Consider the following 58,108-nt stretch of genomic DNA (forward strand, 5'->3'; position numbering starts at 1 on the left):
TTAAATAGTGTATCATTAAAAAATTTTCAGTCCGTAAGGCCCACATACTGACAATTAGTGTCTTCTTTGATACTACGTTAAATTTTACGAGCACGAGCTGAACTATTAGTTACAAAGTATACCTGGTGGCTATACTAATCCTATCTATACAAGCCTATACAGCTGCATTAAACAGAGGCTTAAAGAAAATGAATTTAGAGCTGTATAATATTGGCTCGCTGCATTGTTTTCAGAACTGTTCTTATTGTAATCGAATTGCTGCTTAAAGACGTAATCGTCTGTTTTATTGCCTGCAAAACTCGCTTCCTGAAACACCCGAAATTGAATAATGCGAAACCACACATAGGCAAAACAGCATGCTGCTGCGCTAAATCCATACACCCAAGATGTTTTTCTTGCTAAATATTACCAAATATATCTACTCTACATGCGCACTCTAACCTTTATGATTCGATATCTGGCGTGAAATAACTCGTTTATATCTGGGACGGATGGGTTTATTCTTATTTCCGTGATCTTTGTTTGGCGTTCGTCATCTTTTGTTATGACTCGCTCTTCGATACATTGACTCCTGTTTTGGCCGACATATTCTTCGTCCTGGTTGGTTATTAAACATATCTCGTCCTTAGTGTCGCCGACCGATAAGTTATGAAGAAAGAACAAGGCTTCTTCTTTGTACTTTAGGACAGAGTCCGGTTTTCCTTCCAGAAAATGGGCAATGAGAGATACGCGTCGGTTGTTCTGCGTCTTGTTCTTTCGCTTTGTGTGCTTTTGTACATTTACCTCCTGCGAGTCAAATACAGTATATAGTTAAAGCAGCGATATAAACGTTATACATAACGAATAACAGCACAGATACAGATTGGAGCGAGTACACACACAGACGTATTGACAGTAAATTACTTAAAGTGCAACAATTTATTTCTTGCGTCGTTCTAGCAGCCGACCACTTATACATGTATTAATATTGCTCCAAAGCTTATACAGAAAAATTATCTGGTCCAGTCGTTGTAAATGTTTTGGCATTTGCTTCTGTATGAAACTTGCCATGAGCTTCTTTTTCCCTGAACCATCGACGTCTTTACCCAGATAACTTTCCATCAAGCAGCACAATTGCAAACTCCAAGTCAACGGTTGTTAAAATATGATTAGTACAAATTATTATTATTGCCACAACCTTGGAGTTATGCTACACACAGGGGAAATCATCATAATTACTTATTGCGTCCTAGTACAAATAGTACGCGATCATAAGTCTAACTCCATACGGGCAACGCCTACCAGGTTGACGCTCTTTAACTGAACATAATTATAACATTCTGTGCTGTTGCCTATAGGGCTCTTTGCGTGAGATGTTTACTATAATTGCTCGTTAAATGGACTTATTTTTAACGCACTGATCAAAACAGTTTTGATACTGGTCTGAAATTAATGCATACTGTTTACCGTGATATTTACGTTTTTGCGTCAATTCTATCTTCATTTGTTTAGAATATGCGTACAATTGGTTTTAAAATTCTCCCTGAATATGGATCAGCCTTTGAAAAGGATGCTTCACAATATAATATATTCTGACAAAATGACAGGCAGTTGTCAAACGTGGGGCGGGACTTATATAATTATATGCAGAAGTCCTAAGCCACTGCCCCAGTCATTAAACATATAGCGTATATTGCAAAGTACAATATGTTTATATAGACACATACAAACCAGTATATATTTGTCGATAGAAAACGGACGGGGAATAGTAAATGCAGAATAAAATGCGCCAAAACGTATCCAAAGTTTAAAACATTGTTAATTTTACAGTACAAAAATGGAGAAATTGTACAGTTAAGCCCCTCATTTTTCAAACACTACCTTACCTTGGCATAGGCGGAGCCAAGGGGGGCGACGAAAGGGTCCATGCGCCCCCCAATATTTATGTCTATGATTTTTATGTTTATGTCTTATGCTTCTACATCAGGTGGCGGTGTCTTAAAACAAACACTTTGTAGTTCCCTTGAACTCATGAAATATCCCTTCCCCCAATTTTTTTTCTGCGATTCAACCGATTTATACGTGTGCCGCATGGACAACAACTATTATACCTTATGTTAAGAAAAGGCGGTCGACAGTCGATACAAAAACAACTTTCGTTAACTGCGCGCGTTGATTTTCTGTTTGTGTGTTTACATTATGACGCAACATTTCTTTGCCTTCTTCTTTGACTTATTTTCTGAATCATCCGGTGGCTCAGAAAGGTCTTCTTGAGTTTGTTCAACTTCAATCGTTTCGGGAGCATTATCGCCGGATTGCCCTTGTCTGTCCTCATGAACATCATCCACTGGGTTAACGTTCAGAACGTTTTCCTTTTCTTGCGATTTTTCACACTCCGTGGGCATACTTTCAGCGGATGAACTTTGCTCATTTGGTGGATGAACTAATTCACCGCAGGTATCTTTTTCTTTCACCGATGGCGTTGGTTTTGGTTCTGTCGTCGTTTCGCATTCCCTGAAATCATCGTGGGCAACACCAGAAGTTGAAACTTCTTTTTTATTGTCAAGGGAAGATTCCTCTTCTGATCTTCTTTCCCCCTTCTCTTGACCAGTACTTATTTCATCACATAGTTTGTTTTCTTTAACATCAATCACATTTGTTACGTCTCTGTGACTTCCATCGATGCTGACTTCTTCCTTTAAGTCAGATTCATTGTCCTTCGCAGGAGTTTCATTGGAATCAGCTGAAGAAGTCTGATGACTATCCGTAGGGTGTTCAACAAGCAGCGGGATGTCTTCATCCACATCAGTCTTTGATGGACTGGTTTGTTCACAAACGACCTTGGTGCCGTAGGGAAGTGGAGGAAGAGCTTCGTTGTCTTGATTTTCACCCATCTGGGCATTTGTGACCTTTTCTTCTTGACTTGGGGTCGAAATATCGTTTTGTTTTGGCTGAAAAGAAATGAGGGTATTATTATGGGGGAAAAAAACGGGAAACCATAGCCTAAAATCATATGACATGTAAAAGTACTGTGAGACAATGAATGGAAAGTAGGACTCACTTCGATTTCATGTAATTCTGGTGGAGGGGGTAAATCGTCATACAAACTTGCTTGGATAACATTTTCTTGAACGTCTTCACCTGTTCGGAGGCTCGTCAGTTCTGAAACCGCTTCAAAAATAGCAGTGGCTGCAATCTCGTCAGCTGCTTTTGAATAAGACGGATACTCGTCATCAGACTGTTTTATGACATTAAGTTCATTGTTGTCTGATGTCTCCTCCTGCGCATTCCGTACATCTTCTGCGGTAACGTTTCCCAACAATGCAGAAAGTTCGGCATTTTCCTCCTCCTTGCCCTGAATGAAATCTTCGGGAGGAGGTGGGAAATTTGACGGAGATGGTGGTAAAGGAAAAGTTTCGTTCTTTTTAACTTGCTCTTCGTTTGCTTCATTTGTAACTCGCGATTCAGCATCCGGCAATGGTAAGAGTAACTCCTCGTCTGTCGATTGGGATTGTTCGTAGTTTGTGCTCGGCTGATGTAAAGCTTCCTTCCTCACGTTTTCGTCTATAGTTTTCTCTTCCATTTTGTCTTCTGTGATGACGTCTGTTTCCTGGCAGTCGAGTGTTTTTATTATGACGGTTGGAATCGCAAACAAAGGAGCTTTAGGTAATTCTTTTTCTGCAAATGCAAAAATGAAACGAAGTGGCTATTTCACCGTATGTAGGTCACACAACTTGTTGAGATAAGCTGTTAGTAGAATGGGTATGCAGTTTATTTAAGCTATTTAAAATTTTGTTGGAGTTGATTTAGGTTAGAAGGTACTAGATTTAGACTAGGTTTAGATTACTATGTTATAACATTTAAGTTAGGTTAAAAAGAAACCGTAAAAACTAGCTTTGAACACACGATTTTGTCCTGTGAAATAGTGGCAGCCAAAAAAAAATAGAGTACAGAAAGAGCCTACAAATGTTTTTGATGGAAGGCGTTAAGTACAGTAGGCAAGATATTTACCTGACGCCTTTCCCTGCGGAATAAGTCCATGAAAAATAGATGTACATTGAAACAAAATATTTACCCTATTCTAAGCGGATTTAAATACAGATAAAGTTTCAATAAAGTCAAAAGAGCAAATTCACTTAACAAATAAATATATGAACTATGCACTATCTAAGACTTCGCCAAACGATAGTTGCATAAATAATTCAAATCCTAGCTCAACCAAGCTGTCAGCATCATCAGCTTTACATAAACACACAAACAACGCTGGGTTAGTATATATCAAACCTCCCCCTGGACAAATTGAAATTAAACAGGGGAATGACAAGCTGTTACGGTATATTACGCATGTACTTTACCTTTCTGAACAGAAGAGTGCTCGTTAAAATCAGGAACAGTGTTTATCAAGCTTGCCTCTCGCTGGCCGACGCCTTCCTTGACTGGCAGCGTTATCTCGTATACAGAAAAAGGGCGAGCTTTCCCACCGTAAGTAATCTGTAATTAAATTATTAGTGAATTATAAATCAACATGTACGACAGTGATTTTACTTCTTCCATAATCAAATCTACGACATTCAAATATAACTGAAAACATGCACATTAAGCAGCACAGTGTTATCCTTGACCATTTGGCTTCACATCAGGCTAAGCCAATACTTTCTAAACTATCCTGGATGCTTTATTGAGGTCAAAATACTTTTATTAATATATTTCATCGCCCTAAATACAGGCTTCAGCATAGGGTTTTGCGTTACAGCACACACAGCGGTCATAGGTTTTATGCAATCAATTGATAACAATGCCTTGATCATTAGTCACGGGGAACTGCGTATTAGAGGAACGCAAACAGGCGATCGATCATTCATCGAACTGTTGTGAACCATATAATTATATATTTTGTCTTTGGGATCTGTTTGTCGTATATCTTTTAATATACACTCAACATTGGTTTACAAAATGAACTACGCTTATCAACATCTAACCAGGCCACAAATTTGATGTAGAATGAAAATTTATACCAGCGTACTTACAGATTTGTTTTCCATGTTTGCAAAGACGTCAACTGCGAAATCATGTGGTACCAACAGACACAATCAATCAAAAACAACCGTCTAAGTCTGGGACATCCTTTTCCGTCCTATATATTGAATTGTCTATATATATATATATATACATATATTTGGTTGAAAGTCACTATTTTCATTGTTTTCAGTGCTAAAGGTAATTTTCAATCCCACTGAGATTATTATCAGTGTTCGAAAAAGCCTTGATCATTTTATCTATTAACATTCTCTTCATGTAGGCTTGTTGAAACCTGCGCAATAATAAATAAACCTTGCCCGCAAAGTAAACTTGCAAGGGCATAGAAAATAAAGCAATTCACTGGAGAAATACGCATTCGTTTTTAATTATGGATCCAAAGGTGAAACAACGACGACATCTTTTAACCCTTGCCTTGCCAAGACCAAAACATTTTGACGCACCTAATGAATGGATGTGCATATGATATGCCGTAGTGGGCACGATTGTTTACAATAGGGAAAGGATGAGATTGCGCACGTATTTTGTATGCGCAAAGCGTTTAAAGGAAAATTCAAAGACTGGCTGCTTCCATTACTGCGTATGTATGTAGAGAAATTGCCATTATAGCACATGCGTCATCCTGTTAACCCATACCGTGGTTTAATTACTGTATTCACGAAGGAAACAACACTGCTGATAATAGCTAATAGCTGGTTCGGCCAAGCTTGACAACTGCACATCGTAGTCCGTAATAAACTTCAATATATGTTATTGTAACGCTTTCTAGCATTTTCGTAAAATTTCTACACACTTTGTCAGTCATGTCTAACATGAGTTTACTTATAAAAACATAACTGGCTTAATTTTGTATTTCAGTCCGGATATATTTATAATCAAAACTTAGGATAAATTAATGTTTTAAAACGTTAAACTTTATATAACTTATAAACGTCAACTGTAAGCGTTTTACGACAACAGGTCTCCACTCCAGGTTTGTCGAACAACGCGTGGTGCTAATAGGTTGTCGCTTGTTGCACTATATGTCGTCCTGAGCTAAAAGGGTTTGGGTTCGCCGAAGTCGATTTCGATCTCTGCCTTATACAGGTGCTACTATAGTACTATACAGTATGTACAACATGTATGTATGTACAACAGTTTTGCAGTTTTGTGCAATGTAAGTCTCATATTTGCACATGAGAAGCAGTGACAGGTTAATAGCTTCAAGTTAAGCAAACGCAAAATTCGAGAGTGATTTCTGTGAGGATTCGACATTAGCGATCCAGGCAACTTTACGGACCTGTAATCTATATGAGGTTTACTTCTGTAAAGACGCTAGATAAAGATCGCAAAGAGCAAAATCGTCCATAGTGCAATAATTGAAGTTAGTTTTGCGATATGAGCGTTTCTAGCGTCATTTATTGCTGCTTTCCCAAACTCTTGTAGCAATGGTTGTGTAACGCACGACGAATTATACTCTAAAACTAAACTGATTACAATCAGACGTGCATGTTTTTCTCAGCAGCACTTAAGATTGCATCGAATGCAAAATTAAGTCAGGCTGGTTAAAACAACTTCTAGCAATAAATACAGAAGCCAAGAAACTAGCAATCATTTAATTTTGGTGACGTTTAAAGTTATTCTCAACTCATTTCCAATGCGATCGCATTGATAGTGTGTTATATATATATATATATATATATACACACGAGAATACAGTATAATGTTATGGGGTGTGTGGGTGATGAATATGATGTTACCTAATTACACTGGGCAACGGTTATGTGACACATAAAAGAATTAGTGTTATATTATAATGTAATGCGTATAATAACGTCGTATTCAATGTTCATACCGACGTGTATTGCATTACTTCGCATTGACAATGATTTGCGTAAATCTCAAAACGTCTGCAAAATAAAATGATTGCTTATTTGTTGGCTCTTCCACATTATGTTTTTTGAACAACTCGCAGTTTGCACCATCTTGCTCCTACAAACAACTTCTATTTCGCTACTGCACTGCACCACACGTTTACAAGTGCGGTGGTTTATATAAGGCAAAACACATACTACAATCAACACATTAAGTAATTGGCAAAAGCGAAATGTTAAAGTGGAAAGTCCAATTATAATTAGTAATGTGAATTAACCGCACGGTAGCGCTATAACCGACGCAACAGCATCATGCTTGCGAAAAGATGCTTGGGCTGGTATTTCGTTCTCTGCGATGATGAAGTGCGTTTTGCTATAAGATTTTATATTTACTCGTGCAAGGTTAAAAAAGGTTGCCTAAATTACATCGAATTTTTACAGAAGTGTGCATAGACAGCAAATGTTCTGTATCCTACTACGGGATACTGCCAATCGGAAAGATGAGCTGTTAAAACACTCCCAGAAGCGGAAGGGTGAACCACTATTGTAAAATGATATTTATTGAGTTATTTTGGCTTGAATGCTTTTACTTGATTGACATACGTTCATAACATACATGTTTTATTAGTTTAGATAGGTTATCGCTTTGTTGTCGCTCTACCGTTGTTATCCGTTTTTCTTTATTTTTGACTGTTCCTGCAGATTTGGGGGTGAATAGAGCGTCGCAAGTGTTGATAAATTTTCAAAGGGCGCCGAAAAAATGAAAAGTTGGTATGGTATGGTATATTAATCTACGTCCTCGTACTAAGGAAAGTCTTTGCACGATTTAAATCCGGCAGTGATTCCTTATCGTTCGAGCCTCGGTTACCGAGCTAGCCCTTGAGTAAGTTCCAATTGTCACACATTTTTATATATATATAGTATTGTTGAAATTTAGAACTATCCACCAGGTACACTGAACATGAGCAAGTGCCGTTAATGCCTTGTCCAAAGGGAAAGTGCATTACAACGTTATGGCGCCTCTGGGTATCGAACACGGAACAAAAGCCACATTTGTTGTACAGCCAGTGCTCGAACCGAGCCAACTATGTTTGGCACCGAGTTTGGAATCACTGACTGTTTGGAATCACGTGTTTCTGAAAGTGGAAATCTGAGACGGGGTTGTAGTCTATGATACACCAAAGTATTTTAGTCACTAATGTCCTTATCTAGCCTACGAACGTGGCTCATCATTTGGTTTTGAGCTATGGTGACTGTATACAGTGTTCCTTGTGCAACACTGGATGATGATGAAGACTTATGATCTCGTTTAGGCTGTACAACAATGCTTCTACCGCATGAACAAGCACGTAAGCTTGCAGTGGACTGCACTGTCAGTCTTAACTTATAATATTCGGTCTTAATTTACCTGCCGAATAATGATCTGACTCCGTGGTTGCGTGCGGTTAGAATGCTCTAACCTTACGTCTACTAACCGCAAGTTCTTACGATTAACAGACACCGTTTATCAGAAACAATCCTTTATTGTAGGAACTGTACAGGTTCCGATTAATACGCAATCACAAACTTAGCATTTACCATTTAAAACAAGTCTAACAGATTACAATTAACACGACTAACGTAATACGTTCGTACGATTAAATATTTCTGTCGTAAACAACTGGCGAATACTTTCCCACGAATGATATATTGGTATTGGTAGTGGCTCCCAGGCCACTACAAGCTCGCCTGTTGCGCAAAAGAGAAGACAAGGATTGTGGCTCGAGCCGCTCGATGGCCTTTTACCTGTTGTTTAAAGTTTAAACAAGCAATATGTAAACATAAGATGTCTGTTATTTGGAATAAAACAGAACCATAGATACTTTATAAACACATGTTTATACAATATCTATGAACAGTACGAATCAAATCTATGGCGGGGTAAGGTTATTCAACTAAACAGGCCTACCGGGTGCCACCGGGCATGTGCTGATGTTCGCCGCACATTGAACGGTGGGCCTAAACCTATTACTATTAATATGTATGCCGTATAACAGCAGTTGCTGTACCAGGCTATAATGTTAGACTGGCTTTATGCCTCATAAAGTACTCCGTACGACAGGTTTTGTTTGAACAAGTGCACAACCACAGGATGACTTTGTATACTACACTCTATAACTACTCAAATTGCTACGTTATCTGGTTATGCACTTGCGTACTAGACCCGATGTAACTACTCCTATCTGTTAACTTTCGGTACCGTATTTAACAAAAAAAATTTAACTGTTCAGTGTTCGAGGCCTACCAATTACCGTATGCCACGTTTATTTCACTGGCTGCCGGTCACCGAATTTGGAAAGGCTACTTTAACAAGCCCGTGTATGCCAGCAAGGCATGTAAATTTTTTGTGTACCAGACAGCGTAAGTTTCAAAGACTGGTGTGCACCAGTAGACAACAAAAGTTGTGCACCGTATGTCCCTGTTTGGGAATTGGTTAGTTGTTAAAGTAGGTACCTTTTTTGACCAATTTTGTGCACCAGATAACTATGGTTTGCACAAGTGAGTGCACCAAATAGCTATGCTTTCTCCTTGTATTAATCAGGTACACGATATAAAACAATAAAAATCCCGTACAGTAACAATCGTTGAAAATCACATACTGTTTTCATGCGTTAGGCAATTATACTCGAACAGATGTTTAAAACGGACTAGAACATAAAAATCATCTTACATCGGAGACAGAAGTGAGAGTATAGCAGAGTTTGGTAGTCACTAGGTGGGGCTCACGGTTTCTTGATGTATACAAAGTGAATTAAGGTCATTTTTACGCGTTTTGCATATGCTGCTTTTTTAATAGCTGTGACAAGGCAGGGTAAACTGAAAGTGTGTCTTGAAAGTAAATAGTATTGCTATGTTTCCAAATCTGTTGTTTGGTGATGGTTATTGTATAAGTAATAATATTTTTCTGTTGAGGGTCAAGATTCATTATATCGGTGGGTTGTGTAATATATATTTGGGACTTGCAAACTTTATTTACGATATTTGAATGTATTACAGTAATTTGGATTGTATTTACGGCTAGTTGATTATTTTAAACTTTGCTTGATACGTAAAGCAAAATTAGCCTATGTAACGCTTCGCAAATAACACACAAACTCTTAAGCATTTCATGTCGCATCCTACGCTGACCGCTTAACATGACTTCGTATCGATCATGTTCAGTGCGTAGGATTCAAATGCTATGTCATTGCGCTCAATGTTAGATGTGAGTCTGCCTGATGATAAATGTTTTAACTCAGGGGTGGGCAAACTTTTTGTACTGAGGGCCACATTTGAAAAAATGTTGCAGCCGGGGGGCCACACACTCTCATTACAAAGTAGGAAAACTTACCCGGTGTGTAAATAAACGCATATTTATATTAAACACAATTTTTGTATTTCACACTCAGTTACGTTTAAAGCTATGCAATCATCATCACAAAAGTTAATGAGACTTGTGCAACTGTTCACTGTTTAATTAACCTGTTTAATTAAAACAATAAGTGATGAGTAGGAGTTTCTGCAAGTGCCGGCGGGCTGCATAAAATGGACCTTCGGGCCGTAGTTTGCCCACCCCTGTTTTAACTGATAAAGGTTTTTCTGGTGACCAAAATGATCAATCTTTTTCTAGCATTGAATAAATTGCCAAAAGGTTTTACTTCGTTCGTTCAAACAAACAATGACCAGTGATGACATCTTTTAGTGAAGCCCTGGTTTAGGGTGTGTTGTAATGTAACCACTCTGGGTAGGTTCAAAATTAAAATATCTAAAAATGAACGAGCAAAGCATGCATTGTGTAAAATATTTTTAACAAATAGCCTGTGTAGAATTACAAATTAGAACTAACTGAATATCTCGCTAACCTTTTTCTACCTGTATGTAGTGTAGGGAACATCAAGAAAGGAAAAATGTCTACCGCTAATGAATTTAAGTTAAACAACTGCCCCACAGATGGTATATCTGCTGTAAAATTTAGCCCTAACACATCGCAGTTTCTGTTTGCATCTTCCTGGGATTTTTCTGTCCGTTTGTATGATGTTTCCAAGAACACACTTCGATATCAGTACGACCACAAGTCACCGGTTTTGGATTGCTGCTTCTTCGTAAGTAGCCAATATTAAGAGTAGCACGTTGTTCAGAAAATGTACAAATAATTTCCTATTCCTGTTAATTGGATTTATATATATGGGTTAGTTCTTGTAGTTAAAGTATATTGTTCGGAAATAAACATCAGGAAACTACAAGTTTTGTAAAAATCACTATGCTCTACTAAGTTTTTTCACTTGAAAGTGGTATGTTATGAGAATTCTTGTATTCCATACAAGTTATGACTGGTTAAATAATTTAAGGATTATATTTTACATTCTTTTTATGCTAGGATTCTGTGCATGGGTGGAGTGGTAGCCTGGATGGATCTGTGGTTATGTATGATTTCAATGTCAGAAATGAAACAATAGTTGGAGCACATAATGATGCCGTAAGGTAAGAATGTGAGTAAAACAACTTTAACTGTCCATGGTAAAGGTTCTAAAGTACAATTTTTTCTCACTCTAATTCTTAGAGCAGTGTCATGCAATAGTTTTATGCAAAGTGCAATATCGGAAGATTTTGCAGAGTGTGAGGGCCAGATAATAGATTAGGTATATATGTTCATATACAGTACATTACATACAATGTACAAATTCTAATAAAACCTTGTTATAATCACAAAAGTTTTAGAATCTTAATTCTAATGTGATGTTTGATTACTTATGTCTCTTCATTATCTTGTCATAAATATTGATGATACTAATAATGACTTTTATAACCAAGGCTGTAGTAACAAGTATTTTTGTAAAATAAAGCTTAGTCTACGTATTGAAGTTTAAGTGGATCACATAAAATGGTTGCGCTGGCCACGTTGTTGTCCAATGCCGCTCCAAAATGAACACAAACCTTATTGAGCTAAATGCAGTATTTGAAATGAATACAAGGTTTTTCATGTCAATTTCGTATTATTCAGATGCATAGAATTTTGTCCGGAAACTAACGTCATAGCAAGTGGATCATGGGATCAAACAATTAAATTGTGGGATCCACGCACCAATAACAACATTGGTTCATATTCTCAGCCTGGCAGGGTATGGTCTGTTAGATTTATTGTGCCTCACAAATATCTCAAAAATAATGTGTACTGTATAACCATTTCATAAACTGAAAATTAAGCTGTTTTGGTGATGCAATGTTGTACTTTGCAGCTTTGTTTTGACATGCATGTATTCTTTGGAAGGTATATACAATGTCTGTGTGCGGAAATCGACTGATTGTTGGAACTGCAGGGAAATGTGTCGTGGTTTGGGATTTAAGGAATATGGGTTATGTGGAACAACGAAGAGAATCCAGCTTGAAATATCAAACAAGATGCATCAGAAGTTTCCCAAATAAAGAGGTGATAGCACAGATTATCACCTATTTTTAATGCTAACCAAATTAAGATCAATAACAGTTGAAAATTTTCCTTTATTTTTTTGTGATAGGGATTTGTTTTAAGTTCAATTGAAGGAAGGGTAGCTGTAGAATATCTTGATCCTTCACAAGAAGTCCAAAAGAAAAAGTATGCTTTTAAATGCCATCGTGTGAAAGAGAATGGCGTCGAATATATTTACCCAGTGCATACAATTGCCTTTCATGATCGTTATAGTACCTTTGCTACAGGTAAGTTACATATATATATGTCTATGAGTTCTTCTCCAACTGTGAGTCTTGATCCTTTTTATGGGTATGGGTTGCGTGGATACTGTTGAGGTGACACAAATTTAACTAGTTTAAACAAAATCCAATAGGTCTTCTTCTAACCAACCAGTATTCTTTGTCTGTAGTAAAAAACTAATAGTCTACAATTGGGGCTTTTTAACTATCTACAATATGCGCGACAGGAGCAACCACAGCATACATTCCTCAACGTATTGAGCTTTATGCCATAAATGTCTGGTCACCGTGGCTGTTGGTAAATGTGAAAATATGAATTTTTTTTCAGAACTTGGCAATATTACATTCTAGTGACATAAACGTCAAATATTTTGTGTGTGTAAAACAAAACAATAACTTTTTTATACAAAAACTCTCCAGAGGAAACTGAATTTTTATAAATGCCCTGGAAGGTAGAAAAGATAAACTTAACGGCTTTGAACACTGTAGTGGTGAATCTCATTGTTGAACATTGAAAAACGTTTTATTTAAGTGTCCCCCTTGACAGCTTTCTTAAATAAGCTACAATATTAAGCAAATAGTTTAAAATTTCCGATTTTAGCGCTTTCATTGTTTTTTACAACCTCCTTGATATTATCAAAATTATGTTTTCCTAAAAGGTGGAGGGGATGGATTTGTTAACATGTGGGATGGATTTAACAAGAAACGGCTGTGCCAGTTTCACCGATTTCCAGCACCAATATCATCAGTTGCTTTTAGTAGTGATGGGTCTATGTTGGCTGTAGCAGCATCACCTTTATACAGCCATGAACCAGTCCCAGAGAAGAAAGTTGATGATGCTATTTACATCAGACATGTGTCAGATGCAGAAACGAGACCAAAGTAAATTTAATATAGTTGTGAGCTGTAGCGCATTAAGCTGATCACAGTAATTAAACAACATTAAAAACATTTTATTGCGATAAATCCCACAGTGATTGCATCCATTTGGTTACAAACGTTTTCACTTACAGGTCTACGGCATAAAATGGAGCTTCGTTTTGAAGACAAAATTGTTCAACTTGCTTCTTTGGGAATTGAAATCACTGCCCTAGTGTTGGCTTTATAACAATTCACTTCTCCACTCTTCTATTAACTCCTGTACTTCAGAGACAAAGCCATCTATTTCGTCAAGAAGATTACTCTGTGTTGCTAATGGCTGCAGCTTTCCGTTTTCAAATACCCCTTCATGTTTTTCTCCCGTTGTAGACTCCGTGTATATGCCTAGAAGTTTTTATCAGTTTTATTTGTTAAGGTATAAAAGTGACCACCAACATGTGTAGTATCTATCATCACCTACAAGCCTATCATTAGTAAAATGTATCACTGGTCTACGAAGTCACTAAACTGAACGCAAACATTAAGTACCATGTCCTTGTACTTTTGCATCTACGAAATGCCCAGCAATGCTATCGCCATTGGCAAGAGTAGCTTTCCCAATGCCATTGAACTTCCCTCTGGTAAATTCACCAACATATTCTGTCCCATCTGGATAAAGTAAAACTCCATGGCCATCTGCTAAGCCTCGTGAGAAGGTACCAATGTAGACAGAGCCGTCAACAAATGTTTGTTTACCTTTTCCATGACGTAGACCTAGGTCCATTTAACAAGCATTTGTAGATAACGTAAACACTGTTATATCGATGCCAACTAATGTTCCAATCACATACCGTGTAATGCCTCTCCTTTGTAGCTTGTGCCATCAGAATAGTTTTGACCTTTAAATACAGGTTTTGCATACATTTTACACATTTACTTGAAACAGCCACTACTGGACAACTAGTGCTACATGATATCTGAAAATTTTTCATTTTGAATGTATTCAGTGAAGGTAAAGTTGCAACATATGCTGCAGAACACACCTACGAGAACGTCACATTAGCTAGGTTGGGGTTGTAAAATCTATCTTTCTATATATAACTGCACTCCTATATAGTATCGTTGTATGTCCTGAACACTATTTTTTATCAGGAGTCATTTTGGCTGACTAATGCTTGGGTCAGGGTTCCTTTCATTGCCCCTCAAGATTCTTTAAACACTTCAATTCCCCTACTGGAAAGTTTACTTTCAGTGCGCCGGATATATGTAATGCCAAAACTTGTGCCATGTAACATAGAACATTGAATCAGAGATAAAGACTCGATTCACTGACTTGACTTAAGTCAGGTTTTTGGAAAGACCTGACTTCTGTTTTAATGCTTATAAGCATACATGATACTCGTTTTAACGCGGAAATTTTGGTTGACTTGACTTGAGTCACAAAACAAATTATTGCACTGCAAATTATCACCTTGCAATATATTCTATTGAATGTGGGAAATGGATAAAATCAAATTTTATGCTTATATTTACGTTACGAGTATTCAGAAAGCTATTTATTATTATCGACCTAACATGAAAAATGACTTGGCATGTGTTAAGACTTGACTTATGTCACAAACATTAAAACTTTTCTTCATCACTGCATAGAGTATAGGGCAAAACGGCAATTTTGCGCCAGAAAATCTGGTGCATCATAAAAGCTTTCCAGTAGGATTTAATTTCCATTTTACATATTTAACTGAACCCATTACTCTGCTTTGGTAAAAATGTGACTGTTGGAAATCAAAAGCTCAGCAGATAGGCCAGATAGTTGGTGCATTTTAAGACTAGAAATAAATGTGTTGGAGCTTTTTCCAGCAATTTTTTGGTGGCGTATAAGAAAATACTGGTTGCCTAGTAAATGCATCGATGAGCAATTCCTCATATAGAGTTTTTATTCATACAAAAATTTAGTATATAATAAAAACATACTACCTTTTCATAACTTCCATTAAATCAATTGACAAAGGTTGCTGCTAACAAAAGTAAATTGTGCATGTTTATTCAGTTTTTTATTATCTAGTTTTACTAGTAAATGCGAAAATTGAGAAAGATAGTGCTAACTGTTCAAATGCTTGGGCACAATTAACGAAAGGGGAAAAGCTTGCAGAAGGATTGATGACTGTTATAAACACAATGTTTTCTTAACAATGCAGAGATAGCGCACGGGAAGCAAACCAAACCAAACGTGATGTGCAATGTGAAGTCACAAAAGACTATCAGGGATACTGCAATGAAATATAAACATTTTCAGATTATACTGCTTAATGTATACCTTGTCTGGGTTAATTTACACTTTAAAAATATTTACCACAATCAAGTAAGAACAACATATTTAAAGTACTTGGCTGTCCAGTGTCCATGTTATTTAATTCAGTTAGGTTAACAAGTAAAATTGCATAATGGGCCTGCTGTAAACTGATAAGGATACGATGGACCATTATGACTTGATAGATATTTTGTTAAGCAACTTACAAGATAACCTAAATCTACCTTCCAAGTTCTAATCCAACTTAACCTTTGCACAATCAACTTTTTGCAATTCTTCTAACGCAACCACTTACCTTTAACAACGTGTTGCTTGAACTTGGGCCTAAGTTAGTAAGAGTAAAATAGCGAATATACGGTAGCCTGTAAAGGCCACAACAATTATAATTTGGGTTCCGCAAAATATTTATGATCACCACAAAAATATTTCACGTTAGCGCAAAATATTTATGATCACCACAAAATATATATTTTTCTCAGCAAAATATTTTAGAAATTCACAATATATATTTTGTCTCCCTCTAAAATTATTTTGTGCTTTCAAATTATTTTGTGCCTTGAAAAAATATTGCGACTTCGAAATATTTTGCGAAGTCGAAATATATTTCGCTGTGAAACTTCCACTACCGCAACAAATATAAATTCGCCGCACAATATTTTAGAATCTCATCGCAACATTTCAAAATGTGTGCTTACCGCATGGTAGGCGTAGTTGATGAGGTCTTCGGGAAAGGAATAAGGTTACCGGTCACAGCCACAAATAGTGAGAGATAGTAAGCTTTTGCAAGCCTTAACAAGCTTAGGTGTAGGCTACACGTTAAACATTGTAAGGTCTTTTGCAAGTTCAGTATGCAAACAAACTTTCTAGGGCTTGGCTGTATAGGTTAGGCCTACCGAATGTAAGGTATAGGGCTATAGGCTATGTTTTTCTTTTGTCGCGAAAACATTACAATAATTTTTTCTTTTTTACTATAGGACAGGCCAAAGCTGTTCATAACAGCATAAATTTTAACTGACTTTTTCAGAAATTTGTTTTATAAAATGAAGTGTACCTTCTTAGTGTGAAAACTGATTTTCATTGGAATGAATTGTGTTGAGTGCCATAATGAAATACCTGACATTTTTATGATATGTTCACACTGTGGTCACGGTGAGTAGCGTACCTTTCAAGTGAAGATATAAATATTTTAATGAAAATTTGGCTGTAGACTAACATATTTTTTGTTTTCTTTTTCACACCAACAAGAAATGTTTTACCTAAATCGACTATGTGTCTGTGTATTATTATTAATAACTAATTATTATTTAGTAAAAGATATATGATACAACGTGCCAAGTCATGTCTCAAAAGTCCACCTGTTGTTTTTATGTTTTGCAGCTACTACTTTGGATCAAGATCAAATAATATCTGAATATTTCCATTCAGGATATGAGTATGGAGAAATTTTACAATTGCTACACAGTCGTCATAACTACGAAGAAAATGTGGCTGGAAAAAAGACATCGCCGTTTTATTTCAGGCAGAAAAACGTATCGAGGAGTTGTTAGATGGACCGTCTTTTTTTGGTGGATATCGGTCAGTTTGGCACACATTACAAATGGAAGGTTTAAGAGTACCAAGGTTGTATGTAGCTGATGTACTACGTAATATTGATCCGAATGGGTGTGAGGCTCGAAGAGCTCACCGTTTAAGGCGAAGAGAGTATCACAACCCTGGCCCAAACTATGCATGGCACACAGATGGTTACGACAAGCTGAAACCATTCGGATTTTCTATACATGGTGCAATTGATGGATTTAGTCGAAAAGTGCTGTGGCTTAATGTTACACGATCAAACAAATGTCCACATGTTGTCGCTAATATGTATATTAAAGCTGTCACTCACTTCCAAGGCTGTCCGATTGAAGTAGTATCAGATTTGGGTACAGAAAATGGATTGTTGGCAGCAGCGCAGTGCTTTTTTCGTGATAACATTAACTCGCATCGTTATGTACCATCACTCCGAAATCAGCGGATAGAAAGCTGGTGGTCAATATTCTCCAGGTTTCGTGCCTGTTGGTGGCGCAACTTTTTTAGTGACCTTGAGTTTCGAGGTATTGTGGATTTCTCCCAAACACTCAGCAAAGAATGCTTGTGGTATTGCTTTTCATGTTTAATTCAAAATGACTTAGATTTTTTCAAGGACCACTGGAATACTCACCGAATAAGAAAATCTCGACATAATGTAATTGCAGGACGGCCAGATTTACTATATTCCATGCCAGAAAGATATGGAGGAATTTCGGGCTTATTAAAAAACGTTGCACCACACAACATTAGTTTGGTATTGGCTGAAATGTCACAACCAACTGAAACTGAAGACTATCAAGAATATTTTGATTATGCTACATCTGAACTTGGACAAGGAGTGCCATCTTGTTGCACTGAAGCATTAGATCTGTATAAAATGCTTATGAATGTAGCCAGAGACCGATAATCGGAACTATTTATTTCTGTGTGAGCAAGTAATGTAAAGTTCATTGCCTATCACTTTAAGTCTATCAACATTTCATATCAACATAAATGTCGTGTTTTGTATTACTTTTGTATTGCATTCATCATAAGCACGATTTTATTACACTGAAAAACTATGTATCGACATTTTAGCAGACACACTTGAAGAAATACAACTGTAGCTCACAGAAACATTACACTTGAAAAGAATACTGAAAATCTCACAGAAATATATCTACTGTACCACAACAAGCATGCAACATAAATACTGCTAAACACACAAAAAAATACTAATTACAGGAAAAACTCAGTTTGGCAAGCTTTGTTTATAAACATTAAACAGTGGTCATTACACATTGAAGGCAAGTGAAATAGGTTCAACAACTAAACTAATGTAAAATATGTCAGAATTAGCAACAAGTTAAATAAATGTGAGTATTATCACAAATTTATATCTGTGGATTAATTAAGCAAATTTTCGTTTAACTGACAAATTAAATTGTTTTACAACAGTCGGAAACTTTTTTAATTGGAATGAGAAAGGAACATGAACTTGAAAAATAAAAACAACAGAATGATATAAACTGTTCACTAATTAACAAGTGGGACAACAATACAATTTATGAATACTGTACACACATTTCAACAGGAAGTATGACTATAATTTCAAACATATACAATACTAGACGCCACCAATTTGCATTGAAAGGGTCAAGTGGGCCAACAGCGGTATACATGTCATGAAAACTGAACACATTTGTTATGAAAAACACTCATTTAAACAACGAGAAATTTTAATGCAGTCCAAATGCTTGAGCATTACACATTGCCGTTAAAAAGATAGACCTAAAATCGTTTTCTTTCTCCATGTGCTTTGTTGGTAGTGTAACAACCCTGCCGCATGCTCCAACTACAGGGTAGCAAATACTGTGTTTTGGATTATTTTCCAAACAGTTGTGATCGAACTGCACCGAAATATGAAGGTCGTTCCCAAATATAGGCCTGTGTTTCTGGCCTGTTAGCCAACCCAACACACCTGCAGGTGTCAAGTCAGGAGGACTTAGCGTTAGCCAAGATTTCATGTCCAGTTACATGTACCTTATTGTCCTCTAAATGCATTAAAAAATCCACGAAGTTATCCATTATTTTTTCTTCCACAATTCTTTTCGAGGAATTTTCATCAGTGTGATTTGGGATTAACAGACTTGCAACATAATTTGCATCAACAGCACGCTCAGACTATGTGATAAAAAGAGGTTCAAAAAGCAATGGATTCCTTTGTAATGCTTCAAATATTCCAAACAACTTGCCCCATCATCATGACTTTTTGGATAAAATTGTAAGTATTTTTTAACTGCTTTTTCCAAAATTGAGTCAACAGATTCTGTTTTGCCAATGTTTAGTAAAATTGTTTGGTTTCTAATAGGCTTTAATTCAAAATCTTTTCCACCTCTATCCAGCATTCCTATTTGAACTCCTACTTCATTTGGTTTTGACTTTTTCGTTACCCTTTCTTTACATTGAGATCCCTTCACAGCTTTGTATTGTCCGAATGACATGACATCACTTTTTCGCTTCAAAGAATGTGTATCTGTCAATATAAATTAGTATTTATTACTATCATGCCCAGCCTCTGCAACATAAAATCTTCATCGTGCCTTATTGAATAACCATGGTCTGATCGGTTAAGGCGCTGTTATGCTATAATTTCATGAAAATGTGGGACTTTCAACGTAATGGTTAAAAAAGTGTGTTAGACCAATCAGATACCAACATGGCTGGTGTTGTTTTTCAGTGTAGGTATTACCCTAGCAAATTGCGAGTTAAAAACTTGCCGAGCGCATGATTAGGTTAGCCAAAATTGTATGTGGAAATTGATATTTCACTTTTATGGCTCAAAATTGCAGTCTTGGCTTCAACATTCTATTGCAAGAGTTAGAGACAAGTGTTTTTATTAGGTGTTCATGAAGTAACAGCCCAAGGCATACTAAATTGACATATAAAATTTCAGGGGGCCCCCATACGGAACTTTGATTTGTTGCATTTTAGTAATTTGGCTTTATAATAAATATAACAACAGGGCTAATCAATACCGTATCTTAAACTGGTAGATTGCAAATGTTCTGCGCAAGTAAATCCCACATTATTCAAAAATTGGTAAGGTGTTTATCTTTAGCGTTTCTCAAATTAACAAAATGTAAATTAAATTAAGTAAATTTCCCCAGCATTTGTTCGAACCTGCCAAAAACCTTGCCTGTCAAAAAAGTATAATTACATATGTATTAAATTAATTGCTATACAAAAATGTCACTAATTTATTAGCTTTGAATCATTACCAGATGACTGATGTTAAAATAAAGCATTATGTCACGGGATTATTTTTATGCACCTGTTTTGTAGACACCACATTATACACCGTCTTTTCTTTGCATTGTGTTGTTTTTATGCATGTTCACTGTCTGCCGTATTTTACTTGTTTATGTTCTTTTACTTGTTCTTGTACACCTGTTTTTATCAAATTTCTTGTGACGTCTGACGTAGTTACCCCAAAGGCCTAATTAGTATCGTGTTTTACGTTCCACGTTGATTCCTTCATTGCGTGGAATTTGTTTGGTGTAGTACTGTGCTCGGCTGGGCGACGGTTGTCGGTAGTTACGTTTTGGTTTTAGAGTAAGGTGGATGTTTTTATGAAAGAAATTGCCATTAAACGTTAACAAGGCAAAACCGGCTAAGTGACTAGCCGTTAAGGCGGGAAGATTCCTGGCTAAGGAAAATTTTGGTTACAATTATACCCTTAGTTTCCAATTATCTGAACGAGCCAATTTGACTGGCATCTTTTACTTTAATAGTGACAATCACACATGCGTTCAGAAACCTTTTTATGGTAATATGATTCACAGCTTACAGTTTAATTGAATCATCCAATCAATCAATAATTCTGTTTATCATAAGTAATATGTTACAAAAAACTTTATACTTATTCCATGTATTGCATAGACCTGTCACATGGTATAATGTATTTAAGATTAAACTGAACTTACCTTGCCCACAAAAGCCGCAAAATAAATGTGTTGAAGAGAGTACTTTTCCACAGTTTGTGCAATACATTGTGCAGATCATTAAATATTCTAATGTACTGGAATCTGACAATTTGTCAACAAGTGAAACTGACTATGAGCACTTTTTTATATAAGTAAACTGACGATTATAGTGTAACTATAGTTAAATAATGAACAAACGGGTAACGTCACTAAATACACAAACAAACATCTACTTCATCATAATTATTGTGATGTATCATTGTAATTACTGCTGTGTAGCAGCTGGACTTATCGCTACAATTGCATTGTTTATTTTTCGCCAATAGTTGTGCTGTGCCATAGTTACGATACTAACTATTACAGTTATAGCACAATAAAACACAATGCTCACTAACATTTAATGAGCAGGAAAAAGTGTCAAACTTTGAGAGCTTAAAACATGCGTGTAACTTTCATCATTGGACTGCAATTTGGAAAACAAACCATTGCCAACCGACAGCAATTGAACTTGGTTGTGAAATAATCAACCCAGTAGCGAAACCATCCAGTGAAAAAATCCAGCTGTCGTTGTCATAGCTCAAAGAGAATTTTTCGTGCCACCTTAAGAACCTTACGTGCACTCTAATTTTATAACCACTGGACTAAATTACTTATACTGGCTACAAATTATACGCAAGTACAATCCTGCTTTATAACTAAGTAACATAGAAAAATGCTTTTAAGTAGCAGTGGGCTATACTGGGGTGATTTTTCAAAAACAACAGAACTGCAGTTTAAAAGGTGCCTATGGACATACCTAGAAATGTTTAAAAAAAAATTTTTGATTTCGTGCAAATCTCTAGTGTATTTCATGACATTTTTATGTGAATTTCATATACCGGTAACAAGTTATTTGTATATAGTGTTGAAATTGTCATCATTATTCTTGGATGCGACCAGTAATCTCAAGTTGCACCAACAAAAATGAAAAAATTATGAAAAATAATGACCAAAATATAATAGTTTCAATGTTTTAGGGAACTTTCAAGCATGCTGGGCTTTTTGTTGCTGTTTTAAAGTAACAGGCTCAATTTTCTGCTTCTTTTGACACCAAAATCAGCCCAAAAGCTTGACTGGAAGTAAATTTATTGCAGATTCGTCAATTTGTATGGCGGCCATCTTGAATTTTTCATATAAAGTCCGGGCTCCATCCGGAATTTGAACAAAATCAAAAAAATTTTTTTGCACGTTCCTAGGTATGTCCATAGGCACCTTTTAAACTCCAGTTCTGTTGTGTTACTTGAAAAAAGTCAAAATCACCCCAGTATAGCCCACTGCTATTTTAAGGATGTTTGCTGATGTCACATTTGCAAGAATATTTAACAAAACATGTTCAAAAAACTTGATAAAAATACCCAATCGTGTCGAAGAGTTATAAGAAGAAGCTGGGAAAGGGAAGCTGAGCACACAGCTATTTTGGAGAATTGGTGACAGAAATTACACAACTGCACTTAAAAAAAGTGACAATCATATATTATGTGGGTTTAGTATATATGTGCACAGCCACATGATGCCTTTGTAAAATGAAACCCAACTACTCAAACTATGTCGTCAACTGCAAGGTTGTATACTACACCCTTATTAATTTGGGAAGGCTACAATATCTTTAACTTTTGGTTGAAACGTGTCTATAGCGTTTGGTCCTGTTCCAGGTAACTTTTTATAATGTTCCACCCAGCTTTGGCCTATATACCTAATAGTAATCAAGACAAAAGCCTTCAACATTTTCTTTGCAAGTTTGTTTGCATACTGAACTTGCAAAAGACCTTACAATGTTTAACGTGTAGCCTACACCTAAGCTTGTTAAGGCTTGCAAAAGCTTACTATCTCTCACTATTTGTGGCTGTGACCGGTAACCTTATTCCTTTCCCGAAGACCTCATCAACTACGCCTACCATGCGGTAAGCACACATTTTGAAATGTTGCGATCCGATTCTAAAATATTGTGCGGCGATTCTAAAATATTGTGCGGCGATTCTAAAATATTGTGCGGCGAATTTATATTTGTTGCGGTAGTGGAAGTTTCACAGCGAAATATATTTCGACTTCGCAAAATATTTCGAAGTCGCAATATTTTTTCAACGCACAAAATAATTTGAAAGCACAAAATAATTTTAGAGGGAGACAAAATATATATTTTGTGGTGAATTTCTAAAATATTTTGCTGAGAAAAATATATATTTTGTGGTGATCATAAATTTTTTGCGCTAACGTGAAATATTTTTGTGGTGATCATAAATATTTTGTGGAACCCAAATTATAATTGTTGTGGCACTTACATACGGTAGCCTGTAAAGGCCACAACAATTATAATTTGGGTTCCGCAAAATATTTATGATCACCACAAAAATATTTCACGTTAGCGCAAAATATTTATGATCACCACAAAATATATATTTTTCTCAGCAAAATATTTTAGAAATTCACAATATATATTTTGTCTCCCTCTAAAATTATTTTGTGCTTTCAAATTATTTTGTGCGTTGAAAAAATATTGCGACTTCGAAATATTTTGCGAGGTCGAAATATATTTCGCTGTGGAACTTCCACTACCGCAACAAATATAAATTCGCCGCACAATATTTTAGAATCGCCGCACAATATTTTAGAATCGCCGCACAATATTTTAGAATCTCATCGCAACATTTGAAAATGTGTGCTTACCGTATGGTAGGCGTAGTTGATGAGGTCTTCGGGAAAGGAATAAGGTTACCGGTCACAGCCACAAATAGTGAGAGATAGTAAGCTTTTGCAAGCCTTAACAAGCTTAGGTCTAGGCTACATTGTAAGGTCTTTTGCAAGTTCAGTATGCTAACAAACTTGTAAAGAAAATGTTGAAGGCTTTTGTCTTGATTACTATTAGGTATATAGGCCAAAGCTGGGTGGAACATTATAAAAAGTTACCTGGAACAGGACCAAACGCTATAGACACGTTTCAACCAAAAGTTAAAGATATTGTAGCCTTCCCAAATTAATAAGGGTGTAGTATACAACCTTGCAGTTGAAGACATAGTTTGAGTAGTTGGGTTTCATTTTACAAAGGCATCATGTGGCTGTGCACATATATACTAAACCCACATAATATATGATTGTCACTTTTTTTAAGTGCAATTGTGTAATTTCTGTCACCAATTCTCCAAAATAGCTGTGTGCTCAGCTTCCCTTTCCCAGCTTCTTCTTATAACTCTTCGACACGATTGAGTATTTTTATCAAGTTTTTTGAACATGTTTTGTTAAATATTCTTGCAAATGTGACATCAGCAAACATCCTTAAAATAGCAGTGGGCTATACTGGGGTGATTTTGACTTTTTTCAAGTAACACAACAGAACTGGAGTTTAAAAGGTGCCTATGGACATACCTAGGAACGTGCAAAAAAATTTTTTTGATTTTGTTCAAATTCCGGATGGAGCCCGGACTTTATATGAAAAATTCAAGATGGCCGCCATACAAATTGACGAATCTGCAATAAATTTACTTCCAGTCAAGCTTTTGGGCTGATTTTGGTGTCAAAAGAAGAAGAAAATTGAGCCTGTTACTTTAAAACAGCAACAAAAAGCCCAGCATGCTTGAAAGTTCCCTAAAACATTGAAACTATTATATTTTGGTCATTATTTTTCATAGTTTTTTCATTTTTGTTGGTGCAACTTGAGATTACTGGTCGCATCCAAGAATAATGATGACAATTTCAACACTATATACAAATAACTTGTTACCGGTATATGAAATTCACATAAAAGTGTCATGAAATACACCAGAGATTTGAGAAACATTTATACACTTTAGTAACGACACAATGGTCGTCACACCTTGGAACACCCATTCAGTCTCTACTGTGACAGGGGCGATTTGAACAGGAATAACATCCTGAATGTCATCTCTTTTTGGTCTCCTCCACATGGTATTGTTGTTATCGTTAACCCGCTGGTATTGGTCACATTGTACAGTGCCATCTTTGTTTAAATGGCAGACCCTTGCCAAAAACTACTGACGTTGATTGTTTTCTCTGTCCCACACCACAGCCACATTCGTTCCTATAGGGTATTCTTCATGGAGTTCAGGAATTGCTGCCGCAATACACATTTTCACTGGTTGATCTGTGTCACCAGAGGAAGCTGCAGCAGCAGAGGTTAAGATGGCATATACCTCATCTTCTGTTGGGAAGATGGTCCCAACATCCTCATCCTCAGTTCCAAGAATCACAGCTAGGTTCACCTGCATGGTATCTACATTCAAGCTGTTTACTTTGTAGAGGCTAGGATTTGCCTGGCTGTCGTGTGGATGAATCATCCCTTGGTACTGGATCTCCATGCGGACGATTTTTCAGCGTGGATGATGATGCTGTTGGCAGAGCTCGGAGCTCTTCTACTTTTGTAATTGGGCCCCCATGTCCCTTACATTGATCCACCAGGTGGTTATATCCTTAGTTATAAAACAGGATTGTACTTGCGTATAATTTGTAGCCAGTATAAGCTATTTAGTCCAGTGGTTATGAAATTGGAGTGCACGTAAGGTTCTTAAGGTGGCACGAAAAATTCTCTTTGAGCTATGACGACGACAGCTGGATTTTTTTCACTGGATGGTTTCGCTACTGGGTTGATTATTTCACAACCAAGTTCAATTGCTGTCGGTTGGCAATGGTTTGTTTTCCAAATTGCAGTCCAATGATGAAAGTTACACGCACATAACTTGTTATTTTGTTTTATTTTGCAATAGGATAGAGACACAAGTTTTTTGGCACCATTTCTAAGAGTTTAAGAACCCCTAATTTCGTATTTTTGACTTGAACTATTTAAAGATGACCTAAATATGAAGAACTATGTTAACTTTCCACGTTATTTCACAAATACTATTATTGCTATCATGCATGTTTTAAGCTCTCAAAGTTTGACACTTTTTCCTGCTCATTAAATGTTAGTGACCATTGTGTTTTATTGTGCTATAACTGTAATAGTTAGTATCGTAACTATGGCACAGCACAACTATTGGCGAAAAATAAACAATGCAATTGTAGCGATAAGTCCAGCTGCTACACAGCAGTAATTACAATGATACATCACAATAATTATGATGAAGTAGATGTTTGTTTGTGTATTTAGTGACGTTACCCGTTTGTTCATTATTTAACTATAGTTACACTATAATCGTCAGTTTACTTATATAAAAAAGTGCTCATAGTCAGTTTCACTTGTTGACAAATTGTCAGATTCCAGTACATTAGAATATTTAATGATCTGCACAATGTATTGCACAAACTGTGGAAAAGTACTCTCTTCAACACATTTATTTTGCGGCTTTTGTGGGCAAGGTAAGTTCAGTTTAATCTTAAATACATTATACCATGTGACAGGTCTATGCAATACATGGAATAAGTATAAAGTTTTTTGTAACATATTACTTATGATAAACAGAATTATTGATTGATTGGATGATTCAATTAAACTGTAAGCTGTGAATCATATTACCATAAAAAGGTTTCTGAACGCATGTGTGATTGTCACTATTAAAGTAAAAGATGCCAGTCAAATTGGCTCGTTCAGATAATTGGAAACTAAGGGTATAATTGCAACCAAAATTTTCCTTAGCCAGGAATCTTCCCGCCTTAACGGCTAGTCACTCAGCCGGTTTTGCCTTGTTAGCGTTTAATGGCATTTTTTTTCATAAAAACATCCACCTTACTCTAAAACCAAAACGTAACTACCGACAACCGTCGCCCAGCCGAGCACAGCACTACACCAAACAAATTCCACGCGATAAAGGAATCAACGTGGAACGTAAAACACGATACTAATTAGGCCTTTGGGGTAACTACGTCAGACGTCACAAGAAATTTGATTTGAAAAATGTTGCTGTGCATGTTTCTGGTTTTTGTTTCAGTTATGGCTTTTTTTAGAGAAACCTCATTCCAGTATTGAGACACAGAACTTCTGTGATGAGACTAGTTCAAAGGAAAACGGAAGTAACTGCCATGACAACTTGATGGACAACAAATCAAATGGTTTGAAAGTTTAAAGTTATTTAATTGTGTGTAATTATTTTACATTAGATTTCTAATTGGGTATAAGTTGATAGCGAAATCGGGTGGAAGTTACAGACAGTCTATAGTGCAGTGGTTCCCAAACTTCATCTACTCGCGTACCATTTTTTTGGTTTATGCAGCGTTCTTGTACCACCTACATTGCAGGACTATAAAATTAAAAACTGACTTCAAGGATTTATTACCTAGTAATAAATGACGTTATATTTCGTCACAAAGAAACGCTTGTTTCACGATCCAATGTGTCAATACCCTAAGGAATTAGTATTCAGTAGGGAATAAAGCATTAAATTTGCTCATACTCTACCTAATTTATGTGAATTAAAATATTGCCGACCATAATAAAAGATCATTTGCGATCCATTTGGTGTAAACTTGATAAGTTGCTGGCGTACCACAAGTGGTATGTGTACCATAGTTTGGGAACCACTGCTATAGTGGTATTGTAACGATTTGTTAGAGGTTAAAAGCACTTCATCTTCAAGAAAATGTAGCCCTTTACATATGTTTTGTTACAGTGCTTACCAGTGCAAGTTTTTTTCTTTTTTGCAGTTTTGTCTATTTCTATTTGAAATAACTTACATATGCAGCATCTTTTTGGGACAATGAGAAATTACAGCATTACAAAGGAATCCATTGCTTTTTGAACCTCTTTTTATCACATCGTCTGAGCGTGCTGTTGATGCAAATTATGTTGCAAGTCTGTTAATTCCCAATCACTCTGATGAAAATTCCTCGAAAAGAATTGTGGAAGAAAAAATAATGGATAACTTTGTGGATTTTTTAATGCATTTAGAGGACAATAAGGTAAATGTAACTGGACATGAAATCTTGGCTAACGACGAGAATGATTGTCATTTAATTTCATGTACTCCTCCTGACTTGACACCTGCAGGTGTGTTGGGTTGGCTAACAGGCCAGAAACACAGGCCTATATTTGGGAACGACCTTCAAATTTCGGTGCAGTTCGATCACAACTGTTTGGAAAATAATCCAAAACACAGTATTTGCTACCCTGTAGTTGGAGCATGCGGCAGGGTTGTTACACTACCAGCAAAGCACATGGAGAAAGAAAACGATTTTAGGTCTATCTTTTTAACGGCAATATGTAATGCTCAAGCATTTGGACTGCATTAAAATTTTATATTTTACATTAGTTTAGTTGTTGAACCTATTTCACTTGCCTTCAATGTGTAATGACCACTGTTTAATGTTTATAAACAAAGCTTGCCAAACTGAGTTTTTCCTGAAATTAGTAATTTTTTTGTGTGTTTAGCAGTATTTATGTTGCATGCTTGTTGTGGTACAGTAGATATATTTCTGTGAGATTTTCAGTATTCTTTTCAAGTGTAATGTTTCTGTGAGCTACAGTTGTATTTCTTCAAGTGTATCTGCTAAAATTTTGATACATAGTTTTTCAGTGTAATAGAATCGTGCTTATGATGAATGCAATACAAAAGTAATACAAAACACGACATTTATGTTGATAGACTTAAAATGATAGGCAATAAACTTTACATTACTTGCTCACACAGAAATAAATAGTTCCGTTTATCGGTCTCTGGCTACATTCATAAGCATTTTATACAGATCTAAGGCTTCAGTGCAACAAGATGGCACTCCTTGTCCAAGTTCAGATGTAGCATAATCAAAATATTCTTGATAGTCTTCAGTTTCAGTTGGTTGTGATATTTCAGCCAATACCAAACTAATGTTGTGTGGTGCAACGTTTTTTAATAAGCCAGAAATTCCTCCATATCTTTCTGGCATGGAATATAGTAAATCTGGCCGTCCTGCAATTACATTATGTCGAGATTTTCTTATTCGGTGAGTATTCCAGTGGTCCTTGAAAAAATCTAAGTCATTTTGAATTAAACATGAAAAGCAATACCACAAGCATTCTTTGCTGAGTGTTTGGGAGAAATCCACAATACCTCGAAACTCAAGGTCACTAAAAAAGTTGCGCCACCAACAGGCACGAAACCTGGAGAATATTGACCACCAGCTTTCTATCCGCTGATTTCGGAGTGATGGTACATAACGATGCGAGTTAATGTTATCACGAAAAAAGCACTGCGCTGCTGCCAACAATCCATTTTCTGTACCCAAATCTGATACTACTTCAATCGGACAGCCTTGGAAGTGAGTGACAGCTTTAATATACATATTAGCGACAACATGTGGACATTTGTTTGATCGTGTAACATTAAGCCACAGCACTTTTCGACTAAATCCATCAATTGCACCATGTATAGAAAATCCGAATGGTTTCAGCTTGTCGTAACCATCTGTGTGCCATGCATAATTTGGCCCAGGGTTGTGATACTCTCTTCGCCTTAAACGGTGAGCTCTTCGAGCCTCACACCCTTTCGGATCAATATTACGTAGTACATCAGCTACATACAACCTTGGTACTCTTAAACCTTCCATTTGTAATGTGTGCCAAACTGACCGATATCCACCAAAAGAAGAGGGTCCATCTAACAACTCCTCGATACGTTTTTCTGCCTGAAATAAAACGGTGATGTCTTTTTTCCAGCCACATTTTCTTCGCAGTCCAATTTTGTGCAATCGTCTCTTTAAAGTTCTCATACTGATTGCGTAGTTATGACGACTGTGTAGCAATTGTAAAATTTCTCCATACTCATATCCTGAATGGAAATATTCAGATATTATTTGATCTTGATCCAAAGTAGTAGCTGCAAAACATAAAAACAACATGTGGACTTTTGAGACATGACTTGGCACGTTGTATGATATATTTTTTACTAAATAATAATTCGTTATTAATAATAATACACAGACACACAGTCGATTTAGGTAAAACATTTCTTGTTGGTGTAAAAAAGAAAACAAAAAATATGTTAGTCTACAGCCAAATTTTCATTAAAATATTTATATCTTCACTTGAAAGGTACGCTACTCACCGTGACCACAGTGTGAACATATCACAAAAATGTCAGGTATTTCATTATGGCACTCAACACAATTCATTGCAATGAAGATCAGTTTTCACACTAAGAAGGTACACTTCATTTTATAAAACAAATTTCTGAAAAAGTCAGTTAAAATTTTTGCTGTTATGAACAGCTTTGGTCTTCGAGACAAAAAAAACAACATAGCCTATAGCCCTACACCTTACATTCGGTAGGCCTAACCTATACAGCCAAGCCCTAGAAAGTTTGTTAGCATACTGAACTTGCAAAAGACCTTACAATGTTTAACGTGTAGCCTACACCTAAGCTTGTTAAGGCTTGCAAAAGCTTACTATCTCTCACTATTTGTGGCTGTGACCGGTAACCTTATTCCTTTCCCGAAGACCTCATCAACTACGCCTACCATACGGTAAGCACACATTTTCAAATGTTGCGATGAGATTCTAAAATATTGTGCGGCGATTCTAAAATATTGTGCGGCGAATTTATATTTGTTGCGGTAGTGGAAGTTCCACAGCGAAATATATTTCGACCTCGCAAAATATTTCGAAGTCGCAATATTTTTTCAAGGCACAAAATAATTTCAACGCACAAAATAATTTTAGAGGGAGACAAAATATATATTGTGAATTTCTAAAATATTTTGCTGAGAAAAATATATATTTTGTGGTGATCATAAATATTTTGCGCTAACGTGAAATATTTTTGTGGTGATCATAAATATTTTGCGGAACCCAAATTATAATTGTTGTGGCCTTTACAGGCTACCGTACTTACAGGCTACCGTACTACTATGCTAGAATAGTTTGAACAACTTTTGTTTAGGTTTGTCTAAAACATCCGATTGCACTTGTGTTGTGTGTCCTAAAATTATCAGAAATATTTAAATTATTTATGTATGTACGAAAAGTACGGGTATGGTGCTAACCTCGTTGTAGACTGGTCAAATAAGAATAACATAAATCAATCAAAGTTGTAGTTTATTGATTTTCTCTTTTGACTTCTGACCGTTGGTGGCTGATAAAAGACCCAAACTTTTCTTGTTTTGTTAGAAAACCACATCTGGTGAAGTTTAGAGCCTCTTTTTGATTTGTATGGTGTGATTATTTTTATCCTCAGACTGAGGAAAGTTTTTGCATGATTTTAACCCAGCGATGATGTCTCATTATTTTAGCCCCGATTATGGAGCTAGCCTTTGTGCAAGTTATAATTGTCACACATTTTTACTTGGGTTTTTGATTTTTTATACGAAATGATTACCGGTATTTCACCGTATGTAGGTCACGCTACTTGTTGCTAAAGATAGGTAAGTAGGTTAGGACAATAGGAATGCAAGAAGTGATTTTAGGTTAGATTTTAGGTTATGTCATTTAAGTTAGGTTAACAAGAAACTGTCGAAATTAGCTTTCAACGCACGATTTTTCCGATTAAATAGTGGCAGCCATTTTTATATCGTGTTGCTCAAATTTAGAACTGTCCAAGAGGTCCACTGAACAGGAGCCAGTGTCATTAAAGCCTTGTCCAAAAGCATTACAAAGGTAGCGCCACTGGGTTTCAAACGAGGGCCGCATTAAAGTGAAACCAACGTTCGAAGCAACGAATTGGTATTCATTTTAATTTATATGCTACTACGATACCAGTGATGCTACAGTTATGTAGTAATACTTAGTGCAGCGCACCATAAACATAAAACTATTTTCCATTCCATTGAAAGGTACAGTGTATAGCATCTGTAAAACGCAGCAAAAGCATTAAGAACCAACTAGACTAGCTTCTATGATTTTGAAAGATAGATAGCAACAAACATCGTGCACGTTTTAAGCCCACAGGGTTTTGCTATCTTTTTTTGTTTTAGATGTTGTTTGTAAGTACATTTTCTTTGCGCTAGTACTGCTGGCATTGTATGTTTTAGTCGGCACAGTTAATAACAATAAATGAACGATTCAAATACATTGTAAAATATTACATACCGTTACATTAAAGTGGGGGTAAATATAATAATAGTGAAGAATATACCATTGCAATAGCGGAGCTCATTATTACTGGATAATGTTGCACATGCAAAGACAATTTGTTTTCTTCCACACACAAAAAATTTCCTTTCTACACTCATAGACTTATTATTTTAGTTACAAGCGTGCATTATCTTGAATCAAATATTGAAGCTACATAGTGTTAATAATGCAATTTAAATCAGTATTTAGTGATTTTAACTGTACATTGTGTGCACAACACATTAACATTTCGTTCTTTGCACACCTGGTTTTACTTTCTGCACATCTAATTCTACTTCCTACAAACTAAACCTTTTGGCATTGAATGCAACAGAATAATATGAACAATAATAATTGCTTTCAGGTAGATTTCACTTTTGCAAATGTCATACGTTTGCCTTGGTATGTTTATGGTTTTGGGTGGCATGATTAGTATGAAACAGATGCGAATAGAATACCAATACCTCGTTGAGGGCTCAAGCCCTAGGTGAGTTGAGTTACTGCTGTTACAGCTTACGTTTAGAATGATAATAATAGTTACTTTAAATTTGTATCCAAGTGCATAATGGCATCTAGAAAATGAGCTTCCAGTTGTTGAATGAATTGAAATAGGGTAAACTTATTACCATTTCAAACTACATTTATACACCCAGCATATGCATGAAAATATATTTTCTGATAGCTTGCTTTAGTATTTCTGAAATTTAATACTGGTAATTATCAATACACATTAACGCTATAAATTCTTCATCTTTAGTGATTCTCATTTGACAAAAATCTTTTTTTGGTATTATTATTTGTATTATGATTAATATTATTATATTTAATTACAGCTCAGATGTTTCTTTCATGATCTATATATTACATATATATATGTTATGTTACTTTGCATACTATGTTGAGTTTATCTCTTCATTTCAATATGATCACTTTGTTGTAAACAATGCTTTAGTGGGATTGCAATTCATTTTTCCAAACACAAAATGTTCAGGCTCTCAGCCACTGGTCCATGAAGCATTTGTAGAGTTCCACAGAGGGTAGAGTGCCCTGCATGTGTAAGCTGTGCTATTGCCAGCCGATAATTATTTGTGGAGTGAAATGCAGTATTGTACTTAATCATAATTTTCGGGCAGTTAAATTCCATTGCAAAGCAAGCAGGCAATATAAATTTTCTCTATGATGTCACATCGTTATTGAACTTGTCACAATAATCTTTAAATTTGTGGCATAATTTTGCTGATACTGTAAGTTTCTTAGGCCATAGGCCCACTAAGACAATAGACAATAGGCCCACTAAAAGTTTTAGACATTGTTTCAGTGGTTGTTTTCTCATAACCTGATAAAGAACTTGTACATCCTGAAAATTTTTTTGCTTTACAAAATTTTACAAAAAGATTAAGAACCCCTGGTCTAGTTGTCCAACTGCAACTTCACTTTGCGGTGGAAAAATTCATTTGAATTGGATGATACTAAATTCATGTACCTGTTTTTAGTTTATACTAAAGTCTAAAAACATTGTCAGTTCATTGTTTTCGTTAGCAATAAACTAATAGCAATTACAATAACAAATAAGCCATGCATGTTGCTTTGCTGTAACTTTTATATCCAAATATCATTACATAGAACCTTTACAATGCAATATTTAATGAGCAAATTAACCACGAACAATTCTTATGACCTTCAAGTTTGATATAGATTGCAAATTTGTAATTCCAGAAAGATTTTATAATTTAAGCAATTACCTTGTAAAATGAATAAAATTGATGTTTACACTGCTGAAGGTTTGCTGTCATAAGTGAAAATGTGTGTAACCTTATATGCCATTTAACTTTACAAGTGAAAGAATTTACTGTTTAACTTCTATGTACGCTTAAGTAGCCCCATTCGATTTCCATTGTCCTGTTTTGTTAAGCCATGAGGTGTATCATCAGTATTAGATTCCGTAAGATGTTCCATAACATTTTAGCCATAATTGCTTTGACAGAATTGAGAATGTCTGACAGAATTCACTTTCTATTTTTTCCTTTTTATATCAAAAGGCGTTACTGTGTAATCTGATTGCATGCTTACGTAGCACCATTTAGTTTCTGTTGTCAACTTTTGTTAAGCTATAGCTGGAAAAACAACTGTAGTTGGCACAAATGAGGTCTGCAGACGTGACTGTTGTCATCACAGTATTTTCGGCTAGTAGACTTCCTCTTTCTTAAAATGTATGAGTAGTTATACACAACATACCAGCACTGTAAGGTATATCTAAATGTTATTCAAACTTATCAATACATTGGTGAAATAAAATCCATTATTTAGATTCAGAAACGAGTGATTTCAAATCAATAAATTAAGTGATCAGTTTCAGAATTGAGTGTTTTTTGTTTAGATCTTGATAACAACCCATTATTTGTGCAGTTCCCTTTGACAAGGCATAACCTGTTCTGCAGTTCAATATGCATTTTTACTTCCGTCTATTGAGATCGTTTGATGGGATTAACTTCTATTGTTTCCTTTTTACAGTCAAAAGATGTTATAGTTTAACTTCTATGCATGTTTAAATTGCCTGATTTGGTTTCCATTGTTAACTTTTGCTCAGCAATAAAACATAATAGTTATTGATTAATGAAGCACATTATGAAATAGTGAAAGGTCTGCAGCTGTAAAAAGTTTCATTAGGAAAACCGTTAGTAATCTTTTGCCCCCTGTAAGTCCTTTGTAGCCTTTGATGTACTCGACATCAAAATTAAAGCTTTAAATTAGCAGCACGGAATGTAATTTGCAGCTAAGACCAAGTAAACTATTATATGGTGAAAGAAAATTCATGCAATTACCCCTGTATCAAATAATTGAATGCTTATGTGAAAGATTTTTATCTAAATAACTCTCTTGATAGCATTTAGTGTAACAGTAATTTAGGCACATATGATAGTCAATGAAGTGAAGTCTTGATTTAGCTGCAGCTTTATGATGGTTCGTTTTTTTAAGCTACCACTATTCTCAGGTGATTGGATCCGATGGACTATCCAATAGACCAATAGGCAGTAAGATAATTTTTGCTTTAAACTAAAACAAGCGTGCATCATTTTTGTTGACTTCAGTTGTCATTTACAAGCTGTAAGTCATCGGTTTGTTAAGAAATCATTTTGAAAAACTAAATTGTTAAGTTTCTCAAAGACACACACAACAGAAAGCTTAATATGCTGTTGACTTATATTTGAGGGCATATAAATTTTTATAATTATAGGTTATTAAAAAGTCAATGAGCTAGGATGAATAAAACAATCATAAAAACAAAATGATTCAAAGTACATCGCAACCCTAGTTACACTGCAACTTAATCAGGTGTCTCATGGAAGTCACTTTCAAACTAGCTTCAAATCTAACAAAGTCAGACAATAACAAATGAAGTTGCCAAAGTTCGCTGAATAATAACCAGTGTAACCAATATAATTAATGCAGACAGTTATGGAAAGAGTAAGCAACATAGCAAAACATCAATATGTTTAGTTAAGAAATTTGAATGGAAAAAATTACACAATTATTTACAGTTTAAACTGACTCGTACACTACTGAACTGACCACTACAAACGATGTTTGCACATGACAAAGGATGAAAGGAGTGAATGGATAATTGTATCCTTCGGTTATTGTATTCCTACTAATTGTTTTTTAAATTGACTGACAAAATTTAATGATTTATCTTCTTTGATTATAGAATATGTCTCAACCTGATAAAGAAGAAAATTGTTCATTGAACCAAAATGTGGTTGTAAATTTGGTGGGAAGTAAACTACAAAATCCAATCATTGGCTCTCGTAATGTTACCCAAATCAATATTGAAAGTAATTATTTTCATTTTAAAAATAGTTTCTAATATTATATACAGTACATGCATAACTCACAAAGATGTTTATTTTGTTTTCATATCACGTTTTTTGTTACCTATGTGCAAATTTTGTTTGGGCAGACTTTTACAATGTGTGAAATGGACTATGGTTAAGTATTAATAATTATGTTTATCATTTTCAGATGTAAACATACAGAGGGACGCTCAACAATCAAGTATGTTTTTCTATGTTTGATATTTTGTTTTCTATGGTTACGTTAGTTTAACAAACTGCTATTATGCTATATAGGGCATGTGTATATACTATATAGGGCATGTGTATAGAATGGCACCTTTTTTCTTTTTTTTTGACCTATGTTGGGATACTTTTTCTCACTTGACATAGTTTTGGTTGATATAAGTCAGACCAAATTTTATTCTGTTAAAAGAAAGTTCAAACTAACGTAAATACTGGAAAATCATAATTCCGAGATGACTTGAAACCAATTTTTAATACCTTGAATTTACAAGAAACAAACTCTTCATTGGACAATGTCAACATTAACAACATTGGCTGTTTCCATGAATGACAGAAAATTTATCACGAAATCATAAATATTCTAATCGACATTAATTTGATAGACTTGTAAACTATATGAACGCACTTTTGCTAAACGGCATCACTGCATAGTTTTTTGGAATGAAAGAACATTAGTCACTTCCGTCATCATTGTCAACTCTAGAAACTGTAACTTTGGATTAATGTTGTGTCCATGTTTCTCGTGCATGGCAAACAATAGTATTGAACGACAGGTGAACAGCCTATTATTGTTGTAATTCTTCTCAAGCAGTTTGAATGGTTAGCTGGTCACATCATAGTTTAATGTTTTTTACACACACACATTGAAAGCATTTCAACCGTACCTAATTTTTCCTACTGCATTGTCTGGTTATATACAGTGAGGCCTGACCGCAATTAGCGTAGACAATATACATATACAACAATACTAGACTATACAGTATAGAAAACACTCTTACAAGCCACAACATGCGTTCGACCCATTTCCTTTATATAGCAGATACCTATAACTATCACTGTTTCCACCCTCCCTATTATGTGCAAGGTTTACTGATTAATAATAGTAATTATTCTTGATGCAGATTCAACTTATGTTTATCATTTATTGAAAGTACACACTGATCAGTGCTTAACATATTGCCTTAGTATATATAGATTAGTGTAACATCTAATAGACTAATACAAAGCATGAAACTTTTAAAATTACTATTATTTTTTGCAGATCAACAACAGGAAAATACAGTTCAGCAAACTAAATCATCACGAGGTGTTACAAACATGAATCATGATAATACCAATCTTGATGCATGTTAAAATGCATGTGTGTTGTGCATATATGACAGCACAACACAGAAAGTGTACAACAAACATAAAATAGTGTTGGAATATAACGAATAGTAAAGCACGAATAACTAAATTTCAAAAACAAAGTACATTATACGGAAATCCACTGTGTATCTCATTGTCTTCCAAAACTTTGAATTTTTGTTTTTACAGAAAAACATGTTTTGAAGAAAATAATTTGGCTTCAAGACAAGCATCTCGGACCAAACATCAATTTTCAAAGTTCTGTTATAAAGAAAGATGACATTCCTACTGTTTATCCGATTGTAAAAAAAATCGATTTTTATACCGGCGAGGCAACACCTGAGAATGAAGAATGTTATCCATCTCGAAAATATGAAAACTATGAAGGATCTGAACTTATGGAAACAAGGTTTGAGGACTTGTTGCAAAAGCCTCAAAGATTTTTATGCCTCATTGGCCCACCAGGTTCTGGAAAGACAGTTTATAGCAAAAGATTGGCAAAATCTGGTGTGTGGCCAGAAATGGTCTGTCTCCATATAAATTTTGCAGATATTAACTACCAAGACTCAGTAACTCTCAAAGAGGTATTGATTGATAAAGCATATCCTGAACTCAGTAAAGATTCATGCAAACAAGCATTTCAGTGGATTGTAAAAAATGATACCAAAGTTGCCCTTATTATTGATGGGTTTGACGAGGCTGCTTTTAAACTTTCGGCAAACCCAGCCAAAGAGAGTTATGACACCCCACGCCCTATTCAAGATATCATTGCCCTCCTTTTCAGCAAGCATTTTCTTCGAAATTGTTTACTCATAATAACCTCCCGTCCACACCCCATGAATTATCTGCCTGAGTCCTTGAGACCAGATACAATATATTATCTTGGTGATTTCTCACCTGATGACACGAAGCTGTTGTTCTTCAGCTATGCTGGTGAAAAAGCTGATAATCTTTGGGAGAACCTCAACAGTGAAGCTCCTGATTTGATAGCTGCATGTCACAATCCCCTTATGCTTCAGTTAGTCATTTCAGTTTATTCTCATCCATCGTTTAAGTCTGACACCCTATTCACTTGGACCAGACTCTTTGACAATGTCATGGATGTTCATCAACGATGTAAAAACATTAAGTCAGCATGTGATCCAAGCCTGTTAAAAACGAAATTAGCTAAACTTGCTTTTTGTGCCACTAACAATAATACTATCACCATCACCAAGGAACAAATTAGGAAGGTTGGGCTTAATCCAGATGACGTGCAAGATGTGATAGTTGAGCTTTATGCTAACAAAGGCCCTACGAGTTGCAGAGTGCTTGATTGTGACGTTAGCTTCCACTTTTACCACCTTACCTTCCAAGAATGGTTTACTGCTTTCTACATTGTGCGTTTAATGCAATTGGAGGACTTCCAGGCATTTCTCAAGGACAAATGGTTTGATGATCATTGGCTGGTTGTGAGACAATTTGTTTCTGGGCTTTTACTTGATCAGGGAGCGAAAACAGGTATGATTTGCAGTTGGTTTTTGCTATGTAAAAACAAATTTCTTTAGTACTCTATTGAAATTATGACTTGGTATTGGTGGTGTTTGATCTGCTGTTGGTGGTTATGTACACGTTTATGCTTTCTGTATTTACAGACTTTCTTTCGAAGAAAAGAGAAGCTTTGATGGACCATCTTGTTTTGCATTTGGAAAAGCTATCCAAAGATATGGGTAAGTCAAAGTAATACTTTGATGTTGTTATAAACAAAAACGGTAAAGTTCACTCTTTGGAGTCACATGTGAAAGTAAATCAGTTCGATTCTATTTGATCTATTTGAGTTACAGTACTTAAAACGGATTTTATACATGTTGAAAACAAAAGTGTCTTTGTATAAAACAAACTACAAGTTTTTTAGCTTATATGTTTTTTAGAGAAGCGCAAAAATCGACCCAGGTTATTAGATTTGTATGTTTGTGTGTTCGAGGCAAATAATCAATCCCTAACAAGAAAAGCAGTGCAGGTTTTCCCTGCTAAGCTCAATTTGTCATGGATTCCATTAAACGCCATTCAAGTTAAAGCTGTATGTTTTTTATTGGAACATTTGGAGAATGATTTGCAAATGCTTCATTTGTTGGGTTGTCGCCTAAACAGAAGTTTATTTCAAAAACTTGCTTCGACAATCAAAAAGATGAAGCCAAAAGTGAGATACAACCTACATCAATTTGATGCAATTAAATTGAATTTTTTTAAATCTTCAAACAAGTTTCACCACTAACAAAAACAACTTTATTACAGATTGAGCATGTGAATATCGGTGCTAATTATCTGCATTCTTCTAATGTTGAAGATATTATTGAAGTACTTGAATTTGTAAAATACAAATTTGAGTTGTTTGATTGCTTTAGTAATGACGATGGAGGTGTACGATACTCAAGATTTCATGAAAGAGCAAAAATACAAGCCGCACTCCATAAAATGAACGACTCAGTAAACAACTTTGCAATATTTTTATAATACTTTTTATAATATTTTTAGCTGAAAAATATAAAAATGAACAGCACCATTCCTTAGCAATGACAAATCAGTAATAGTGGTCCCTGAATTGCGTAAATGTACAAGTGTTAATGCAGAGATTTTAAAGATACTATAATTTATTTACAAATTTCAAGTGTTCAAGCTAACTAAAACTATAAATAACATTTTTGAACAATTGAAAATGTTTAATTTACAGAAATAAAATCGTATAAAGCTAAATCAAGAACAGTCCTCTAAAAATCATATTTACCTTTATTTTTTTTTCAGAATTTGACCGTCAAAATTTTGAAGCCATGAAAGTAATTATGGATTTGCAGAGCAGAGTGCTTAATTACATTGCATTTGCCGTGCAGCCAGTGGTCATTCTATCAAAACATAAATTAGAACTTGCAAATTGTTAAACAAAAACGATCAACATATTTTTCAACATGACATAAATAATTTTCGTGAACTATTTGTTGTTGTAAAATTTTGAACAACGAAGTATTAATTTAAAACCATTACTTGCAAGTTTGTTCACTAATCAAGTTTGGAAAAGAATATATGTGCCAAAGGTTTTGTGTTTTTGAAATATAAAAGAATTGATTTTGCAATTAATGCATTCTGTGTTATTCTGTTTTCAAGAGTTTATATACCTAATTACTTACTGCGGATCTTTGATTTATCGTATATTTATTTTTATATTTAGATTATATTTACCATTCCATATTTGGATGGTACCGTTAACAATTTGTCCTGCTTATCGTTGAAAACATTTGTACAGTTTTTCCCTGCTTCAGTAAACTAGGTCTACTTCGTCAATACATTACTGCAAACTTTTAGTGCATTGCTACGTAGGAGCTTTCATTCGCATGTGCCGGAGTACTTGTGGTTAAGTTGTGTGTTAAACTGCTTTTACAAACAATAATTGTAATGTGAGGCTACCATAGGTAGTAGTTTATGGTTATAATCTTACGCAGAGAATTTAGTCATACAGTAGTTTGAAAGTGAAGTATGGATGCGTGGAAATGACATCAATCAATCAATCATTTTATTTTTCGCAAAAGCGCGGTGGGAACGGAAAAACAAGCCAGTTACTACAAGCACGTGCCAATGAACGGGAAAAAGTAACAAAGCCGAAAAGGCTTAAAACGTACTCAAAAATAATTAAAGTAATGATCGCTGGTAACAACTAGCACGGCCACTAAACCCATTATTAGTTAAATCAATAAAACATATGTTGAAAAAAAGCGAAATTAAGCAGACGAGCAGGTGGTGTGTTAAAGCAACAGATGATTGAAAATCGCTTCAATGCTGTACATCAGTAGTTGAGATAAGAAAAACCACCGTAGTGAATGTGTATTAAAAATTCCGTGAAACCTACTCATTAGCATGATTACTGTTACAGTATTACTGAATTTTGCCTACACTCAATAACACTAAATATGACTTAACGACAGCAAACATTCGTTGGGTAATACTATTGAAAATATTTACATAACATACAGAAAAACAAGCGTATAGTGCAATAAAACACATGGAAGTGCTCGATGCTGGAGTGCAGATTAACGCAGTGCATATTTACACAAAAAGGAAACAAAAATAGTACAAAACATTGTCACCTAGTGTCATGCAAGTGTGATGATGAAGAAAAATAAGTTTTTATGAAAAATTGTCTTGTTTTCTATAAGTTTTAAATCATTGAAAAAAGAATTCCGAATTTTTGGTCTCATATATCGAATGATTTGTTGGGTTAAGGATTTATTGTAGAAGGGAAAACAAAATTTTTTTTGATTTCGAAGCGAATTCTCAAGGAATTTATTTGGAAAAAATTTGAAAATAATAGAGGAAACAATTGTTGGTGATGGTGGTAAATATTTCACTTTCAAATAAGTTATTTATAGATAGAAAATCAGAACAAACAAACTTTCTGGTCTAGTTGCTGACTTTGGATTTAAATTTTGCTTATACAGCGCACATTTCACATTTCAGTAAAACCTACGAACAATGAGGACCAAGATAAATGCGTTTTCAGCAGTAAACGTCGAACGTAAACAAACAAACTTCGGTTGACAAACAACCTGGTTTTTCTGGTTTCTAAATAAGGGGATTTCCCTTCCACAAAGCACAGTTTTTATAACAAACTGTAATTTCTCCTTTTACTGGAGTGACCTACTGACCTTGCCTATATGATAATGTCAGTATCCAAAGCAGCTCAAGGCCCCAAAATTGGTTTTGTTTAGGGTGGGAGAATTCAAGAAAAAGAGGCCACTTACCGAGTGCAAAAGAGTAAAAGGCCTTCCAGTCTATTTTTCTTTTTTTTTTTGAAAGAGGCTAGGCCTAGGCCTAGTTAAAAAATTATTACCTTGTAATGGAATGATTGGTTATTGTTGTTGATCTTGACTGCACCAGTCACTCCAATACAATCTTTGATTGTCTGAATGTTTATTGTCATCGATATAATGAGCCTCAAGGTCGTTGTTTGCTTAATCAATCCTAGACTCGATTGTTCAGCTAAAAGCTGATTGTCTTGTGAAGCCGACAAGCAGAGTTGTCTGACTTAACACTGAGCTTCTCCTAAGTTGTACTGTTCAGTAGTTTGCACAAATTTGTTGATTGTATAAACTGGTTATATTGTTTCTTCGTTATACGATTACAAATTGACAGAACATTGGCACATCAACAGTACTTCATTTAACAGTAAATGCAATAGCATTTTGGCTTAGCTATATTTAACTGCATTAAATTGCTGATTGCTGAATATTCCCAAGCTTGTTACTTCGTACTGCCCTACGCCAACAAACTTATTTTCGACAAATTGAACGCATGCGAGAAAGGCAAAATATTGCGTCACAACAATGGTACAGGAAATGATTGCGGGTCGTGTTACTCTTTGCCAAAACGACGCATAAGTATTAGAATTGTAAATCTCACATAATCTGTATATTAGTTTTGGTTATAATCACAATATTATCACAACCTCACCGTAATGTGCATGTTTTGACTATACTTGATGATATGAAGTTCATACTTGCAGGTCTCAACATTTGGGCATTTTAATAAATTTCAATATGTTTAAGTTTCACCATCTCAATCTAAATGTAAACAAAATGCACAAAATAAATCAATGTCTAAGGGCAAGAAGCCTTTCTTCTGGAACCAAGCCAGTCATTGCTATTCGAAGAGAAGATAATGTCGTAAGTTTAATTGCTCACTTGCAAATTTGTTAATTCTTTTTATTTCTCACTAGACAAAATAAACACTATGTTACCAGATATAATTTTTGTACAATTGAAATGATTTTTACTCAGTTTTTTTTGTATATTGTTGTAGGTTTGGGAGAGAAGAGCACCCCTTGCTCCTTCTCATGTTCGCAAGTTGGTTCAAGATGGAGTAAAAGTTCTTGTGCAACCTGCAAATAAACGAGCTTTCCCTGTTCAGGTCACAACTTAAAATAAAGTTTTTTTGTGGCCAAACTACTATTTCAATTTAAGAATATAATTGTATAGAGCTGGTTTCTAGATCAGTTCCGCCTATATTGACAATTCACATTTATCAGCGTAATTTCTGTGTTTCACATGCATTAAGTTTTCTTATACTGGCAGAACTTTCAATTACATTGGCATTGTTTTATAGTCCACAGCTCTATTTTTTTGTAATTTTACTTGCAAAGAAACTTGTATCAGTTTCAATCTTTCAGGTTATAATCATATGCTTGATATTAATCGCAAAAATTTCAATAACGTATGATTTAACATATTGTGTAACAGAGAAAGCAGATCCTAATACCTTTTGTAAGTTGTTATTATTTGGCAGTACTAGATGCAGGAGTTGTGATTACAGTTATTGTTGTGCAAATAGAACATTTAAACACAAGTGTCAAATGAGTGACAAAAAGTCCTGCTTTGGAAATGATATAAATGACAAAGCTCACATCTTAACATTGAATAAGAGGGCATTTTTGCCATTGTTTATAGTCATTTGTCAATAAAAATACGTATTTCAGCACTTTTTCCAATACTTCTAGAGTCATCAACATAGCCCAATACTTGCCGGTGCACAAGACTACTGTTTGTACTTAATAACAAATTACACACAAGTGTAAAATTCTTTATAATTTTAATGTATAATATACATAGATAAATCATGCATACAGATTAATTTGCATTGAATATAATTACTGTGTAGAGTCTTACTTTCTTTATAGATTTATGTACTTTTTTCTATTTGTCGAAAAGTTCCTTTTGGGTTTCATAGATTTTGAAATGTTGTTCCAGGAATATGCTGCTGTGGGCGCAGTAGTGGAGGAAAATTTAAACGAGGCATCAGTGATTCTCGGAGTGAAGCAAGTTCCGATTGAAAGTCTTATTCCTGATAAAACTTACATTTTTTTCTCGCATACCATCAAAGCACAGGATGAAAACATGGCTATGCTTGATGCTGTTTTAGAAAGGGTTGGTCGTCAGTTTCCCCAAATATTTAGCGAAGGAACATTGTCCATTAAAGCTTGATGATTTGACAAAAATTTTTGATTTTAGAATATTCGACTAATTGATTATGAGAAAATGGAACAAGATAACGGACGACGCGTTGTTGCATTCGGCCAGTATGCTGGATATGCTGGAATGATCGACATATTTCACGGAATGGGAGTCAGGCTGCTTGCTCTCGGACATCATACACCATTCATGGTTTGTCTTGTTTTGAAAGTTTGCTAGTTGGTTGTGTTCTTGTACCATTCTTCTAGATTTTGGTCAACTATTTCCGAATTTGAATCTGCTGCATTATTTGATTCACAAATAGCTAGAATGAAAGTTAAAATTCTCACAATTACAGCGGTACCATTCAATGGTTTATTTTTGAAATGGAATTGACAATACTATCGTTATTGTCATTTGGCTTTCAGCTGACCTGCAATACATGCACAATCGCTTATACATTTGCAATTTTGCTTTGTCTGTTTCATTTCTTTTGCTTAACTTTTTAGCACATTGGCATTGCTCATAACTACAGAACTTCTGGTCAAGCAATTCAAGCTGTAAGAGATGCAGGTTATGAAATATCTCTGGGTAGAATGCCTCAGTCCATTGGCCCACTTACATTTGTTTTCACCGGAACAGGCAACGTTTCACAAGTAATTATTTTTAACATGGTTTTGTAATAGGCCTATTTTTGATGTGATTAATATGAATTAATTATTATTATTATGAATTATTCTATGCATCTGTTATTTCTTGATGTTCTTTTAAAGGGAGCTCAGGAAGTATTTCGAGAACTTCCTCATCAGTACGTTGAGCCTCATGACCTCAAAAATGTAGCTGTTCACGGAGGTTGTGTGCTGTAGATGGCTTTGTGCAATTGTGGTCAAGCGGTCAAGCTTTTAAGATATTAACATTTCTCTATTTTAGACACAAGCATGGTTTATGGTTGTGTGGTCGACATGCATCATCATCTACGAAGAAAGACTGATGGTGGATTTGATTTACAAGAGTACTTCAACCGTCCACAACTTTATGAATCAGTATTTGCTAAAGAAGTGAGTCTAAATTAAACTGCATGTTTACAACGTAAGCGTCTGTAAAGATTATTGGTTTAATTTTTTTTTCTGAAATAGATCGCTCCGTATGCTTCTTGCATTACGAACGGCATCTTCTGGCGTCCAAATGATCCAAGGTTATTAACAACTGATGACGCTGAATTCCTGCAACAAGCTGTCAACTCTCCAAAGATCTCTCCTCTTGTAAGAGGCTCAGGTCTTGACTCTCTAGGGTGTCCACGGCTCCCTCAAAGGTGTGATACTGTTCTGTTCTGCTCTGTTGATTGTTGTTTGCCTGGATTTATTTTTGTGTACCCATGACAAAATTATGCAGTAATAATAAACGGTGTTTTTCCTTGTCCTTTTTCCAATCCAATACAATAACCTGTTCCAACCAGTTACAATAGCCAATTTTACAATAACCAAGCTAAGCTATAGGAAATCTTGCTTCCAAATTTTTTTTTGCTAAATTGTGACATCTTTGTCTTAGATTAATTGCCATTGGTGATGTGTCGGCTGATCCTGGTGGTTCAATTGAGTTCATGACAGACTGTACCAGCATTGATGCTCCATTTGACATCTATGATGCCTCCAAGAAAGAGACAACGCATGGGTATGTGGTTGGTTTCGTTGAATGTTTGATACAATAAACCCCATTTATAGGGCACCAACTTTTTTGAGCAAGCCGCTTATTGGAACAGTTCTCGTTGATACGGAATAAACGATGATTAACATCCTATAAATTTATCGTATTTTAGAACAGGCACCCCACTTAGCAACTAAACAGATGCCATGAGTGACATGAGTTTAGTTCAAAGGGGCGTCAAAGAGGGGTCCCTGCTGTCAAGGCATGATTGCAAAGTGCACCACATAACCAAAAGTGTCGATCAAATCGAAGTGCCAAAAATTGACCATTAATTTTTTGAAATCTGAGTAAGAGCAGGAATGTGTTTTAAATTTGAACAAAATCACACTGATATTGAAACTTGTTTAACTTTTCATTCATTCATTCAGCAACTTTTGTAGTGAAAGCAGCTATTATCATTATACTGTATAGAGACACCACTTTTCAGAGCAGGTTTTACCATTACCGATGGTGCTCTATTAAGCGGGGTTTACTGTTCATGCATTTCCTTGCATGGATTTATGTGCTTGGTTATTGTCTATACTTTGTCTTTTCAACACTAACAGCGAACGTAGGATGCATTTCAGCTTTATGATTATACAGCATTTATGCTACTTAGCTGATTTATTTTCTGTAACTTAGTTTTTGTATGTATTTCACCACAGTTAATATCATGGCGTCGTGAATTGAATTTTAAGTTAGACATTTTATAACAATCTCGAATTTACACCAGCCTATGATGTTTTACAAAGTTTTCTGCCATAAATTACATACCGGTACCAAACCCTTCTCATTACTCTCCATACTAGTTGCAGAAAGAAAAGAATAAAATGTCAAGAAGTCTGCTTACGTAAACTATAAGACACTGCACATATACAGTTGGATTTTATACTATTTGAGGTCGACTAATTGTTTTATGCCCAGTTATACTAATATGTGCCTAATTGGTAGGCGGATTGGTTTCATTTACTTTACTCATGCTTTGATTTCTCGTGCTTAGTCTCGGTAAGCTCTATTTTATACAACCAACCAAACAACAAGTGCTCAGCGAAATAAATAAAATAAACGGATTGTGCACAAGTAGTGACGGGTTGAATAAGTAGATTTAAAATTCCATTTGAAATATGGTTGCGTCATTAATGAAATAATTTCGTTGAATGCATCGTACATATTATGTATCTTTCATCAGCTATTGTAGTGATCTTGGACAGAAGTTTAAATAACATTTGTTTACTACCTCTTGCCTAACTATTCACAGACCGTATGTTCTACGTGGGTAACTAGCTGACTGCTAAAGCTTTTAAAACAGGCTTGTCCCCACTAATTGCAGTTGGATTACCAGGTACATTTAAATAGGATTTGTGCAACTCACAGTGTGAATAATTACCACCAAAAACATGCTATGTTAGTAAAACTGGATTAATTCCATTTGATTCTGCAATTCTGAGAGATTAAAAGATATCGCATACCATGTATATAGGATTTTAATTAAATTCGCTTCTGTAAACAATGTAAATTGCCTTTTTTGAGAATATAAGCTTATTTAGTTTTTTTGAGCAAATACTTGCATGTCAGGTAGTGTATAGCATGGAAGAGCAATTACTTCCTAAACTGTAGCTTTTATGTTAAAATATATGATTGTAATCTTATCTGTTGAGTTGGCTTTGGTTGATGTTCAATACAAATCCCCTTTAAATGGTATCCATTTCACCTTTTCATTTGTTTCTTGATAAAAGCTGAGGGTTTTGTACTCAAGTTGTTCATAATTTAACTTTAACTGCTTCTTCAGATTTTATTGTCATTTGAAAATGATCTCCGTCCACTTGAGAATAATACAAAGAACAACTTTTGGTTGATTTTTGCATGTTTGGGTGCATGTTTAATTGCTATTCATAGCTAATAATGGATTTTTATTATCTGACATCCTAATTTTATTATGGAAATATGACCGACACATTTGTTGCCATTAATTATGTAGCTTAATGCAGTTGTGTGACCTAATTCTATGAGATCGTTTGAAAGATTTAACTTTTTTTTTCTGTCTGATAATGTACAGTAATACTAAAAAGATATTGTAGTTCCAAACAACTTCACATTTTAACAGAGTGAAAGGACCAGGCATACTGATGTGTTCTGTCGATAATCTGCCTGCCCAATTGCCCCGGGAAGCAACACAGTTTTTTGGAGACCAGCTGTTTCCTTACATGAATGACATTGTAAGATTCTAGCATGTACTGCATACATAAATATATGCACTTGTATATTTATTTTCGACACACACGGTACAAGTTTAAGTCCCAAGGCCATAAGATCTGAATTATATTTTTGTCCTACATCCATAATCGCCAGCATTATGTTCAGGTTCAAAATGATGCCAAATCATCGTTTGAAAACATTGGAAATAACATATCTCCTGTAGTGAAAAACGTAAGTTGGTGTTCCTGTGGTATGATGAAGTATTTCAAACGTGTTTGCTAGCCTACTTTTGGTATTTGAGAAGCTTACTGATATTCAGCAATTGTTCACTTTTTGCTTTCCAATTAGACAACTTCATACCAATATCAACTGCATATTTTTTTCATTTTATGATCCCACTATTTCTACTACAGTCTTTTACATTCAATCTCAATCAGTATTTTATGTGTAGATGCTTGTTTGTATTTTGTGCAAGAGTGAATTTGTTAAATATTAACAGGCAATCATTGCGTCTAATGGCAAACTCACTCCAAAATACGAGTACATTCAGGAAATGCGACGGAAGAGGTAAAAGGCTGTTTTAGAAATAAGATTATTTATGCACAGGATATTGCATCGTGTGAATGTATCTATGTATGTTTTTATCTTTAAAGAACGCAAGAAGGGGCAATGTGGCGCACATCGACAGAAAATCATAAAGTTCTTGTTCTTGGAGCCGGCTTTGTATCGGAACCACTAATTGATTACTTGACAAAGCATAATGACACGGCAGTAACAGTTGGTAAGTCCACAATCAAAAGTATTTTATTTTTAAAAGTAGGATTCTTTTTAAACTGCCGGACATGTGAGCATCTGCATTGTTTATGCAGTTTCATCACAGCCACATGAAGTAAAAAGGCTGCTACGCAAGTATAAGCACACTAGCCCCATCCATCTTGATGTGAAGAATGAACAAGCTCGTCTTGAGGAACTAATTAAAGGCCATGATCTGGTTGTGAGGTAGTGTTGTTTTTAGCTGTCACATACCGGTTTGTTGCATACTAGTGGAAAATTTGATATGTTTTGTAGTTATTATTTTTTTTCCAAAAAGGCATAAATTACTGTATTTTACTGATCCTAAAGTACATGTATTGTTTCAGTTCATCTTTGCATACCCACCCATTACCATTATCATACCCAATCATTACCCTTTTCTACAAAGTTTACTTTTTCTTTAGTCTTCTGCCATACACTCTTCACCCAGATGTTGCAAGCTTATGCATTGCTCATAAGAAAAATATGGTCACTGCAAGCTACGTTTCACCAGCAATGAAGAAACTTCACGACAGGTAGATTATATTTGAAATGCTTTTGCTTTAATATTGCAATGATGCTGGTTGAAATGCCTTTCCTGGTGTTTATTAATGTAGCCAACTTATTGTATCAATGATCATGGCATGCTTGTTGAAATAAGGTTAAACCACGAGTGTTTGTTTTAGTAACATTGCTTTAAATCTAGTTGTTCGATTTTGGTCAAATTTTTAGGATAGTTTGGCTCTGATACAAGAAAAAGGTGGTTAATTTTAGGCCATGCTACTTAGGAGAATACTGTACCAGTTTAAACCCGATTACCCATCACATCATCTCTGCAACAGAATTAAGGGGAAAACCCCTCCCTGCAAAAAAATAGGAGAGGACAGCACAGACAGATGTGTAGCATTGCCTGAAGTTTGATATATTGTAGAGTTTGATTAATTGTGATGATTAAAACAATTTTACTGGAGGAAAAAGTTAAAATTTTCTACATCTTTTTAGTTTACTGTTTAGTTTTTAGTTTACTTTTTAACTACTGCGATAAGTAAGAAATAGAACACTTATCAGCATCTCTTAAATCTATCAAACATGTGAGAGTAAACAAGCATTAGTCTGTGGTCGTTGGAACCATGCTACACCAACCAACCAACCAACCATGAAACCATGCTAATATATAACCAGAGTTCATTGGTTGTTAGGTGAAACAAACTTTTTTTAACCCTTTTCAATATGACCTGCGCTCAGCAATTATTACCTTTAATGAAATGGTCTTTAACGCCATCAAAATTAGGACACTTAGCTTGCCAGAGATGGGTGGATTAAATGTAGCCTACGTTTGACAAAATAATTTGAAATATTTGGTTTAGAAAATAGGTTTACATTAGGCTTCTGATTATAGGGTTAAGTCTAGACGTGGTATACACAGAAAATTTTCATGGGGTGGTTTTGTGAGGAATGCACTCTCTGAATGCTTTTCTAATTATATTTTTTACTATTTATAAATATGTTTTAATAGTTTTAATTTATATTCATCTGTTTATAGCGCTTTAGACGCAGGAATATCCGTTGTAATGGAAGTTGGGCTGGACCCAGGACTTGATCACATGCTTGCGATGGAGTGCTTTGATGACATCACAGCAAGGGGAGGGGAGGTAGGAATATTTGAAGAAATTCATTTTGTTCCTAATGTTTCAAACTATTCTTATTTGATTCAGATTTCTTCATTCATTTCCTGGTGCGGTGGCTTACCTGCACCTGAAGCATCTGACAATCCGCTGCGATATAAATTCAGGTGAGACAATCACTGTTTTCGGATTGTTTGCTTCTGCTTGTGATTATCGGTGTGATGGCGCGGGTTACAGCCTGGAAGTGTTTGCTTGCTAAAATACTTCGAAAGTTGGCTGAAGTTTACGTGAATAATGAATGCTTTAAATGTCTTGCAAAAAACAAAAAAAAACAAGAAAATCTTTTTCTGTTGTTATTAACAGTTTTATCCAGTTTCACTTTGGTGAAGTGTTTACCTCATATGTGATAAACAGTTCTTATTGTGGGATACGGCAAAATGAAAATTCTTTAAAATATGATCCTTAGCCCAGTGGCTTACATAACCAGTATTTGGCCCGTCCCCAACTATGCATTGCTGCGTGCGGATCAAAACATTAATTTTTTTCTCAACTCTATGTTAATTAGTTGGAGTCCTATGGGTGTTCTCATGGTCACTCTTGCCCCATCCAAATACCTCATGAATGGACAGATAGTAGAGATGGAGGAAGGCGGGGACAATTATCGGAAGGGTTGCCTTCCAATCAGCTTCATGCCTGGCTTCAACCTGGAAGGCTTGCCGAATCGTGACTCGACTTCATACAAGGATGCATATGGTCTTAAAGATGCTCACACTGTGTTTCGTGGAACTCTTCGATACAAGGTACCATTTCTTTCTTAACTATCAAACGATTTGATAAATTAATAAAGATGATGTTCAGGGTTATGCAGACGCCATCATTGGCTTACAAAATCTGGGAATTGTCAGTTTGCAGCCCAGTCCAGTTTTAGCTGAAGGCATCCCCAGTCTTTCATGGGTAAGTAACTTGATACCATTGTAATACGACATGAATCCATCGTGGTAAAAACTAAATTCCTTGCATTTCTTTAGAAACAATTCATTTCAAAAACACTTGATGCAGATGAGGATATTTCTGCTGAGGATTTGAGGGATTTGGTGTTCAATACAGTGGAGCAAAAAGAAAGCCGATTGGCTGTTATAGAGGGGTATTGATATGACTTGAAAAGGATTACTGTTGGTTACAAATAAAGAAAAACGAATAATAATTTTATAAATAAATACCGATCTCTGACTAGTTTCCTGTTTTCTTTCCAAGATTGGGATTATTGAGCGACGCTTCAGTGCATGCTGGGTGTGAGACACCGATGGAAGCTCTCGCTCATCACCTTTTATCCAAATTAACTTTCGGTAAAAGGAATAGAGAATCAGTTAAGAAGTTAAATAAACTAATATTATAATAAATAAATAATTTCAAAACCATTTTCTTAGGTGAGGGGGAAAGAGATGTTATCATAATGAGACATGAAGTCGAAGCCATTTTTAAGAATGGCAAAACGGAACAACATAGCGTGGATTTGGTGGAATATGGTATTCCAAATGGATACACAGCAATGGCTAAAACTGTGGGCTACCCATGCGCCATTGCTGCGCGTATGCTTCTTCTGGGTACGTTGAGTATTATTTTTTATTACACCTGGCTAACGCAACATTTTGAATATTGCAGGTGACATTTGGTCGAGAATATCAGGTGTGTCGCCATTTTGGCGTCAACGTTATTGCAAAGTAGATCGTGTTGGTCTGTCGTCTATCAGTGCCATAAATTAACAATTTTTTACTGTATATTGGGATCGGTTTTGGGATACCGCATGATCTTGAATATAAGACGCACAAAAATATGAAAAATAAATTTATGTCGCCGTTGAATATGAATGAATGAATGAAATGAGTATAAGCCTCAAAGAATGAGTATAGTTTTACGCCCTTATATGTTAGCGAATGTAGTTCAACCGCTTTCCTTATGATTATTTGTTGAAGAAAAGTTTCTCCATGTTTTCATTAAAGAAAAATCCTTGGCTTAGTTTTATTCATGAAGGGCACGTCTTTTACCCGACATGCTCTCTCATGACACGTTCTCTCCAGATATTTTACTTTCTACCCCCACAAAAATCGAAAACTGGTAGAGATAAACCAAGTTTGGCATTCAGTTCTTTGAAACTTTTTTATCATGTCTTATTTTCATTTCAATGTTTAGGTGAAATTTTACAACAAACGTTTAGCGACGTTTAGGAAACATGTAACGACTTGTCACCCGCCAGCTAGGTTGCCATTAATATTTTAATTGCTGAATTTAATTTGTTTGATGTTAGTTCATTTCAAGATGCTCAAAAGTTCAAAACCATTGGTTCTTTGATCTTTTTTAATACTAGGGCGAAATTTAAAACCTGAATCAATTGATGGGTCGTACGAATATTTTTTCCACGAACTTACTCAGTCAACATGGGCAAAAAGTATCGTATAGAATAGATTTTATATGGTAAAACGGCTTCTGCAAATAAGTTTTCACATGAATGAAAGATATAAGTTGGCGCAATTTCAGTCAAAGACAGTTGTCTTATCGCCAATAGCAAAAATAACTCCGCAGTTATATTTAGCATAAGTTTAATAACAAGAGGACCAGCAGAAAGGATTTTCCATGTGACCTCTCAGAGCCCCAGTTCAAATCCATTGCTCTAATGTCTAGTCACTAGTTCTTAGGATTTGTTGTTTAATCATTGGCTATTTTACTCTTCCTGAATTATAATAGGTTTCATGTTTTGCTTTTTTCAGGAAAAATCCAAGACAAGGGCATGATTACCCCACTTAAAAAGCAAATATACCAACCCCTGTTGAAAGAGCTACGTCGTTTGGGGATCCAGTCGAAAACTAATGTTGTAAGCCAATAAAATGGTTTGCAATGACCAAATCACTGTAATACTGCGTTTAAGTGGTATGCAGGAAATGGGATTGACTTAATTAAAGATTTAGTACATAAAACTAGTTTTATGTACCGACTGGGCTTTTGTAATTCTAAAGGTTGGGTTGGTGATTTATAAGGAAGAAAGGCTTTCTTGATTGATAACAATCACTTGATTTAATATAGGTTTTTACTACACCTTCTGCAATAGCTAGCAGCTTGTGTCAAAGTGCCTGACTGGTATTAAGTTAATCCGATACTATGCATACCACCACCCTATGTATTACACATTGCACCGTAGTTTTTAGACCTGACTAAAAACCTCTCTTCGAGTTATATATTGCACAAACGCACAAACTCTTACAAATTTTCAATCGTACTTTTATCCTACCATCACCAACTGTGCACTTTTGAAGTACAGGATGCAAACATTTTCCGAGTGCAAACATTTTATTAAAATGAAATAAAACATAGTTCATATAAACTCCTCGTGATGTAAAACAAGAGCCAAGGTAAACACTTTACCATCTGGCAGAATCGTTGTGATGACGTGGTCCAGCATAAATTCATTTAAAATGCAGAAACCAACGATCTTCTAGGTAGGTTCATATTTCTTTGAAATATCTTCATATTTTATCTGTTCGACTAGTCTTCCATCTAACGGACCCTGGAAGTAAAACGTAGTTACGAGTTTAGGCCCATTTTTTTATGAGAATTCACAGCATTAGGTCAAGCTTACTGCACATATCTTGACTGTAGCAGAGAAGGATTTGGTATCAACAGCCTCCATAGTTGCAGTGTTACCTCTGTATCCACCATTTACTATTGTAACTTTTCTTCCTGTTTTTAACATCAACAAGATTAGTGAGTGTTTTCCACAGTTCAGACCAACAAAATAGACCACAGGGTATACTTAGAATATACAGACCAATAGCTGGCAGTACAGTTTCCACATGCATTTGGTCAAGTTTTAGTTTTTCACCACTCTCAATCATCTTCACAACAGCTGTAAATCTAAAACAAAATGTTTCATATCACTGACTAACAAGGTCACAGGCAAAATGACTAATAACATTTGTAGTAATTGCAGTGTTTACATCAATGCCGATGAAAAAAAACATAACAGATTATTACTTCACACTACAGCGATATGGGTAATTGAGTATCCTCTCAATTCAGTAAAATTATTTTTCAAATTAGGGATATCTTGAGTCGCACTTGCAATTAGCTTGAGGCAAAGCATTCAGGAAACTTTATCTGTAAATAGGACATAGAGGCTCACTTGTCAATGACCTCTTTGATGACACCTTTTTTCTTGAAATATTTTTCACCCAGTCGCTTCGTGATAACTTTCACCACAATTCCGGCATGAAGCCAATTCTCAGTGCGCAAGGAAACCTTTTTCTTTTTTTCTTCAGCCTTCATAAAAAACGTAAGTTGTACTGGTACTAACGAGTCTTCTTTCATCATTGCTGATCAACATTTTTACTTCACTAATAAATTCATGTCATAAAACAATAATCTTTATGACATACAGCCATGATTTCATCCAACGCTGACTTCTTCTTAGTTTGTTTCTGTGTCGTTGATGGCTGCTTTCTTTTTCCCAGTAAATCGGGTGTTTTGGTTAAAGTTACTTTGGTTGATTTTTCTACAATTGCAAACGGGAAAAAAGTAATACTTCAACAAAAGAATGTGTAAACTTTGTTCATGAAATCTATAATATTGTTGATATTACCTCCGGAGAGAGTGGAAGCTTGCATGTTGAAAGCAACTTTTTCATCTCCGTCGCGCTTCAACTCTGTGAACTCGGGTTGGGAATCATTTGAACAACCAGCCTCCTGACCCCTCTTCACCATGTCTTCAATTGCTCTGATGATGAAAGGAAAAAACTTAAATGTATTTTTCACCTAAAATCTGTTATCTTTTTATCATGAATCTTTTCACATTTTTAAAAACACTTACGAATGCTTAAAAACAATCGTCTTTATATCTACCTTGCCTGTCTTTCATCATCATCCTTTTCTTTTGCCTTTTGTTTCTCCAGTTCTTTTTGTCGTTGAAGTGTGAGTGGGTCTCTATCAATGTACTGAATAAACCACCCCTTTTCAGTTTCATCTACTTTGCAATACCCTGTTCATAGAAAATTGTGACAAATTCCCTTCCAGAAACAACTGCATATTTAAAAAAGAGGATATTTTAAAACACAGACAATGAACAACTTTTAACATAAAACACAGAATACCTTCTCGGCCCAGCCATTTTGTGAACTGAGTAAGGGTGAGCCATTTTGTGGAATTCATATGAATATGTTCTTTAAAGCTGATGTATTCATTGTACACCTTTAAATAAGTTTATATATACTTTTCATAAGCAAAGATTTCTTTATTTATAAATAGCCTAACTGAACTATTGATGAATACTTTCTATATATACTTCAGATTTTTATCAGTAGGGTAAAATACTGCACTACTATACAGCCACTTACAACATTGTTGTGTACTCTCTTTGTTCCAAACCGCCTTTTCAGCAAATTCAAAAATTCATTTCGAAATTCATTTGAGAAAAAGTCATTAAACGCCCGGGGATTCTCTCCAGCAATTAACAGCTGTCGTTGATGAGACTCAGACATGCAATGACATTTAAATCCATTCTGTAAATATCAAATTATTTATGAGCAATATAATCTTGATTTGTATAGTTTATGCATAGCATAGGCGACATACAAGAGACATGTAAAATGAAGTAATTTTGATAGATTGTACAAGGTATTGGACTGCTTTGTATCTTGGTAGTTTCACATGATATTGTGCAAGCATAATATTTGAGACAAAAGTTTAGTGCAAGTAAGAAATTCAGGCGAAATGATAACATCATTAGTTTATTTTAACAATAATTTATACCACAGATTAATGTTGCCTCAGTTCATTATCTCGCAGTTCATTCAACTACTATTCATGTTTAGGACTTGAAAAATGTTTTTCTTAGTTTAACCAATGCTTTCATTTGTTGCAAAGCAAAATAAAATGGTACATTCTTATATATTCTAATATTGTCGCAGTTGGTGATAACTCCAAAACAGACCAATAAGCATAATCCTTTTATCAGCCAATTTTATTGCAACATTGTAAAAGCAGTTAGTTTTAATGTCAGTTTTTTAAAAGTTTAAAAGGTGAAATATATCTCAAAATATTTGCTAAGTTGTTAAATCATTACAATTTAGTCTTAATAACATGCTGCAAATAGCATTTAATACACTATACACAGAAACAAGTTTTGACAGCAACATTTAGGCAAACCTATCAAAGCTTCCTCACTTTTAGACTTTACGGTATGCAAGTGTGGAAGTATGGCATTGTTCAATGGGAAATTGTACACCACAATTTTTTTCAATTACTGCTGCCTTATAATTCTTTGTTTACTTGCTATGAATCAAAGTTCATGCAAGCAACCAACTTTGCCTGGTTTGTTTATTACAAATCGGCGTGAAAGTGTAAAGGTTCCACATGCATGTTAATGAGTCTCAAGCGATCGTTTGTCATACTTTCGGCTATGGAAATTTGCAACCATCATACTGACATAATAACCCAGTTCCAATTATATGGTAATGCATTTGTATATATGGGTACTATAAAACCCTGTAATTATGCACACGTCAGGCAGCTAGCCTATTTTACCTCATCTCTGCATTGTTTTTGACACATTTGACAATACCATCTCAGCTTCTGCAATCCTTTGCATTTGATTCGATTGCTGATGGCTTTTGGTGTCAAAAACCCAGCTTTTTCCTTGCCCATTGTTCGTTACTGATTGAAGTTAGTCAGTTACCGTACGTCTTTTCACAACATTTAGTTTCCCAGGTTTAAGCTTAACCTACGTACTGTAATTTATAGTTCTTCCAAAAAAATGCCCAAAATTAGGCAGTGCGCCTGTGTCGTAATCTAGCGCCGTAGTTTATTCTATAATGCAGTAATGCTGTAGCTTATTTCTAAACTGCTCATCATATAAGTTTGTTGTTAAGACGTGGCCGCAACTATAATGGCGTCTATCAAAAAGATGGGATTAGAAAATATTTGGATGCCCGACACAACGAAAAACGTAAACGCACTACGTATAATTATGTAATTGTAAAGTAACGAGTAAAATTGAAATATTTTGCAATATATTTTGTTTGTAAGTATCGATTAGTTTTGGAAATATAAAACCAATTTTAACAGGATGTCAATCAAAATTTTGGCGTTTAATTGTTCGGTAAAAAATAAGCTAACACCAAAATAACAGTAAAAGTTTCATTAAATCCAATTATATTTTAGTTTTTAAATATTTTTTATTTACAATGTTTTACATCTTTTCTACCGTCACTGAAGCATTTAATGAACATCTGTTGAAGTTTGTGTAAACGTTTATCTAGCTCTATTCGGTTATTAACACATGTTCAAAAACACTTTTCCATAATTGAGTA

General features: G+C 35.3%; 8 protein-coding genes and 2 long non-coding RNA genes across 13 annotated transcripts; 5 read left to right on the forward strand and 5 right to left on the reverse strand.

Moving 5' to 3' along the window:
- Window positions 1–1,672: 1,672 nt before the first annotated feature.
- LOC143460827 (uncharacterized) lies at window positions 1,673–5,457 on the reverse strand. The gene is made up of 4 exons (XM_076958467.1): window positions 5,007–5,457; window positions 4,335–4,470; window positions 3,041–3,657; window positions 1,673–2,930 (listed from the first exon to the last, which is right to left on the reverse strand). Exons 1-4 carry the CDS (start codon window positions 5,019–5,021, stop codon window positions 2,172–2,174), a joined length of 1,527 nt encoding a protein of 508 aa, XP_076814582.1. The 5' UTR covers window positions 5,022–5,457; the 3' UTR covers window positions 1,673–2,171.
- Window positions 5,458–10,518: 5,061 nt separating this feature from the next.
- LOC143460557 (mitotic checkpoint protein BUB3-like) lies at window positions 10,519–13,888 on the forward strand. The gene is made up of 8 exons (XM_076958122.1): window positions 10,519–10,632; window positions 10,771–10,990; window positions 11,266–11,369; window positions 11,890–12,007; window positions 12,157–12,315; window positions 12,404–12,581; window positions 13,235–13,457; window positions 13,589–13,888. The coding sequence occupies exons 2-8, from the start codon at window positions 10,796–10,798 to the stop codon at window positions 13,599–13,601; spliced, it is 990 nt and encodes a 329-aa protein (XP_076814237.1). The 5' UTR covers window positions 10,519–10,632; window positions 10,771–10,795; the 3' UTR covers window positions 13,602–13,888.
- On the reverse strand, window positions 13,508–15,635 carry LOC143460558 (uncharacterized). Its single transcript, XM_076958123.1, has 3 exons — window positions 14,285–15,635; window positions 13,983–14,207; window positions 13,508–13,838 (listed from the first exon to the last, which is right to left on the reverse strand). Exons 1-3 carry the CDS (start codon window positions 14,364–14,366, stop codon window positions 13,678–13,680), a joined length of 468 nt encoding a protein of 155 aa, XP_076814238.1. The 5' UTR covers window positions 14,367–15,635; the 3' UTR covers window positions 13,508–13,677.
- Window positions 15,636–16,181: 546 nt separating this feature from the next.
- On the forward strand, window positions 16,182–18,382 carry LOC143459173 (uncharacterized). The gene is made up of 2 exons (XR_013117745.1): window positions 16,182–16,893; window positions 17,122–18,382. It is a non-coding gene; the product is annotated as an uncharacterized LOC143459173 (long non-coding RNA).
- Window positions 18,310–23,433, reverse strand: LOC143459174 (uncharacterized). The gene is made up of 2 exons (XR_013117746.1): window positions 21,279–23,433; window positions 18,310–19,828 (listed from the first exon to the last, which is right to left on the reverse strand). It is a non-coding gene; the product is annotated as an uncharacterized LOC143459174 (long non-coding RNA).
- Window positions 23,434–23,852: 419 nt separating this feature from the next.
- On the forward strand, window positions 23,853–28,825 carry LOC143459831 (uncharacterized). Of its 3 annotated transcripts, XR_013117788.1 has the most exons (4): window positions 23,853–26,624; window positions 27,210–27,314; window positions 27,944–28,160; window positions 28,249–28,825. XR_013117788.1 is itself a non-coding variant. In XM_076957126.1 (3 exons), the coding sequence occupies exons 1-3, from the start codon at window positions 26,546–26,548 to the stop codon at window positions 27,923–27,925; spliced, it is 204 nt and encodes a 67-aa protein (XP_076813241.1). In that variant the 5' UTR covers window positions 23,853–26,545; the 3' UTR covers window positions 27,926–28,825. The 3 variants fall into 3 exon arrangements, 2 of the variants coding, with proteins under 2 accessions (XP_076813241.1, XP_076813239.1); XM_076957126.1 differs by having other exon boundaries at window positions 27,906–28,825; XM_076957124.1 differs by having other exon boundaries at window positions 27,944–28,825.
- LOC143459830 (uncharacterized) lies at window positions 28,762–30,421 on the reverse strand. The gene is made up of 2 exons (XM_076957123.1): window positions 30,281–30,421; window positions 28,762–30,052 (listed from the first exon to the last, which is right to left on the reverse strand). Exons 1-2 carry the CDS (start codon window positions 30,345–30,347, stop codon window positions 28,905–28,907), a joined length of 1,215 nt encoding a protein of 404 aa, XP_076813238.1. The 5' UTR covers window positions 30,348–30,421; the 3' UTR covers window positions 28,762–28,904.
- A 1,502-nt stretch (window positions 30,422–31,923) lies between these two features.
- On the forward strand, window positions 31,924–40,914 carry LOC143460015 (NACHT, LRR and PYD domains-containing protein 3-like). 2 transcript variants are annotated; one of them, XM_076957367.1, is made up of 9 exons: window positions 31,924–32,770; window positions 35,990–36,116; window positions 36,304–36,336; window positions 37,402–37,446; window positions 37,677–38,987; window positions 39,122–39,196; window positions 39,398–39,666; window positions 39,762–39,953; window positions 40,269–40,914. In XM_076957367.1, the coding sequence occupies exons 2-9, from the start codon at window positions 35,993–35,995 to the stop codon at window positions 40,296–40,298; spliced, it is 2,079 nt and encodes a 692-aa protein (XP_076813482.1). In that variant the 5' UTR covers window positions 31,924–32,770; window positions 35,990–35,992; the 3' UTR covers window positions 40,299–40,914. The 2 variants fall into 2 exon arrangements, with proteins under 2 accessions (XP_076813482.1, XP_076813483.1); XM_076957368.1 differs by lacking the exon at window positions 31,924–32,770 and having other exon boundaries at window positions 36,046–36,116; window positions 37,402–37,576.
- Window positions 40,915–42,990: 2,076 nt separating this feature from the next.
- LOC143460798 (alpha-aminoadipic semialdehyde synthase, mitochondrial-like) lies at window positions 42,991–54,130 on the forward strand. The gene is made up of 23 exons (XM_076958431.1): window positions 42,991–43,177; window positions 43,314–43,421; window positions 44,258–44,434; window positions 44,519–44,671; window positions 44,968–45,114; window positions 45,232–45,310; window positions 45,389–45,516; window positions 45,595–45,770; window positions 46,007–46,129; window positions 48,246–48,357; window positions 48,503–48,568; window positions 48,837–48,904; window positions 48,991–49,118; window positions 49,207–49,336; window positions 49,555–49,665; window positions 50,673–50,781; window positions 50,845–50,921; window positions 51,320–51,554; window positions 51,613–51,708; window positions 51,783–51,898; window positions 52,009–52,100; window positions 52,182–52,358; window positions 53,520–54,130. The coding sequence occupies exons 1-23, from the start codon at window positions 43,052–43,054 to the stop codon at window positions 53,633–53,635; spliced, it is 2,850 nt and encodes a 949-aa protein (XP_076814546.1). The 5' UTR covers window positions 42,991–43,051; the 3' UTR covers window positions 53,636–54,130.
- LOC143460800 (DNA/RNA-binding protein KIN17-like) lies at window positions 54,078–57,652 on the reverse strand. Its single transcript, XM_076958434.1, has 10 exons — window positions 57,324–57,652; window positions 56,135–56,299; window positions 55,892–55,988; window positions 55,644–55,779; window positions 55,385–55,518; window positions 55,182–55,297; window positions 54,929–55,065; window positions 54,575–54,660; window positions 54,386–54,486; window positions 54,078–54,313 (listed from the first exon to the last, which is right to left on the reverse strand). Exons 1-10 carry the CDS (start codon window positions 57,441–57,443, stop codon window positions 54,242–54,244), a joined length of 1,164 nt encoding a protein of 387 aa, XP_076814549.1. The 5' UTR covers window positions 57,444–57,652; the 3' UTR covers window positions 54,078–54,241.
- Window positions 57,653–58,108: the final 456 nt, after the last annotated feature.

This window comes from Clavelina lepadiformis, chromosome 5, assembly GCF_947623445.1.
Source record: "Clavelina lepadiformis chromosome 5, kaClaLepa1.1, whole genome shotgun sequence".
Taxonomy (NCBI): Eukaryota; Metazoa; Chordata; class Ascidiacea; order Aplousobranchia; family Clavelinidae; genus Clavelina; species Clavelina lepadiformis.

Excerpts from the sequence above, each read along its gene's own strand:
- LOC143460800 (XM_076958434.1), bottom strand. The coding sequence starts at position 57,443 with ATGGGCAAGGAAAAAGCTGGGTTTTTGACACCAAAAGCCATCAGCAAT. Across the intron at positions 55,066-55,181 it reads CGTTGGATGAAATCATGGCT|GCTGAAGAAAAAAAGAAAAA; the intron begins GTATGTCATAAA and ends TTTTTTATGAAG. Across the intron at positions 54,661-54,928 it reads ATCAAAGAGGTCATTGACAA|ATTTACAGCTGTTGTGAAGA; the intron begins GTGAGCCTCTAT and ends ATTTTGTTTTAG.
- LOC143460798 (XM_076958431.1), top strand. The coding sequence starts at position 43,052 with ATGTTTAAGTTTCACCATCTCAATCTAAATGTAAACAAAATGCACAAA. Across the intron at positions 48,905-48,990 it reads CAGGAAATGCGACGGAAGAG|AACGCAAGAAGGGGCAATGT; the intron begins GTAAAAGGCTGT and ends TTATCTTTAAAG. Across the intron at positions 52,359-53,519 it reads TGCGCGTATGCTTCTTCTGG|GAAAAATCCAAGACAAGGGC; the intron begins GTACGTTGAGTA and ends TGCTTTTTTCAG.
- LOC143460557 (XM_076958122.1), top strand. The coding sequence starts at position 10,796 with ATGTCTACCGCTAATGAATTTAAGTTAAACAACTGCCCCACAGATGGT. Across the intron at positions 10,991-11,265 it reads TTTTGGATTGCTGCTTCTTC|GATTCTGTGCATGGGTGGAG; the intron begins GTAAGTAGCCAA and ends TTTTTATGCTAG. Across the intron at positions 12,316-12,403 it reads GAAGTTTCCCAAATAAAGAG|GGATTTGTTTTAAGTTCAAT; the intron begins GTGATAGCACAG and ends TTTTTGTGATAG.
- LOC143459831 (XM_076957124.1), top strand. The coding sequence starts at position 26,546 with ATGATCTGCACAATGTATTGCACAAACTGTGGAAAAGTACTCTCTTCA. Across the intron at positions 26,625-27,209 it reads TTGCGGCTTTTGTGGGCAAG|AGAAACCTCATTCCAGTATT; the intron begins GTAAGTTCAGTT and ends GGCTTTTTTTAG. Across the intron at positions 27,315-27,943 it reads GATGGACAACAAATCAAATG|CATCTTTTTGGGACAATGAG; the intron begins GTTTGAAAGTTT and ends TTACATATGCAG.
- LOC143460827 (XM_076958467.1), bottom strand. Across the intron at positions 3,658-4,334 it reads GCACTCTTCTGTTCAGAAAG|AAAAAGAATTACCTAAAGCT; the intron begins GTAAAGTACATG and ends TTGCATTTGCAG. Across the intron at positions 2,931-3,040 it reads CAGAATTACATGAAATCGAA|CCAAAACAAAACGATATTTC; the intron begins GTGAGTCCTACT and ends ATTTCTTTTCAG.
- LOC143460015 (XM_076957367.1), top strand. The coding sequence starts at position 35,993 with ATGTCTCAACCTGATAAAGAAGAAAATTGTTCATTGAACCAAAATGTG. Across the intron at positions 38,988-39,121 it reads TGATCAGGGAGCGAAAACAG|ACTTTCTTTCGAAGAAAAGA; the intron begins GTATGATTTGCA and ends CTGTATTTACAG. Across the intron at positions 39,954-40,268 it reads TCCATAAAATGAACGACTCA|AATTTGACCGTCAAAATTTT; the intron begins GTAAACAACTTT and ends TTTTTTTTTCAG.
- LOC143459830 (XM_076957123.1), bottom strand. The coding sequence starts at position 30,347 with ATGAATTGTGTTGAGTGCCATAATGAAATACCTGACATTTTTGTGATA. Across the intron at positions 30,053-30,280 it reads ATGTTCACACTGTGGTCACG|CTACTACTTTGGATCAAGAT; the intron begins GTGAGTAGCGTA and ends TATGTTTTGCAG.
- LOC143460558 (XM_076958123.1), bottom strand. The coding sequence starts at position 14,366 with ATGTGTAAAATGTATGCAAAACCTGTATTTAAAGGTCAAAACTATTCT. Across the intron at positions 14,208-14,284 it reads CAAAGGAGAGGCATTACACG|GTCTACGTCATGGAAAAGGT; the intron begins GTATGTGATTGG and ends AAATGGACCTAG. Across the intron at positions 13,839-13,982 it reads TGCAAAAGTACAAGGACATG|GCATATACACGGAGTCTACA; the intron begins GTACTTAATGTT and ends AAAAACTTCTAG.